The 62,141-nt window shown below is 36.4% G+C and overlaps 3 protein-coding genes across 24 annotated transcripts in view; 1 reads left to right on the top strand and 2 right to left on the bottom strand.

Moving 5' to 3' along the window:
- The window catches only part of LOC18422396 (auxin-responsive protein SAUR77), an 810-nt gene extending 612 nt beyond the window's left edge, over positions 1-198 (bottom strand). The window contains exon 1 of the mRNA XM_006827068.4: positions 1-198. This exon is cut by the window's left edge and continues 612 nt beyond it. Within this exon, the coding sequence (XP_006827131.1) occupies positions 1-58 (58 nt within the window). The 5' untranslated portion in view covers positions 59-198.
- Positions 199-21,287: 21,089 nt separating this feature from the next.
- On the top strand, positions 21,288-46,250 carry LOC18422397 (DNA-directed RNA polymerases IV and V subunit 2). Of its 7 annotated transcripts, none has more exons than XR_016054994.1 (9): positions 21,303-21,549; positions 22,789-22,868; positions 23,391-23,914; positions 26,419-26,652; positions 28,446-29,329; positions 32,459-32,750; positions 40,669-41,592; positions 44,481-44,831; positions 45,498-46,250. XR_016054994.1 is itself a non-coding variant. In XM_020664269.2 (9 exons), the coding sequence occupies exons 2-9, from the start codon at positions 22,835-22,837 to the stop codon at positions 45,994-45,996; spliced, it is 3,732 nt and encodes a 1,243-aa protein (XP_020519928.2). In that variant the 5' UTR covers positions 21,320-21,549; positions 22,789-22,834; the 3' UTR covers positions 45,997-46,250. The 7 variants fall into 7 exon arrangements, 4 of the variants coding, with proteins under 4 accessions (XP_020519941.2, XP_006827132.4, XP_020519928.2 ...); XM_020664269.2 differs by having other exon boundaries at positions 21,320-21,549; positions 44,491-44,831; XM_020664275.2 differs by having other exon boundaries at positions 21,320-21,549; positions 23,394-23,914; positions 44,491-44,831.
- A 1,151-nt stretch (positions 46,251-47,401) lies between these two features.
- LOC18422398 (heat-inducible transcription repressor) lies at positions 47,402-60,621 on the bottom strand. 16 transcript variants are annotated; one of them, XR_016055001.1, is made up of 12 exons: positions 60,418-60,621; positions 59,298-59,383; positions 58,152-58,450; positions 57,898-57,975; positions 57,218-57,807; positions 55,192-55,818; positions 54,895-55,036; positions 54,301-54,515; positions 54,076-54,206; positions 49,093-49,424; positions 48,482-48,585; positions 47,402-48,125 (listed from the first exon to the last, which is right to left on the bottom strand). XR_016055001.1 is itself a non-coding variant. In XM_088865918.1 (12 exons), exons 3-12 carry the CDS (start codon positions 58,423-58,425, stop codon positions 48,055-48,057), a joined length of 2,577 nt encoding a protein of 858 aa, XP_088722044.1. In that variant the 5' UTR covers positions 58,426-58,450; positions 59,298-59,383; positions 60,512-60,621; the 3' UTR covers positions 47,402-48,054. The 16 variants fall into 16 exon arrangements, 13 of the variants coding, with proteins under 13 accessions (XP_088722044.1, XP_088722050.1, XP_020521355.2 ...); XR_016054999.1 differs by having other exon boundaries at positions 59,206-59,383; XR_016055000.1 differs by having other exon boundaries at positions 59,206-59,383; positions 60,403-60,621.
- Positions 60,622-62,141: the final 1,520 nt, after the last annotated feature.

Genomic DNA, 62,141 nt, shown 5'->3' on the forward strand with positions numbered 1-62,141 from the left:
ATCTCCGCACTGCTCCTTTGAGGCACACTGCCTGCACTGTGAACACGCCGCAATCCATGGGTTTCCGGTGGGGTTAATGTATTCAGAGGAGAACATATGCCGGAAAATGTGAAATTTAGAGAGAGAAAGAGAAGGGGCTCCTAAAGATTCTTGGGAGAGAGAGAGAGAGAGAGAGTGCCAGTTGGGTTTTTTGAGGTTGGGAGGGTCCCCGTTTTATACGCGGAAATGGGAATTAAGTTCAAGAGAATCATTTGATATGGCTGCAGGCCTATCGAAATAAGTAACGCCTCACTTCAGGTCATCAAAAATTACAATTCAAATATTGGAAAACCTTTAAGCTTGAATATATTACTACCTGTAAAAATAAATAAAAATTTTAAGCTATAAAAATTGTATATATATTATAAAAAATTATTTAGATCGCCTATTTTACCCTAAAAATTAGTGTATATAGATAAGCAATATCTGTACAATTTTTGTAGTTTCAAATATGTTTATGGGGGGTTGGAAATTGATTTAATTTGTAAAAAATGGTTTCAAGACAAGTGAGGTGAGGCTTTTCATAAAACCGAGGCCCTATAAATATTTCATCTTAAATTAGATAAATGTTGGATTTGAGTGGTTGGTTGTCAGCGTAGAGAGCCGTTGGGGAGGGAAGAAGACAGCTGCCTTTTCCCATGCCTACCCTTTTACCGCGTCGGCACGCGCGTCTGTCTATGCATGAGGTAGAGGCTATTTTTGGAAGATAAATTGTATTCACTTGGGAAACATGGGCATGTTCAAGTTTTCTCTTTCTGGGAACTTGCTTGGGTTTAGAAATATGGCAACCTCTCTATGCTTCTCTTAATTTCTTTTAATGTATAGTAGTTATATACTTTCTCTTATCTACCCCTAAGATTTGAATCAACGGCTAAGATGGATCGAATTCCAATGTCATGCTTCTACTTTATTTCTACAAAATTTTATGACAACAAAGTTTGGGTGTCAACTTCTTTTTAAAACTTGCACTTGCAAAAAATATAAAATAAATATTCCTGATAAAATAAAATAACCAAAATACTTTTGAATGTTTTGGAGGTATTTTAGTTGTTTTATTTTATTAAAATAATTTTTTTATATTGTTTTTAGGTGCGCCCCATTGAGTTGATAGCACATACTAAATTTCATATTCATATAATTTGTAGAATAAAAACTAAAAATTAATATTCAAAGGCATTTAAGCTAGATCAAACGGTCAATGACTTATTTGATTTAAATTGGACGACTAGATGGGGGAAATATAAAAGTTCTATATAGTAGATGAAGTATAGAAACATTTCTATTAAAAATAAAAGAATCTTATGGAAACAGTTTGTATAGAATGAAACTTTTTTTGTATATGTAAGGTTGCGATGTTCTCCACCGTTTATTTTGGTTGGACAATATAGATTTGACACACTTTTTAAAACAAGGTCAAAAAGTGGCACGTATTTTGAGATATTGCCAAAACTATACTATTTAAAAAAATATATATTTATATAAGGCCTCAACCTGTACAGGACAACCCACTAGTGAAGGTTGTTCTTATGCTGGACCCTCAAATTGATCATCTCGACCTTGAGATTCATAAATATGAAAAACAAGGGATTTCTAGTCTTAAAAATAATTCATTTTTTAAGACATTATCTGCACCGTTCATTTTCAAGTGCTTATAGATCTGTTAGATTTCCATTATCTTTATATTTATTAATTTTATAAATGCGGCTTGACATATATTTACAAACCATCATAAGGCATCCGACACCAAAACTATATATTTCGAGTAAAATTTGAGGTGTGCCTTACTTCTATAGTATAATGTATAAGGTGGGCACTTTACACAACTCTCACCCTATTGGAATAGTCTACAAATAGATAAAATCACTTTCATAAGGAAGTCATAATCATTGTTGCATGTTGGATTTCAAAACGTGTGGTTATAAGTGTGTCATTGACTAGGTTCAAAATTTAGAAAATTTGTCGAACTTCGCGACACACCACAAGCCGTCCAATTTAAAATCAATGCCTGAAGACATTTGTGATATCCTTGTTAAAAAGGTAAATGATCTCATAATATACAATCTATATATTTTGAGTCATGCCAACCCGGATTTGATTAGCTACAAGCTACACTTAAATCAGTCCAAGATATGAAGTTGGGTCATGTCCAGGTCAAGTAGACCCAGACCCGTTTCCCATCCCTACCAAAATTTATTAAGATAATTAATTTGTTAACATTATTGAAATATATAATATTTTTTTAATAAATATAAATCAAAATAATATTATATTTATGTTCTGGGGTCACACCGATGGATATATCCAATTAGTTTGTATTTAATGAACACAGTGAAGATCATGTAGGTTGAAGCACATCATCCCAATCGTCAGATCACAATATCAGACCATTGGTGTTTGTCTATCCTCTACGCGAAAGCCATCAAATTTTCCTGTGGGCTTCGGACCGTGGTATCTAGATCATCCATTTTTAAAACTTTTGTCATTATAGATTTACTCTATCTACACCATTTTTGGAATCTCAAATTTTATAATCAATGTCAAAACATATTTTTATGCCCTTTTAAGTGTTTACGGCACCAAAATAGCATCTTTTAGCAAGATTAGGAATGTACCTTACTTTGATTGTTTAAGATTGATACGTTATACAAGCTAGACAAACATTCAATGGAATCTATTACACAAATGGGTTTCCAAATGTGACAAACACAACATAATATTTTTGTTGTCATTTCTAATGGCTAGGGTGTTAGCGTATATATATTTCTTGATTGTATGGGTATGTATCTCTTTATAAGATTAGGTGTCTAGGATTATGATAGGATTAGTCAGTAATTATCGATAATTATTGGTGTCTATCCATAATTGTTATTAGTCGTATATTTATACGAGGTCTTATATATTCTTTATTAATTAATAAAGAGAGAGTTCTCTGCAGTATACTGCATAATTTCTAACATGGTATCAGGCCATAGGCTCCTCAACCTCAGTTCTGCTATAGGCTCCTCAACCTCAGATTTGAGGTGAGTATACAGGATCTTGTATATTCTTTATTAATTAATAAAGGATCCAACATAAAGGAAAATCTGACCCCTGATCTCGGTATTACCATAAAAAAGATTCCCCCCTTGCACAAAAACTTCAGCTCTCCTCTTCGTCCATGGTTGAATCAATCGACACTATCAGTTTAGTAAGAGAAACTCATAGACAAAGGAAGCACTGCCAAAGGCCTCAGATTCACTTTCGATTCATCTACTCTCTGTCGAGTCGTATTTCGACTATATGCAAAACAACATTTGTCTCTGTTCTGGCCTGTGTTTCAAACTGCGAGTTGCTGAATATGTCTCGGATTGCGAGCTGTTGTCTGTCTCGAATCCACGTCAAGTTTCATTGGCTCTTCCAAGTGTCATTCTGTTTTCTCAACTGTCTCGACTATTTTTCTGTCTCCGGTGAAGATTGGAGTTTACGCTAGGCACGTGAACCCTTAAAAATCCAACTCATTCGTTTATGCAACTTATTGTTCAAACTCCAGATGCTTTGTGTCAAGCATCTTGAGTTTGAGGGGGAATGTTAGCGTATATATATATATATATATATATATATATATATATATCTTGATTGTATGGGTATATATATTTGGATAAGATTAGGTGTTTAGGATTATGATAAGATTAGTTAGTAATGATCAATAACTTGGTTTCTATCCATAACTGTTGGTATCTATCCATAACGGTTACGTGCCGTATATTTATACGAGATATTGTATATTCTTTATTAATTAATAAAAAAAGAGTTCATTGCAGTATTCTAAATTTCTAACATAGAGATCATTTTATTCTCTTTGTACCAAATATAAATAGTCTTATAGACACAATCCGAACAAAAAAAAAATACATGTTACTGTCTCTAAAAGTGTTACTAAAGGACTTGTGTCTCTTAACCACAATTTCTTGGAGCTTAAACAACCTAGGTTAAAATGATCTAGACTCATCATCTGTAGTGGTAGCTAAGTCAAGAGCTACCGAAGTCTAGAAAAAAAAAGTCAATGGCCACTTAAGTACACATGAAAGCAACTAATCCTTGAAAATGAAGAAAATTTTACGAAAGACTAAGCCTTTTCTCCAAAGTCCTTGGCACATGCCACATACTCGAGGAGGAGTACACTATATCCTTGCTCTTTTGAGTAAAATATTTATTTTGGAAAATATGTTTCCATCTCAAATTTTGGGTTCCACTTAGTATTTTAGAAAAGGAAATCAAACTTTGGGTCCATAAATATTCACATTTATTAACCAAAATATGGACTATCATTCTCAGGCACTTATAATAGAGTGTGTGTGAAATTTTTGTTTTGGAAGTTGATGGCCAATTTTGAATTTTAAAAACATTTCTATGTATGGTTTTACCTAAAGGAGTGAAGTATGCCCCTTTGCTCTTGGGCTAGCTGATAATCTCTCACGAGAGCATAATATACGTCTATCCCCTACGTTAGAAGACCTACTTGGGAGGATATTTTCAATTTATAATTTTGGGAACCATTTAAGGATCACTAAATGATTATTCTCAATCTTGAGGTATTATATATTTTCAAGTGCATAGAGGGTTCAATTATAAAATTTTACTTATTGACGTTAATCTAAGAGTTAAGAGTTGAAGATATTGCAACCCCAAAGATCTTAAAAATAATCCTACGTGAAATTTTACCCAAGGGGGGAAATTTACAGTATACTCTTGAAAGAGCATACATCTTTTGGCTTAACGAAATGTGCCCCTTCAAGGAAACTACCACCTCGTGGGCTAGGTTCTCTAGTTGCTAACCTACCCCTTGCCCCTAGGGACCAAAGGCCTTGGCCAACGAAAAAGCAAAGCAACATCAGCCACTATGTCTAGGGATGGCAATAGGTTGGGTCAGGGTCCGGCCAGACCCGGACTCAACTCAAAAATAAAAATATATAAATTTAAATATATTTAATATTATATTAAATTTATACATGTATTATTTAAATATAATAACTAGAATATAGTTGCTAACCTACCCCTTGCCCCTAGGGACCAAAGGCCATGGCCAACGAAAAAGCTAAGCAACATCAGCCACTATGTTTAGGAATGGCAATAGGTTGGGTCAGGGTCCGGCCAGGCCCCGACTCAACCCAAAAATAAAAATATATAAATTTAAATATATTTAATATTATATTAAATTTATACATGTATTATTTAAATATAATAACTAGAATATATAGTAATATTATTTAAATATTATTAAAACATTATATATTAAGTATTATTTATCATTGTTCATGTTGAGTCCAAGTCTGGATCGAGTCCACATGGACCCAGATCCGACCCGATGGTCCAATTTTTGAACCACCCAACTTTGTTCAAGTCGTCGGGTCTCGGGTCCATTACCACCCCTAACTGCGTGGCACTTGCTCTCCATGCAAATTGGCTTTCCTACTCTCTCATAACCTTAACTTCCACTTTAGGCAAATACCAAGAACTTAGCAGACAAGTCAATAGAAAACAACAAAAACCTATAAACTATTAAGAGATACGCTTCCCTTCAAAGAATGCATCAGACCAACCTTTGGATTTCATTGAAGAAAACATATAACCACAATGTTCCCCTTGATTTGAGGAAAAGGCCAAATTGGAAGCTCTAAAGAAATGTGATTGATGCATGAGATATCTCACCAAATATTCGTCTAATGTTGATGAAATGCAATCCAAACTTCACCAAATTTGATGGTATTCCAAATTTCCACTCCATGATTGGTGTGTCTCTCCCTATTACAAATTTGTGGGGCCCACTCTGGATTCGCTTGCGTCGGATCAGATCGGGAGCATGGCGTTTCTAAGATGAAAAACTTTGGAATTCGTCGAGGGTCCCAAGTTTTGCGCAAATTTCTAAAAATTTTTTGCATTAAATGTCAAACTCTCTCGAGTCAAACCAGGGGGGACTCAAGCTCAAGACCCGGTGAGTCGTAGGCCAAGGACTTTTAAAAAAACTGGTGTCTATTTTGGAAATCTTTTTCGAATTTTAACTTTAAGTTGATTACTAGACCAAAATTTTGGCTCATTTAATAAATGTTACAACTAACTTCCAATGTTTTTTTTTTTTTTTTTTGGTTATTCAATAAGGATGACGAGCTCTTACACATTTTTTGAAATCGTTACTAGTTTTTAATGTCTTAGGTGAGAATGAAAACCTAGAACTTAACTAAGGGACAAGTGATGGTACCACCACAACCACAACCCCAATCCCATTCTCAACTTCCAAGATATTATCGAACGCATGTAGCAAATTGTGAGCAAATGTCATCAATTTCCAGCTAAAATCCTTACCAATTATGAACTGGGGCCAAAAAAACAAAAACAGCTCTTTTTCATTCTATTCAATTTTCTCCAAAACTTAGATCCATCAAACGTATCCCATGGTTCATTCGATATAGTGCACTTTCTATCCCCCATCATACAACTATTAAAGGAGCAACTAAGTACACTTTACAATGCCTAGCCTGTTAAATGCTTGCAAATCTCTCTTTGTTTTAGGGTTGTAAGAAATCTTTCCTAAATTTTCATATTTTACGCACATGTTTTTCTAGGATTTTTTATTTTCCCGTACACCCTTATTTCAAAATCATGATATCTTAATAAGTGATATATCAATGCATAACTTTTAAGTTTACTTTGTATTTTGGTGTGAATAAGGGCTAGTCTTCAGAAAAAAATTGGTTTGCAACTTCAAGTTCCAAACCTAGGATACCCATCTATTTTTCTAAGCAAACTAACTTCGGAACTTCAAGTTCCAAACGGCTTAAGTTTCTAAAAAAAAAAAAAAGCACTAAACATGAAAACGATAGACTTTTTTTAAGAAAAAAGGTTAAAAAACGACTAGGCCTTATGAGAAAAAATAAAGCCTCACCTCAAAACATACCAAAAGTTATAGTTTCGGTATGGAAAACCTTCAAATCGATTATCTTAGCCTTGACTATTTTGGTTGTAAAAAACAAAAGGATTTCAAACTCTAAAAAGAATGTATACTGTAAAACATTATCTAGATCAGTGTCATTTTTTGAGCTTCAAATATCAGTCATTAGTGAAAATTGATTTTAGAAAGGGAAATGTTTACATAGAGCCAAAGCTCTAAACAATCAAATTAGAGTGCACCTCAACAATTTCACTACAAGAGGTTGTTTTGATGGACATGAGAAAAAAATAGATTTCAAGTTTTGGAAATAATACATCTTATAATGAATTATTTGACCGTCAATTTTCAAGATTTTCAACTTCTCATGAATATGCTCGATCTACACTATTTTTATTGAATGAGGTTTTGAGATGGAGGCCATGGGGGTTGTTTTTTTCATAAAACCTAGGCCTTAAAAAACTGCATACTTAAATAGTTGGAAAATAGATCACAAGAAAAATCTTTTTTTAAATATTGAAAAACACATTTGCATGTAACCATTGACATGTGAGTGAATCTCCAATTTATTAAAAATAATTTAAAATAATAATAATAATAATAATAATAATAATAATAATAACAACAACAACAACAACAACAATAAACATTAGGACCCACGTTGACTGAACAGAAAGAGCCAAGAGGAAAAAGGGCGTCGGCCATTTTGTAGCGTACGTATGAGTTGTCAAGCGCGCTGCGTACGCGTCGAGGCGCTGGCCGACATCTTCCGAAATTTCTCCGATATTTTGGATAATGGCTCTGAAATCCATCTATACGAGGCCACAGCGATTTTCATGAGGAAAATGGTCTTCGAAAGTTTCGCCGATATGCGGATTTAGGATCCGAAATTTATTTATGAGGCCAAAGCGATTTTCACGAGGGAAAATAAGGTATGCAGCAATGTCATCGGGATGGTAGCCATTGAAACGGTGAGGTATTGGAAATCGTGTTGTTGGTCCGATTGATTGAATTGGATTTTAGAAATAATAAAAAATAAATATAAAATATTTTGTGTTTTATTCAATGATTTAGCCTATTAAAACTAATTCATATGACCAATCAAACATTAATTTTGACTAGCTTTTTATCGACACAATATGGTTTTTTTATCAACGCCTAGCCAAGGATTTGGTTGACAATTTGGCTGGATAGACCGATGGATCCAATCCGGCTTGATAACTATGATGTTAAGTGCAATTTAGCTTAGGTCTAATATAATGTAATTTATTATTATTATTTGGGGAATAAAGCCTATAATCTTTTTTATTTAATGAAAAAAAAAAGAAGCTAGTACATGAAAATAGATTAGATGGAAATATGACATTCCATTGTTTGGTACACTTTAATGGTAAGAAAACAATTATCGGATATTTCTTAAAAAAAATAGAAAATCTATTACGCTCGGTGAAGAGCGAAAAATCTATTAAACGCCGGTAATCGGGAAAACTTTTCGACTCATTTTTTTACCCAAAATAATCGGGACGACTTTAGAATCACACGTATATTTAAACCTCAAAAATCACACAGCAGCCCTATCTTTTCAACTAGGAGATAAAACCGGCAGCCTTATCTTCTGCAACTACCAGCTAAAACCTAGCAGTTTAAATCACACAGCAGCCCTATCTTTTCAACTAGGAGATAAAACCGGCAGCCTTATCTTCTGCAACTACCAGCTAAAACCTAGCAGCGCAAGATTTCTCGATATTCAAGATTTGTTTTTTGGGTCATCTTCTTCAACTACGGGCTAAAATCCAACCACTTCCCTATTGTTTATTTCTAGATATTCAATATTTATTTTTTGGGTTTTGCAAGTGGCTATTATTCCAAACAATAAACGGATTCAGGTTCTCTGTTAATATCAGTCTGTTTATTTTTTATTTTTTTTAATGCTATTGTTTGCTGATAAATTCGAAATACTTGATTTCACTCATAGATAATCGTCAATGTGCTTGAATTTTATTTTATTTTTTTACAATTTTTTTTTAAATTAATTTACCTCTTCAAAACTCTCCAATGCCCTAATATAACTTGTCCTCCAATACATCTCATTTAGTCATAAAGCCCTTCTAGGCTACTAGCCAAATTTCTCCCAACTTTTTTTTCTTTTCAATTTTCCCATGGAAGTTTTCGGGAGACAAGATCGAAAGGCTTTAGCACAAAAAAACAAAACATAAAAAATAGGATGGCTTATCATGATAAAAGTATGTTATTCTAAAATGTTAACATCTTGAAAACATGTAATTCCTAGTCAAGACGCAATGGCATACAAAGGGTGTGGCTAATTCTTCTGTCTGATGCAATTATAAAATTTAAGCTACATAGGGATTGTACGCTCAACCATGATTTCGGTATAAAGCCGAAAAAGAAAAAAAAATATTGGTGATGCATTTCCCATATTTCTTCTGAACATAGACAAACAGTAACAATGTATTTTCCAGATTGTATCTAAATACTACCCAAAAACAATTTCTTTTGGACATAGCCAAATAGTAACAATGTATTTCCCAGATTGTATCTAAATACTACCCCAAAACAATGATTTCCCAAGTTGTATATAAATACTACCCAAACAGTGACAATCCATTTACAAGTAATGTATTTCCAAGTTGTATCTAAATACTACCCAAACAGCGACAATCCATTTATAGGTAATGTATTACGCCAGTAATATATTTTATAGACAATATATTTCCAGGTATCCAAACGGCCCCTAAGTGCCACCCAAAGTTGATGTTATTGTAAAATTGTGTATCTCGACCTTAACAATAATTGATAGAAAAAATGAATTTCAAGCTCTATAATTTATTTGTTTGTGAAAATTGTCATATCTCGACCTTGCGTCAGAAGGTCTATACTCTATAATTTAGATACTACATTATTGCATGTAATCTATTTTGTATTTAATGAGAAAGGTTGGCATAAGGCTACAGCTCAAATCTAAAATATATATATATATATATATATATATATATATATAACGCTAGAAAAGCATGAAACTAATAAAATAGACATCGACAGTTATAATTGCGATCTAACACAAGATCGGTTGGTCAATGATCAACCCCATCATTTCATTTTTTTTAACACAGGAAAAAATAAATCAAATTGAGAAATTTATAATTGCTTGTCAATACAAGGGTCTCTTGGTGACTTTCTTGCATTTCCCAAACACTTAAACCTCTTGAGCCACGAAGTGAGTGGTATCCGCCAACTAATTTGCAATTGGTTTTCATAAATTTATTCATTTCTACTCTTATTATTACTAAATTTGGACTCCATATACTCTATTTTAATCTGACTAATTTTAAAACATTTGGATTCTATAACATCTCTCCAAAGTTTTAACTTTGTGTTGATTTTGTTTCGGGTCTCATCAATCAAAACTATATAATTTGTTAACAACAAGTACCAAAGTACCTCATCCTGTAGGTACCTAGTTAAGTCATCCATAACTAAGGCAAAGAGGTACGGGCTCAATGCTGACCCTTTATATAACCTATTGTCACTAAAAACTTACTCGTCTCTCCACTAGTTGCTTGTACACTAGTTACTGCTCCAACATACATATCTCTCACTAAGTCGATGTAGTGTCTAGAAACACATTTATTTTCTAACACCCGCTAAATCAAAGCTCGATGTACTCTATCATAAGCTTTTTCTAAATCAATAAAGACCATGCAGAAGTCTTTTCCCTGCGCCCTGAACTTCTCAATCAGATGTCTAAGTAAGAAAATAGCCTTAGTTGTTGACCTTTCTAGTATAAAACCAAATTGATTTTCAGATAGACTCATTTCATGCCTTAGTCGTTGCTCAGTGACTCTCTCCTTCATAGTATAGCTCATAAGCTTGATCCCTCGATAATTTGTACAATTATGTATGTCTTTTTTGTTATTGTAAATATATACCACAATATTTTTCCTCCATTCGTCTGGCATTTTCATCGTTCTCAACACCTTGTTGAGGAGCTTCATCAGCTAGTTAATGCCAATTCCCCCATGCACTTCCAAACCTCTATCGAAATACCATTTCGTCCTAAAGCCTTTCCTATCTTCATATTTTTCAAAGCTTATTTCACTTATTACATCCTAATCCTACGAATGTATATCTAACATATGTCGTCACTTGTACCAACAGTCCCTTCTACCACTATGTTCTCATTGTGTTCATCATTTAATAATTTCTTAAAATAGACTCTCCACCTTACGTTAACCTCACCATATATATATATATATATATATATATATATATATATATATATATATATATATATATATATATATATATATATATATATATATATATATATAAGTAACAATTTCATGCAACAGTTTTATAGTAATATGATGCATCCAAATTTTTAAATATATACTTATTTCATTCTAATGAACAATTACAAAAAAAATAAAATTGAAAACGCAACCTAGAAAGTAGTTTTTTAGCTCAATTAACATAGGCCGTTCATTTTTTATAAGATGCTTAGAACTAGGCCTTAGAAGGACCTTTTTTTTTTTTTCAAATTTTTTAGATAATTTGATTATTATTAGATTAAAAATATTATAAAATACAAAATGATTATGAATTCATAAAGGCCTAGATTTTGAAATTCATCAACTAGATGGTTTAGATTCATTGATGGAGGTGACTCATTTTGACCATAGATAGGGTGCAAATCATTATTATTATTATTATTTAGATTGATTATTGAGATGAAGAGAGTGTGTACAAAATTTTGGGCCATACAAATACTACAAACATGATTTTCTAGACGTGTGGTTGCATTATACTATGATACAAATATTGCATGAAATCGCTGCCCTTTTATTTTATTTTATTTATCTGCCTATCGTAAGCTTCATTTTTATTATTTTTTGTTGTACTTCACTTTGTGAGGTATTGCAAAATGCACATCTATTTTTTATTTTTTGTTGTGCTTCACTATTTGAGTTATTGCTAAATGCACATCTCTTGTTGTACAATAGTTATTTTGTTAACGAAGTTTAAGTTTAATGCTTAAAAAGGGTAATTTTTTTTTTGGGTAATTTAGTGGGGAAGATAAGCCCCTACCCACTTTTTCAATAGATTAGGGAGTTACATTTTGGAGGTATTAATTGGGGGAGTCAGCAGTAAGAATGGATACCACGATGTGGTAATTGGGTGTGAGGATGCTACCACCACTACAATAGTTATTTTGTTAACGAATTTTAAGTTTAATGCTTAAAAGGGGTAATTTTTTTTTTTGGGTAATTTAGTGGGGAAGATAAGCCCCTACCCACTTTTTCAATAGATTAGGGAGTTACATTTTGGAGGTATTAATTGGGGGAGTTAGCAGTAAGAATGGATACCACGATGTGGTAACTGGGTGCGAGGATACTACCACCACGACCCCAGCCCCTTTCCTAAGGGCAATTATTTTTGCCCCCCTTAGAACTGCCCTCTTGTATGTAATTAAAGTTAGCAATGCTGACAGTCAAGGACATAGTTAGCAAGTTGGGTAGTATGCTCACCGTAAAATTAGAAATAAATTGGTTTTATTTTAAGGGATTATATATAATGAAACCATTTATATTTGCTACAAGGTGGTCACAATCATAGTTAGCAATTCAACGATTAAATCACCAAAATTTTCAAAAAATCGAAGTATTTTTTAAAAATGTTTTAAATGCCGTTTTTTTTTTAAAGTTCATCCAAAACACGTGTATTTTTCATAATACCGTTAAAAACGTGATTTTTTGAAAAACGAATAAAATGGGTCCAAAAAAACTTCTGCGAAATTTTCTATAGAGAGAAGGGGGAACTGCTATCAAACCTCTGTGAAAAAATCCTGCTCAAATCTGGGCACTCCGTCCCCCCCTTTGCAAATAACTCTATCAAATCTCTGTGAAAAAATGATTTGATGGAGCTTTGAAGTGGCTTTAATGGTGGCTTTGAGTCTTGCACTGGTTTACTATTACAGTACTTCAAATTTGCATTCAACAATGAAGCAGACCTCTTATGGGTCCTCTTTTTGAGCTCATCAATGGCTGGTTTTGCCTTGTTAATGAGCCAATGGCTGGTTTTGCCTTGTTAATGAGCCAATCCATTGCTTGACTCGGCCTATCATAACCAAGCCGATCTTAAACATCATAGAACTAAATAGCTATATGAGCAGCGAGGCGGACACGCCTATCTCTTGGCCCTTTCGCTGAAGTGATATTTTGCCAGAAGTTTGAGCATTGTTGGGTAAAGGAGAGAGCCATGGGGTTTGGTAATGATGATAAGTTTGAGAGAGAGGGGTTTAAAAAAAAGGGGGGAGATTCAAAGGTGGTTTCCTCTGGTTGAGATTTGGGTCTCTTTCCCCTTCTAGATTTGGGTCTTGAAGTGATTAATCTCAAATGATGCACTGTTAATTACTTCATGGGTGAACCAGAGATGAGTTTCTACGGCAACGGCGGAGATGCACCAAAGTGCAAGAAAGCTCAACATCTTAGTAGTGTTAATCATAGCTCTCTCTAAAAAAATGGTTTGATTTTTCACAGAGGTTTGATCCAAAAATTAGTGAATCCGAAAGTTTATAGAGAGAGAAGGGGGAACTGCTGTCAAACCCTGAAATATTTCAACTTGATCCAGCTTCTCTTTATATGGTGTATTTTTTATGTATGTATTTATGTATTTATCCGATTTTACTCCGATTTTTTTAGCCTAGTCCGATATATTGGCGATACCTTTACATGAAGTATTTTTGCCAATCCGTATTTTTTATTAGATTTTTTCATTCGACTTTTTAAAATAAAAATAAATTTTTTTTCTGATTTTAAGGTAAGCCGATTTATTGAAAGTCCCCGACTTGCTAACTATGGTCACAATTCCTTAGAACCATTTGATGTTAAATTTGATAACTTGGATGTGTCATAAATTTCGAGAATTTTTTTTTGAAATTTGAGCTTAATCAATAGAACAATTGCAACCACCCAATTTCACATCCAATGGTCAAGATTAATGTGACCACCTTGTATCAAAATACTTTTCTTTATTTTGAAAAGTCGGATGAAAAACCGGGTAAAAAATATGGATCAACAAAAATACTCTCTATAAAACTATCACTAATATATTGGATTAGGCTCTAAAAATCGGAGTGAAAAAAAAAAAGGATAAGTTTAAAAATTTTGAAATTTTAAAATTCTAAAAAAGAACATATACCAACATCATCAGTAACTACTTCATCAATAAAAACTTTACTAAACTAATATAATTAAGTCAATCAATTTAGATGTCTCATGAGTCTTAAGTCTCATCCATCCACAATTAAATATAAATTCACTCCTAATATTCAAAATAAAAAATAAGGGCTGGATCCAAAAACACACCATAAATTTCTCATTAAATGCTTTAAGCTAACGATAGCAAGACAAAAAAAAAAGGCAAACAAATTTAGAGAGCTTAGAGAGAGAAGACCTGGGTGGGGGGAGAGATGTTGTATTAAGGGAGAGAGAGGTGGTGAAAATAGAAGGTACATGAATTAGGAAAAACCAATGGTTTAAAAAACGGATCGGTGACCTGGATCGGGCTTCCAAAAAATCGATTCGGTTAGGCGAATCGGCGATCCGGATCGAAAATCGGGTGAATCGGTCAGAATAAAACTTAAAAAAAATTCGAAAAAATTATTAAAATTCATTATAAATATTGTTTTTTAGGAATTCAATAAAAAATGAGGGTACTCCATTAAGAATTTTCATGTTTTTGAATGAATATGCGAATATTGATATGTTCTTTCCCTGCATGAACCGCCATTCAGCATTTAATTTACAGTATTTCGTGCTCATCCCTACACTGTTGCTGTTGGGACTCGATATGTGAATAATATGGCTGGGATAGGGTGGCCTCAGAATCATCATCTCTCTCATTTTCTCTTTGAATAATATGGATTAAAAAAAAAAAATAACAAATTTTCAAAAAAATCGATCATGGATTAAAAAAAAAATCACAAATTTTCAAAAAATTCTATCATGGATTACAAAAAAAAATTCGATCATGGATTAAAAAAAAAAAATCACAAATTTTCAAAAAATTCAATCATGGATAACATAAAATTCGATCATGGATTACATAAAATTCGATCATGGATTACATAAAATTCGATCATGGATTACAAAAAAAAACAAAAAAAAAAAAACAAATAATTCAATCGTGGATTACAAAAAAATAAAAAAACAGTTCGATCATGGATTACAAAAAATTCAATCATGGATTACAAAAAACTCTATCATGGGTTACAAAAAAAGCAAAAAACAAAAAATTCAATCATGGATTACAAAAAAAAAAACAAACATTTCGATCATGGATTACAAAGAAAAAACAAACATTTCGATCATGTATTACAAAACATTCGATCATGGATTACAAAAAATTCTATCATGGGTTACAAAAAAAAACAAAAAAAGCGATCATGGATTACAAGAAAGGAAAACAAACATTTCGATCATGGATTACAAAAAATTCTATTATGGGTTACAAAAAACCAAAAAATTCGATCATGGATTACAAAAAAACAAAAACAATTCGATCATGGATTACAAAAAAATCGATCAAGTATTACAAAAAAATCTATCATGGATTACAAAAAAAAAAAAAAAAAAAAAAAAAAAAAAAAAAAAAAAAAAAAAAAAAAAAAAAGAAGACCGTACGGACTCATCGATTCACTGTTTGGACTCGCCGATTCCGTACAGTAAATCGCGAGTCACTGTGCGGAATCGTCCGGTTCTCTCTAGAACCGGACGATTTCCGATTTTTCAACCGATCCGGTCCCTTTTCGCGAATTCCGAGTCGAACCGGCGCGAGTCCGGTTCGACTCGGCGTTTTTTAAAACGCTGGGAAAAACACATGAAAATATAAGTTACATTAAATAGGAAAAAGATACGAAAATAGAAGTTACATATAATATGAATAAGTGTTCATCTTTCAAAAAAGAAAAAGGTATAAAAATAGAAGTTACATAAAAATAGAAAAAATGTATGAAAATAGAAGTTACTTAAAATAAAAAAAAAGTATTCCTCTTTAAAATATATATATATATATAAAAATATAAAGGCCAAAAAGGAAAAGTTTGTTTTGAACAGATTTTTTATAAAGCTTTTAAAAAAATACGTTATAACTTTTTCATTAAAAAACACGTTTCTTTTATGATATATTGAAAAATGCGCAGTCTAAAACACTTTTCTCAAAAGCTCCAATTTTTTGAAAAAATTGCCTTTAAAATGGCGATTTGCTAATCCAACCAACCAAGTCGGCCTGAGCTCAACCCTATTTCTCATGCTTGAGTTCACGTAGGGATGGGATTGGATGGGGGTCAATTGGATCCGGACTCGACCCAATTGGGTCTAGGTTAGACCTTGAGCCGTCGGGTCCAGATCACTTGGACCCAGACCCAATTAGAATGGGTAACATCTGGGTCTCACAAAAAATAAAAAATATTACACGGTATATTTTACAATACATAGTTTGTATTTATGTATACCTTATATGTACATATATTGGGTGGCATGAGGTTGGGTTGGGTTGCATCGGAGCTGGACCTGACCGACCTAATAGTGTCCAAGTTGGACTCAGACCCGGACACAACCACAGTAGGTTCAAGGTCAAGTGCACCTAGATCCAACCCATTAGGTATATTATTTGGATCCAAATCCATACCCGCTCGGATCGATCAAGGTCCAAGGGCGGACCGACCTGTTCCTTCCCCTGAGCCCAGGCTTCAAATAAATGCAAAATTTAGCTCAAGATAAAGCCTAGATTGTACCATTGAAGCGATGCTAGGCTTGAATTTTGATACTGGCATTGTGAAGTGGGTTTGGGCCCATCCTGAGACCACAATTATTTAAGGAAAATGTTTACGTAAGGTTGGAACTTTAAAAGATGGAACTAAAGGTGCACATCCAAGATTCATCATAAAAGGTCGTTTGGATGTTAGAAAATAAATCATCTCAATATCAATATATATGAATATGAATAGAAAAAATATATTTTGAGTTTGTAAAATAGTATATCTTGCAACGTATTATCTAGGCAGTCCATTTCCAAGACTTTCACAATGTTTTTAAATCTAATTGATTTGAACCATTTTTAAGTTTTAAATTTTATAATTAGAGATGAAAATTGATTTTCAAGTCATCCTAAGAATTTTTTATATCAAAATGACATTGATGATAAAATATAGAGGTGCACCTTAATTGGATTGTTTAAGATTGCAAACCACACCCATTGTTTAATGGCAAAAGTTTATATAAGGTTCAACCTTAAAATGTAGAATTACACATGCACCTCAAAATTCCATCGGACCCTCTAAATGATCATCTCAGCATCAAGATGTATACAAATATAAAAAAAAATAAAGATTTTGAGTCCCAAAAATAGTGCATCTCGCAACACATTGTCTAGAACTCCCATTTTCAATATTTTCATATGTTTATAGATCTACCTAATTTTATCTATTTTTTAAGTTTAAAATTTAATAATTAGATATAAAAATAGATTTTTAGATAATCTTAATAATTTTTTACACCAAAAGTACATGTTATGATAAAATTTGGAGATGCGCATTGTTTAAAGTTGTAACCTTGTAGAAACTTCAAATGAGACGCTGTGTGCACCTCATTTAGCTGCATAAAAACATATTATAATAAACTATTTTAAATACTTAAAATAACCAGTATACCCTTATGAATATTTTATAGGCTTTTTTTTGTCATTTTATTTTTTTATCGTTTGTTTCTTATTCTTTCCTTATTATTATTATTTTTGTGTGTGATGGTTCAATGTACGCATTCCAAAATTCAACTAAATCTACTACCTGAAAATTTATTAAAATTCAAATACTATCAAATAATCATGACCATCTAAAAAATTTTGGCAGGTGACTAGGCGTGAGCAAAGTCTTATAGAAACTCGCTCATGTGCAGTTTCAAGTATTTTGTGTATTATGCGTGTGCATTTTAAATTGTTATTGGATCAAGTCAGACATTATTTAGCCTATTCCTGAAAACTGCTCAGGCCTGGCATGTCTGGCTTGGGACTGGCAACCTGGCATGTTAGCATATGGGATTGCTTGGACGAATAGCTCTAATTACAATTAAACACATAAAAGTTTATATAAGTTTGCAACTTTAAAATATAGAATTAAAGATGCACCTCAAAGATCCATCAAAAAAGGTTGTTCTAATGTTTAAAACTTTTAAGTGATCATCTCGACATCGAGGTGTTTGAATAAAAAAAATAAAAAAATTTAAGTCCCATAAATACTGCATCTTGCAACACATTATCTAGATCGTAAATTTGAAGATTTCCATATGCTTATAGATCTACTTGAGTTTAACTATTTGTACAGCTTACAATTTTATAATTAGATATGAAAGTAAATTTTGATATAATCCTAAGAAGTTTTTACACCAAAAATACATGTTATGGCACAATTTGGGGGTTCGACTTAATTAGATTGTTTAAGATGGCAACCTTATAGAAACCACATCCATTAAATAATTATTATCTCAATAAGTAATTCCCAAAGTAAGCCTACCAAATTAGGTAATTACTTTTCCCAATCTAGGCTTCTATTTTGGTTTATTGGAGAACATCGATCAAATAGTTAAACCACCTTAAAAAATGGTCAAGGTGGTCAAATGATGTCATTTAATATTGGGAATTGGAACGATTGAAACTGATTTCTAGATTGGATGGAGGTAAGACTGTAGAAGTAAATTTCGCAAATGTTATTGCTTGGAGCAAAGGAAAAGCCAATATACCATGGAGGTTAATGACTATTTTTATGAGATTAAGGATATATTATTGGTTACAAATGTTGAAATCCGGTATTGCTACTGTGAGGCTAATGAAGAGGCCGATTCTCTTGTCAAAATAGGGGTTAATTATTTTTCAATTTTTTTCTTTTATTCTATTGTATACCTTGCACTTTAATAGAAGCTTATCTTAATGCTAGAAAACAAAAACATTGGGTGTGTTTTTTTTTTTTTCTCGTTTCAATAAGGTGTCTATTGAAAAGTATGGCTACAAAATGACCAAATTTCCCTCATTCAAATCTTGGAACATTGAACAAGTAAAATGCATTTCGGTAATTTGGTCTACACAACTGGTATAAGTTCAATGTGCCAAATATGTTGTTCATATACCCCCTTTTTTCATGATAAACCATTGTTTCATATCGCTTACCCTCGATAACTAGGAGTATCATCTTTATTTGCATGGAATATTATGGATCAATTTAAAAAGGAAAAAGTTTATGTAGAGCCTAGGCCCTAAACAATCAAATTAGAGCCTACCTCAAAACTTTCACTAGAAGAGGTTGTTTTGATGCTCAAATATTCTTGAAGTGATCATCTCAACATCAAGATGCATGGATTTGAGAAAAAAATGGATTTCAAGTTTTAGAAATACTGCATCTTGTAACACATTTTTGGACTGCCAATTTTTATGTTATTAAATTTTTCATAGATTTACTAGATCTACACTTTTTTTAATCTGTAAATTTTATAAATAAAGATGAAAATATATTTTAAGGTTGGTCAAAGATTTCCATTATTGAAACCATATTTCTCGGCACTATTTGAAAGTGGGCTCTAATTTGATTGTTTAGAGCCTCGACTCTATACGAACTCCACAAATGCCCACATTCATTGTTCTCTATTCTAAATAGGGATAGTTTGGTATTTTTTTAATAAGAAAAGTATATAATAAGATCATTTATCCTTTGTACAAGGATATCACAATCACCATTGATTGTCAATGAGAAATCAAGCTGGCGGTGATGTGCTATTGATCAACCTCACAATCCAAAAAAATTTCGTGAGCATTCTAATAAAATCCATCATTTATATTTCACATTTGACAACTAAAAGTGAATGTGACCTTCTTATGCGAAAGATAAACAATCTTATATCATACAATTTTTTTAATATATTATTTGAGAGCGACGAGTGTTTAAAAAACAAATTGGTGAGGTGGTTCGTCCACCCATTGATCCCATGTTGATCCGGATCGATCTTAATATATGATATGATTGTTTTTAAAAGAAATATAAGAATACAATATTTTAAAGAAGGTTTTATGGACTGTATGTTATCTAAATAGGAGATTACATAGGAGATTATGAGACAAGCTAAAACATTATATATAAATTTGGGGTTTTAGGGAGGACTAGTTTGGTCCTAGCCAGTTTGAGAGTTATGGACTGTAATTTTTTTAACCTAAATCATTTAAAACGAATAGGGTGTGGTTTCTATAAGGTTTTAATCTTAAACAATCCAATTAAGGCGCACCTCCGAATTTTATTTTAACATGTAACTTTTGTGTAACAAATTATTAGGTTTGTTTGAAAATCTATTTTTATATCTAATTATAAAATTTATAAATAAAAAAATAGTAAAAATCAAGTAGACCTATAAACATATGAGAAATCTTGAAAATGAATGGTCTAGATAATGTGTTGCACTATGCACAATTTTTGGGACTTTGAAAATTTTTTTTTATATTTATACATTTTGATGTCGAGATGATCGATTAGATGGTTTTTCAATATTGAAAGTTGGATTTTTGAGGTACATATATAATCATACATTTTATGATGGCAACCTTATATAAACTTTTTATAAACAAAAATAACACCTTAAATAATTGGGGAAAAACTGTGAGGAAGATAATGACTTAAAACCAATACCACTCTTGGAGTGTCCAATTTGTTGGGTGGTTTGATCACTTTATTAATATTTTTCCCTTTGTTTTAGTACAAATCACAGTGGTAGGAAACTGTGATCACACATAAGAAAAACATTTATACAAGGTTGCAATCTTGAAATGTAGAATCACATATGCACCTCAAAAATCCATCGGAAAAGTGGTTTTAATGTTGAAAAACCCTCTAATTGATCATTTCGATATGAATATTAAAAAAAAAAATTTGAGCCCTAAAAATGGTAAAAAATCCATCGGAAAAGTGGTTTTAATGTTGAAAAACCCTCTAATTGATCATTTCGATATGAATATTAAAAAGAAAAATTTGAGCCCTAAAAATGGTGTATCTTGTAACATATTATCTAGACCGTTCATTTTCAAGATTTTCATATGTTTATAGGTCTACTTGATTTTAACTATTTTTGGAGTTTAAAATTTTCTAATTACATATAAAACTAGTTTTTAAGATAATTCTAGGAGTTTTTTAGAACAAAATTATATGTTATGATTAAATTTGGAGATGCGCCTCGATTGGATTGTTTAAGGTTGCAACCTTATAGAAACCGCACCCAGATATAAACATCACAAATATTTTGGAGAATTGATATTTTGGCGCTCTGGCGTCTTGCATTTTCAGCATGGCCTCTCTCTCTCTCTAAAACCTCTCTCTCACTCTAAAACCCCCCTCTCTCTCTCTCTCTAAAACCAAAATGAAAACCAGGGAAAGAACAACAGATGAGGAAGAAGCATAAGACCATTTCGCAGTGAAGGACAAGAAAAAGGCCCTTCCTTCTCTGCTTTGTTTCTCATTTGAACTGCACATTGAAGGCTAGGTATAACACTCATTGTCCCGTGTCTTCTTCTGCATTTGAGCTGCAAATGATGGGACAAAGTCCTTTTCCAATGGAGGACGCATAGGGTTTCTTCGAGGGAGGAAACCCTGTTTTTTTTAATGAAAACTGTTTGCGCGCAATGTATTATGATCTAGGCCATGTTTGAGAGCTTATCTGGTTTCGTTTGTTGATTAGTGGAGTGTATTCTGTGTTTGAAACGGGTTTTAGCGACTGAGGGTTAAAAGTACAATGCTCGTTTTGGGAAGAGGGTTAGGGTTTGGAGTGCGGGTAATAGTCATGCGTTTTACTGTTTGCATGCAATGTATTATGTCCAGGCAATGTTTGAGAGCTTATTTGGTTCTGTTGCTGGTTAATGAATTTTATTCTGAGGTTTACTGCGATTTTTTGCTTGTGATTTAGGGCTTAAAATACGATGCTTCTTTTGGGAATGGAGTTAGGGTTTGGGTGCAAATTAACAATCATACATGAAGCTGGGTGAGAACAGAAAGTGTATACTGAGTGTTTGGGGGACTGATTGTTTTGATCGTTTTTTGGGGTTATGGCGAAAATTTGTTTTGGATTTTGTAGATTATGTCAAATGCCTGAGCTGTTTTGCATTTAGTAGATTATGCCAAATGCGAGCGAGGGAGAGAGGGATTTAGTAGATTATTTCAAATGCGTGGGAGGGAGGGAGGGAGTTCATTCTTCCACATTGTGTGTGTGTGTATATATATATATATATATATATATATATATATATATATATATATATATATATATATTATTGTGCCTATGATTTATATGTTTTTGGCAAAGATTGGTGAATATTTTTGCCATAAATCCCTATATTTTTATTTTCCTTTTTTTTTTGGATTTTTAAGATGCCCCCGAATTTTCCAATACTTTTTTAAGCTTATTTGGATTGTTAAGGTTGTTTTTTTTGTTTTATTTTGATTTTTAATACTTTTAAATTTTTTGAAAATTTTCTCAAATTTTTTTTTTCAATTTATTGAGGGCTTTTTAGTCCTGTGAAGGGGGCGAGTTCCCTGGTCGAGACGAGTCTCAGTACACTGGTCCATAGAAAATCTCCCTAAATAGTTTCATTTAGAGAATGAAACATGTAACTTTGTTTGGACTATCAATTCCTGGTAAAAAAATGGTATGTCCTGAGCTCTTTTATCTGCTTGAGATGTATTATTGGCATTGTATGTTGATTTCAGAAGACTATTGGTTTTGTAGAAATCCTGGCCATTATCTTCGAAACAGAAAGTTATGTGAGACATTCATGGAACTAAAAGGCATGGAGGCTTGGGCATGTGGTGCGCACTGCATCTTGATGAGTGAATGAAACTATGGATGGCTACTTATATCTGAAGCATGGGTTCACTTGTGTCTTGTTTGGATTTTTTTTTTATTTCCTTTCTTTATTGAAATTGCTTTATCATTGGAACAATAGTAAGCTTCTTTCACCTTATAGACATCCTGATATCTGGTCTATGTTTTTGATGGTTATCCACATTGGCTGTTTGCTGAGTACTTTGGTGGTTACTGATGGTTGTATGCAGTATTAGAGGCTTTTCTGTTTGGTGTTTGCTTGACACGGACTTTCATGCATCATTTTTATTTATCTCTGGGGTTGGTCTATTGATTGGTGTAACCGTAGAGTTCGCTGTGGGCATTATTAGTTCCCTTTCTTTTGTGAGGATTCACAAACCATATTTCTGTTTTTTTTTTAATGTTATTTCTGATGCTGTTTATGACATAAAAAATCTTGGTTCACCATGTTTTTTTTTTCCATATTTGTACACTATTTGTGGACTGACCTTATTCCGAATTATCAGCAGCACGGTCCATTTCCATTGAAGCTGTAAAAATGGACATAGATAAAATAGATGGGCTGAGTCGGAGTGACTCTATTGAAGAATTGGAGTCGGACATTGAAATGATGGACATAGAAAGAGCCTTTTCTTTTGCTGAGACCTCGAGTGCCAAGGAGTCTGATAGTCATTGTCTGGACCCTGCTACTAGTCAGGAACTTCTCCTGAAGTTTTGTACAGATGCCTCATCTTCCTTTTTTAAGGAATGGGGCTTGATAAGCCACCAATTGAACTCGTATAATGATTTTGTGGCTTATGGCATTCATGAGGCCATCAGATCCCTGGGAGAGTTCCATGTGGATCCAGAATACAATCCCTCCTTTAAAGGGTCTGGCTGGAAATATGCCTCAGTTAAATTTGAAAATGTCAGTGTGGATAGGCCTACATACATGGACCAGCATGGAGAAATATGTGAGCTGAAGCCAAAACAAGCACGTCTTCAGCACATCACGTATTCATCTCGTGTGACAGCTGATGTTACTACAAAGGTATGAACTTCACCCTTTTCTATCTTGTTGTACTGGCTATAAGATTTTTGTTTCTTTTTATTCTACAGAGGGTTTTTGATAGTTAATTTCATTAATTTGAAATATCAGTGAACATGACCTTATGAAGAGGGGCACCCCTTTTCCTTGTTATTTATATAGTATATATAAAGAATGTTAAAAAATTTTCTCCACCTTTTGTACTTTTGTTTTATATGCAATACAAATGATAACATCTTCCAAAAAAAGTAGTCGAGTTCAACTTTGAACATAGTTTCAAAAGCGCTAGGCGGGTCCTGGGCGGCCCTAGGGGGGTCTAGGCCGCTCAGCGCCTAGGCGGGCGCCCTGAACCTGGGCGGCCCAGTTGAATCCAAATAAGGATTCTGACATTCTGCAGTTATGTCAGTATTAGTTATATGTATTGCAGTGCATAATTCAAATTATACTACATATTATTTAGTATTTAGCATACACTCCATAAGCATAACCATAATCCATAAGTCCGTTCATACTCCATATCCAAATTAAAACTTAAAATTTTTCAACCAACCAATTTATCAAGCCAAGTTATCAAACAGTATCACACCAGCATTGCAGTACACCACCATGAGGAAGAAAACAATCTAGTTTTAAGTAACTTTGAGTCCCCCTTCGATCCTAAAAAATTCACCACAATCTAGTTTTTGGGGGGCTTTCTCTCTCTAAATTTGGCTCCAACAAGTTTTAGGTTTCAAATGAACCTAAAACCCTAATTTTTGGCCCTTAAAAAGATGAAAAATGCTCTCACCGAATGGTTTTTCTGCCCCTGGGCAGGGCGCAGGCCCTGGGCGGCCGCCCAGGGCTGGGCGATGCGCCCAGGCGTTCTTGACCGCCTAGGCGCTGGGCAGTCCGCTTTTTGAATCACTGACTTGGAAATGGGGCTGCTACTATGGCTATTGTAGCAGCAGATAATGAATCTTGAAATTAGACCAGGCTATGGGCAACGATAGACAACAATGGATTCTCTTATGGGACAAGGCTTAAGACCAGTGAACTAAGAGATATCTCACTGGTGCAAAAATGGAAGCATAGTTTCCTGTAAAATTAAAGGGCAGCACTAAGTGTTTATTTTGCTTCTCATCATATGAAGCAAAAGTTCAGGGACTTAATGCCAGATGGTTGAAGATGTTCCTTGTAATAATCTTGTCAATAACGGACTGCTGCAACCCAATTGTTAGAACTTTACAAAGGACTAGAACACCCCAAATGGAATGACCTGGTGAGCTGCCTGCATATCACTCTCCTAGAGAGCTGATACTTTTTGTATGACTAAGAAGATGAATATTTATCTATACACCAGTTAACTCCCATTACTTGGGATGCGGGTTACTTCTAGGGCTCTTAAAAGCCTAACCAGATCAACAATCCCCGCATCCTTAGATTTGTGCAAAATTTTAAACACCAGACTAAGCTCCCACCATGCTACTCGAAGTAATATTCCACTGTAACCTCCAGATCATGCAAAAACCTTTTTAGAACTAGAAAGGTTTTTCTCCTTCTCCCCTGTGAGCAATCTTACTCTTTCTGTCATCTACTTAGTAATTTCTCCCTCTCCCCCGCGAGCATTCTTGCTCTTTCTGTACATACAATGTAAATATTTTTTTTATACAATAGTTAACATTCTCAAAAAAAGAAAAAGAAAGCAAGACTTCAAAGTATCTGTTCCATACCAGCGGCTTATCTGGAAACACAGTCTGCTGCCATCCCCTATGCCAAAGGTAATCCTGCATTATTGAAGAATGCTACAAGATCTAGTGGTTATCTTCTGGTTTTCCCCAAAACGAGCACGAAAATGGTCAGTCACACTCAAAAGTTTTGAAAAATCATTTAGCTCATGATTTCATAACCTTTGGTGAGTGATTTTGTTAACAGTTTCAAAAACAAAATGGTGAGTGATTTCAATAATCTTTGGTGAGCCACGCGTATTACACAGTTCAGATGCATGATAGATCTGACGACGTTATTTTTGAATAAAAATATGCAGTTTTCTAACCTTGATGTATTTTTAGAACCTCGATTCTGATCAAGTTTGGGGAAGAACCGTCATTGCCACAAAGGCCTGTCCTATGTGGTGTAAGCCCCTTCTAATGTCATGCCCATGTGAAAAATGTGTACTCCCTCTTCCATCTGTCTGACATTCTTAATCCAAATTTGTCTTTATTTCCTTAACTCGTGCATCAATGCTAGTAAAAATTGGGCCAGAATGGTCCATGCATTAAAGGCATCAAACTCTTTGAATTTTTGATAGCTTATTTTTTCTTTGACAAATGTCCCCTTGCTGCTGCCTGTTATGCATATTAGGTTAATTTGAGAAGTGATTGAAGACAATGTTTCTTTCATTAACCAACCAAGTTCTCGATATTGTAATCTACTGTTTGTTCCTTCTCATTAAGATATAAAATGATTATCGATTCTGATTTAGATCAATTTCTCATCTGGTTTATTGGTGTACATTCCCCCTTTGACAGGTTTATCTCAGAGAAATTAAGAAAACTGATAAATACAAAACTGGTAGGGAGCAATATGTTGATGTCAATGTGATTAGTGAAACTAAAGAAAAAGATGTGCTAGTGGGTCGGATCCCTGTGATGGTGAAGTCCAATTTGTGCTACCTTCATGGGCTTAAACCTGAAGTGCTGATTAGTCAAGGAGAATGCCCTTTGGATTTTGGTGGTTACTTTCTGGTCAAGGGTGCAGAAAAGGTTGCTCTGCTCCCATATGCATTGTCATCTACTAGTTTGTGATTTTTGTTAAGTTCCTGTTTTAGTTAATTATGATCTTTCATTGTTTTTGTATATTGAGAATTTCATGCATATTTAGTGCTTTTAGAAGATGCCTTGTTTTATCTACACATTTACTTCAACGTTTATATAATGAAATTATTAGCTCTCATATTTCATTTGCATTTGCTTTGCAGATCCTTTAGATATGCTGTTTTTGTATTTGCACAATGTTGCATCACTGAGTGATTTGGTTCTGCATGAGGCACACATTATGACTTATATTAGTTTTATTGTACTTCATAATGTTTTGAGTAATTAAAGCGTGCTGATCACGACTATTCACATAATTTGTGTATATGCAATGCCCCTTTTACCTGTTCTATTTCTTACTGGACCCTGCATGCTACTTTTCTTGACGTTGTGGTAGAGCTTATACATACCCCGCAATCTGTATGCTTGTGCTTATTTGGGATATTTATTTGTCCATAAGCTTGCAGTAGTGCACAATTGCTGATGTCAGTGAATCATTAGGAAAAAAAGAAAACAAGGAAAGAAGAAGCAGAAGATATTACCATGTAAGTATTACATATTGGGTGGATATCTGCATCTAATAAAAAAACTCACAGATCTGTACAGGAGATGGATGTAGGTGTGCATGTTGATGCAGGAATGTGAGATGGATGTAGGTGTGCATGTTGATGCAGGAATGTGTTATATAAAAAAAGGTTGATGGACGCTTGCATCTTTCATGTGGAAAAAGGTGTTGGTTGGCATTCTAAAAGCCCGGAAAATTTGATTATTGATCTTCGAAGCCAGAATAGTAGTGCAAGTAGAAATTGGAGCGTTAAAGTAAGAAAAGGTAACATATTTTGAATAGGATTAGCTGGGGACTGCTGTAGCAGGAGCAGACCTCTTGAGGATAATCACCTCTTGAGGATAATCTGGTTCTTAAGTATTTGTATAGCACCATATACATCTATCAAATGTGTACGGCACTGGGGCTCCCTATTTTCAAGCCATTCTATGTAAACCTCCTCTATTTATATTTATATAAATTGCTTCCAACATTTACAAGCAGCTGGTCATCTCAACAATTTTCCACCCTCACATCCTTATTAAACCTAAGACATCATGCATCTATCTCCATGAAGTTGGAATACTTATTATGGTTGTATGCATGTGAAATTGGTTCTAATGCTTGGGGATGTTTCTACAACATTGTGTCTCTCTTTTCTACACTTCTAGGCAAGTTTGTTTTTCTCTTTTTATCAATTGGCTAGGCAATTTTGTGTTCTATCGAAGTGTGTGTGTTTGTTAGCCTGTACTCCTGTAGCATCATGATCACCTGCGACATTTGTTTTCTAGAACGGTAAAGAATATGGAATGGTTTCTGAGGCTAGGGTCCAGCGGTCTGGTTCACTTGAGGAAGGTTGAGGGTTCGAAAGTTTGTCCCAAAAGCTAACAAGACTAATGTACCCCTTTTTCCTAGCCAAAAAAGAAAAAATAATATGGAATTCTTTGTCTGTCCCTTTATTTTCTCTAGAACTGAGGTTGAGATGGCTTATATTAAAGTGATTACCTAATTCATGTTCATGCATGCTATCTTATTCCATTCCTATGTAATTATTGAATACTACTCTTCTACTGCTATTGTGGTTCTTTCTTTTCCTTTTTAGTTTCTGCCTGCACAAGATGTAGAGTGCAAATTATTTTATAATAAATTTCTTGAAGAAACACTTTTTTTCCCCCTAATCATACTTTTCGCATTGCAGATCTTTATTGCACAGGAAAACATGTGCTTAAGAAGACTCTGGGTGTCCAAGACACCAAGCTGGTCAGTCTTATACAGACATGGGAATTCAAAGCAGAAAAGGGTGGATGTTAGGATTGTAGAAAGTCAGAAGGGAGACACTCTGAGCGGGGGAAAAGTAATTAACATTTATTTTCAGTATGCCTCTGTTCCAATCTGGATTATGTTTTTTGCGCTTGGTGCTTTATCAGATAAGGAAATTGTCCAGATGATTGACCTTGATCCGAGTGATACAAACTTGGCTTATATACTTCTCTCAACAATCTATGCTGCTGATGAGAAGTGTGAGGGCTTTCGTCAAGGTAAAAACTCCATTGAATATTTAGATAGAGAGATCCAAAGTGCGAAATTCCCTCCCAAGGAGTCTGTGGAAGAATGTATTGATTCTCTCTTGTTTCCTTCTCTTCGTGAGCGTAAGCAAAAGGCTTTATATCTGGGATACATGGTAAAATGCCTTCTGCTATCCTATTTTGGACGAAGGAAAGTTGACAATAAGGATGATTTTAGAAATAAGAGGCTGGGTTTAGCTGCAGAGTTGATTGAAAAGGAGATGCTGGCCCACATCAAGAATGCTGGAAGACGTATGGTTAAAGCTATCCAAAGAGATCTATCTGCTGATCGTATTTTGAAACCGATTGAGTGCTATTTTGATGGCTCAATTGTCACAAATGGACTTGCCAGAGCTTTTTCGACAGGAAACTGGTGTCATCCTTTCAAAGTTTCTGAAAGAATATCGGGTGTTGTGGCCACCTTGAAGAGAACCAATCCACTCCAAACCATGGCTCATATGAGGCAGACTCGTCTACAAGTCCAATATACTGGCAACATTGGGAATGCACGATATCCGTAAGTTTAAGGATGGAATTTCATTCTACTTAAAATATGATTTTATCATCATATAGTTTGATAAGCAAGTTTTTTTTCCCTGGGGAATGCTTGCTTTTTCCACAAAAACAAGATTGTGCGAACGTGCATGCATGTAGGGTTTTATTAAGATTCACCGCATATGGTGTTTACTCTTAGATTCACACATTTTATTTGGACAATTATACCTCTCTTTTGGGTTAAAAATTACAAAAAATGACCAGCATCCTGTCCCCACCTAAGGTACTTTTCATTTTGTTGCCAAGATCCTACTGTACAGTCAATTAAGGATCATGTTCCCCCCAAGCACAGGCTGCCCACCCTGTACCCCACCTTTTCATCATGTTGCCAAGGTTCTCCTTACCATACAGTCAATTGGGCTCACAACTCATTTTGGACACTTTCACTCAGTGTTTTAAAAAGTGCTAGGTGGGTCCTCGGTGGCCTGGGTGGTCCAGGCTGCTCAGTGCCTAGGGGGCCGCCTAGGGGGCCACTCAGTGCCTAGGGGGCCGCCTAAGGGGCCGCTCAGTGCCTAGGGGGCCGCTCAGTGCCTAGGGGGCCGCTCAATGCCTAGGGGGCAGCCCTGTCGAATCCAAAAAAGATACCCAGTCAAAGATGCTTCTAAGGACTCAAAATCTTCTAAAAAACCCCCCAATAGATTTATAAAACATCAAAAATTAAATCTAATATCAATGGGTTTTGATCAATTTTTGTCAACTTTGAAAAAAAAAATTTCCGCCTCTGGGTAGGGCGCCCGCCCAAGGACTGCCGGCCAGATTGGCCGCCTAGGCCTGGGCGATGCACACAGGCCTTCTGGACCGCCTAGGCGCTAGGCGGTCCGCTTTTTGAGTCACTGCTTTCACCATTCCCCACTCTCCAAGTAACGGTTAGACCTCTCTTTTCTCTCTAACCAACCCCACAAATTTTGACCTCTCCAAAAAATATCTGCTCATACTCTCGGCTCACCTTCTAGCCTAAACCCATTGTCCTGGGCAACCTAGAAATAGAGGTTTCCAGCAAAACCCTATGAGAAAACAATTATTTTACAACAAAACTAGAATTTCGGCCAACCTTACCCTAACTCATATCAAAACCTCGCAATTTTCTACAAAACTCAAATTTGCAAAGATCAAGAAAGAGAAAGAATCCAAGCTTCATAGGGAGACCCATGCTGCAATTATCAATTTTTTTGGAGAAATACACCTCTCCTTCTGATTCACACAGAGTCCCTAAAAAAGAAGAGAATGGCTGGATATTCAAAAGTGCCTCGTTTCTCCATAGGAATGAGTTAGCGAAGGGTTTAAGCGATTGTTGCTTAAAGCACAAATTAGCGGTGATTGAGATGCTGGGGCTGCTTTGCGCCTCCACTGGCTATGAGCAAAGCCGCTTCGCTTTCATTAAGTTCACTAAGGTTCTGAAAGAAAGCTAAGCAGCAAGCTTCCGAAGCTAATAGCACCGCTTCGGTAGTTTCTCATCTTTGCCTCCGCCCAGTCAGCAAGCTAGAGTTTCCCTGCCCGTGTGAGCGTCTAATCCTTCCTTCCCCATCCATACACAGAGCTGCGTCTGCTACTTCTTTCATTATTTCGGTAAGGACAGAGTGGTCTCTACTTAAACTGCAAAGTCTGGCCAAGTTTCTGGCCAAAACGGCTGTTTTCATCACAAGAAGAAGCAATATTTGAACACCTCTCCTTTACCTGAACCTGCATAATTGAAACTCCCGTTGTTTTGGGAGCATAAGGCTTAGATAAAGCTAAAATAAAGAAAAAGGCTTGAGAAAGGAGCTTTGAATCCTCTTTCTCAGACTAAACAGCCTGGTTGTTGTGCTTGTGGGACAGATTCCGGCCAAGGAGGGTGGTCTTCTTGTTAGTGTCTCAGATTCTGATGTCGTCACCGTCGCACTTGATGGAGTTGAGGCATTTCGTTTTGGGGAGAAAGGTGATGTCTATGGGTGTTTTGGACTTTTGAAATGGCAGAATGTGCCAAAAGATTGGAAGATTTTGGTGACATGGAAGTTAGCGAGTGGAAGGAAAATTTCAACAAAATGGAACTTGGCACAATAAAGAAAGTTATCAGGAAAGGGCATAATCTTGCAAAAATATTTTGCCCCCCCATGGTGTGGGAGGGAGGTCCTTGACAACATAATGAAAAGATGGGGATTAGGTTGGGCAGCCAGTGGCCCCTTAAATTTGTTTGTTTTTGTTTTATATTTTTGGGGGGAGGGATGGGAGGCGGGGGGGGGGGGGGGGGGCACTTTTTGTGGGGAGGACCGGGTCATTTTCACTGGATACTTTGGTCATTTCAGATAACAAAAATTTCAAATTACCAATCAATGGTCATGATTGCCTGCTCTCTTTGGTCCACTAATAACACAACTTGTGAAGCACTTCAATGCTATTAACATCAATGTCAAAATTATACTCAAACCCTATTTAGAGTAAATGTTTTTGTTGAACTATAAGGGTGTTCTCCTTAAACAATGAATGTTAATAAAACCCTATAAACACACTCATCCTGGGATGAATACCAGATTGTGAGCTGTAGTCCAAATGCGACAGTAGAGATTGAGACAATTCATATTAATTTCACTTCATATGTCCTGAGTTGGCTTTAGGAAAATGAGTGGATTCTTTACTCTGTGATGCATTGCCCTTGGATGTGAAGACTTCCCATGCCCAGCAAGTCATACCCTGATTTCCATCCTTCAAAAAGTTCTGTTGTAAAAACTCACAGTGTGTTTGTGTGCACACTCACGTGTGTGCATGGTGCTACTCATTGAGTGTGAAGGTGCGTGCGTGTGTTTCAAGTCCACTCAAGCCAATCTGGAATCCTTCCCCTTTGGTTTCCAAGCTGTCTACCAAACAGCATGTGCTAGCTTCTTGACACCCATAATCCATGCCACCTTTTCTTCAGAATTCACATGTTCTGAGTTTTGTGTTTCTAATGATTTAAAAGAAAAAGTTGTGGTTTCTATGCATCTGAAGGTGAGACACTTGGGATGTCTAACATTTCAGAGTCATTTGTTGTACAGTGCACTCTATTTAAGTGACATACTATTGAATGCTTTGATGGTGTGGCGATCCTAGTTTCCTAATACCATTTTTCTGCATGCAGGAATCCTTCATACTGGGGAAAGGTGTGCTTCTTGTCAACTCCTGATGGGGAAAATTGTGGTCTTGTGAAAAATTTGGCTGCTACGGGCCTCGTGAGTACCAACTTAAGGGAGCCCCTTTTGGACAAGTTGACTCGCTGTGGAATGGATAAGCTGGACCGTGTTTCACCACCTTCATTGAGTGGAAAGGATAAAGTTTTTCTCAATGGGGAATGGGTTGGACTTTGTGAGGATTCTTCTAGATTTGTATCAGAACTACGGAATATGCGTCGCAATAAGCTCATTCATCATCAGGTTTGGTTTTAAGCTCACAATTTTGAGCTTTTGCACTGATTACTAAGCTATATGGATTCTACCCTGCCTTTTATGGAGTTTTGTGTGCTCAACTGTTTTACCAGAGTCTAATGTTCGATACTAGACATTGTCTGTTTAGTTAGAAACATATTGTGGAGAATTCTGCTATTATATCTGTTGCCTTGCTTTTATTTATGATGGCAACAAGGAAGCACAAAATTTTTGCTACATAAAATAATTTATTGTAGCTTGAGGTTCAAGTCCTTGGATAATTTTATTCTCAAATGAGACAAACGGGGAAGCCATCTGAAAGAGTTTAGCCTGATCATTGGCCAGCTTTATCTCCTCCTACAGTGATTCTTCTCTTTTGTTTAGAAGCTGAGTTTTGTTTGACATGGCGTAGGCAGGAGTAATGATTAGCCCGCCTACAGTCTATCTTTAATAAAATAAATAAATAAAGGATTTAACTTTTTTCGAGGTTTATAGGACAAACTTCAAGGGTTTGAACCTTGACCTCCCTCACCACACTGATTTGTCTACCACTAAGCCGAAGCGTAAGGGACAACCTACAAGGCATCGTAGGAAACCTCATTTCGAGGAAAGCTGTTTGGTGTACTGCGCCCATGCTAAAGTTCCTTGGGAATCGTATTTACGGTCCATAATGTAGTCTTCTTTAATCTATCTTTTTTGATATTGGCATGCAATGCTGTGGATCACAGTTTAGCTTTGGCACTTCTGTTTGAGGAATGTCCTAATAGTAAAGCTGTGATGCAAATACATGTACAGTGAGTGTCGAATATGGAGCCACAAATGTGAGCATATTATATTTGTTAGTCTAAATTCTGTCTGTATACCATACTAAAAAAATAACTGGCAGAATTATTCCAAAATTCTTGAGGATATTGATACCCAAACACAATCGGCAATTGACGATCTGTGTGATCGTAGAGGAGCTTTTAATCTTAACGTTTGTCTTATCAATAATGAGGGGCAAAAAGCCAAAAACGTAGTGCATAATTCTCATCACCTAGTTGAGTGGATTTATCTCCAAGTTGGGGGAAGGGGTGGGATGAAGGGAAAACTCTTGACATATATGTTATATATTCCTTGGTAACCATGTTTCTTGTTTTTTTTTTCCAACTTCAATTACTTAGTGAGATGTAGAGCAAATTCAGTGATTGACATGCCATAATCATTTGGTGTACTGCACCCATGCTAAAGTTCCCTTGGGAACAGTATTTTACGGTCCATAATGTTGTCGCCTTTAATCTATCTTGTTTGATATTGGCATGTAATGCTGTGGATCGCAGTTTAGCTTTGGCACTTCTGTTTGAGCGATGTCCTTATATTAAAGCTGTGATGCAAATACATGTACAGTGAGCGTTGAATGTGGAGCCACAAATGTAAGCATATTATATTTGTTAGTCTAAATTCTGTTCGTATACCATACTAAAAAAATAACTGGCAGAATTATTCCAAAATTCTTGAGGATATTGATACCCAAACACAATCAGCAATTGACGATCTGTGTGATTGTAGAGGAGTTTTTTATCTTAATGTATGTCTTATCAATAATGAGGGGCAAAAAGCCAAAAAACATAGTGCATAATTCTCATCACTTATTTGAGTGAATTTATCTCCAGGTTGGGGGAAGGGGTGAGATGAAGGGAAATAAGGGGTACTCTTGATATATATGTTATATATTCCTTGGTAACCATGTTTCTTGTTTTTTTTTTCAATTTCAATTACTTAGGGACATGTATAGCAAATTCAGTAATTGACATGCCATACTCATTTGACTCTCTATCTCCATATACTCCCTTTGATTCATTTTGGTAACTGGTACCTTAGTATGAATGATGTCTATTCTGCTTGGACATTTGACAAGCCTATTCAACTCTTTAGTTACTCGGGTGAATGATGTCTATGCTGCTTGGATATTTGACAAGCCTATTCATTTCTTTCGTTGTGTTTGATATTTCATTATTTGCTTATTCAACTTTTCAGTTACGCACGAACTTGTCAGAGCAGGATGTCCAGTAACTCCAGTTTATAGAAATAACTTATTGCTATCCTGTTACTGATACATGAGTCACTAAAAAGTGTAGTACTAGAGTCCCGACCACCCTAGGGATTGATCGCTGGACCACTTGAAGGAGAAAACAACATCCTACCAGAGCGCACCTTTGACATTGATGTATGAAATCGGCATTCTTTATATATATAAGGTAATAGAAAAATTGGGAAACCCAAGACTCACGCTGCCAGCATGATGCTTTGATTTAGGTGAACAGTTCTTGGAACTTACATTATATGTACAATAATATAATCCTTAATACTAGTTGTACATGACATGTTGGGAAGTACTGGCATTTTAGCCTCACTTACTTGATAACTAGACAGACTCTTACACACGCCCATGTAACACAGCTTTCAACCAAAAGTACCTTCCAGATGTCCTAGCTGTTCTCAAGACCAAATAACCAAAACCTCCCTCTCTATGGTTTGGCCCCACACTCCATCTTGCAGAAAGCGACTTGTTGCCCCTTTCATAGTTACCATTTTCTTCCGAAGGTTTTTAGATGGTTATGCCTGGAAATTCTCGGTTGTGTATTCCAAATGAAAGGAGGAACATATGGAATGAATTAGATTGTGTTGCTCCCATGCTACCCCTCTCGTGGTGCATTGGTGGTGACTTCAATGTCACAAGGTGGTCCTACAAGAGGAACAAACATAGAAGAATCACATCCACCATGCTGAACAAACTCATAGATAATCCGCTTAATGGGTTGGTGTTTACCTGGTCAAACCACTCAGCTAACCCTACTCTTTCCAAGCTGGACCATTTCCTCACCTCCATAAAAAAGTGATCAAAGTGTTCCTTGGCACCCACTTTTGGGTCCTCCCTGAACTTACCTTCAACCACAAACCAATTATCACCTTTCAGGTTTCAATGTTCCTGGCTTGGATGGACTCAACTCCTCCAACCACTCTGTTTGAACTCCATCACGATTGAGGGAGGAAGGAAACCAGGAAGCAGACGCCCTAGCTAAAGAAGCGGCATCAATGGACGGATCTTAGAAGCTTCTTTGTTGGTCTTTTTTGGATTTTTTGGATCAGTTTCTTTTTCTAGGTTGCTGTCCCTATACTGTAACCTTCAAAACGAAGGTTTTTGGATTGCGCTTTTTGTTTTTTCTTTCTCCCCTATAGCATCTGCCCTTGTGGATTGCCTAGGTTTCTTGTATCCATCTTTTTACATAATTTAAGGTAACATTATATATAAAAAAGTTCCTGGTTTGACGATGCGAGCTTCACTCGCTTGGTCCTGCAGTGGTGGAACTCCTACGCTGTATAGTGATGGGCTGGCTTCTGTCTTCAAATGAAGTTGCAGGTGCTCAAGGCATCACTCAAACATTGGAGCAGGCAGCTGCATGGTGATTTCCAGCTCTCAAAGGAGGTCATTTGAGAGCAATTAATGGACTATATACCCATACCCTTGAGGAATGTAGAGACATGTCCTGATAGGTAACGGATTAAAGAGCCAGAGCGAAAGTGTAAACACCAAACCATCATAGAAAAGGAGGAGATATTCTGGTATCAATGGTCCAGAATTAAATGGTTAAAATAAAGTGATTGGAATACCAAATTCTTCCATAAGATAACCAATTGTAAGTTCCATGACAATACCATCACCTAGGTTAGGGTACGAAACTTCCCCTATAGCCAGCCCCACGAAGTAGAGTATGCCATTGTCAAATTTTTCACAAAAGTTTTCTCTATTTAGAGGGCCAAATATGAGATTAACTGAACTTGCCTTTTCTCTCTTCCCAAAGAGCTGGCTTTTGGTTCGAACACCTATTTATCAACAAAACCCTGAAGGCCGTCAAGGATCTCTGCTAGTGGCGCTGTTCAAACAGTTTTGGGAAGCCTCGAGCTCGGCTACACTCTCCTCCAACAAGTTTCACCATAGAGGCGGAGTACGCAAAGGCATGAATGCAACCCACCTTGCTCTAGTCCCTATAAAAGGTGTCGAGGGTCTAAACGATTTCAGCGAATGAGGCTTCTTAATAGACAAACTCCTTTGCAAGTTGCTTGCATCTCGCTCAAGGGAAGTTCTTAAATGGGTCATCTGCCTAACCAAGGATAGACAGATCTTTGTTGGGGCCCTTGTGGCTCACAAATGCATCCACATGGCACCTCGTTAAGAATCCGGGGGTAGTGGGCAAATTACATTGGGAAAAAGCCTACAACCATGTAAAGTGGACCCGGAACATGGGATTTGGTAATAGTTGAGACAATGGATGCAAGGGTGTATAACAGTGGCCTACCTTTCTATCCTCATCAATGTCTACTTTAAGGGGTATTCTCCATCCTCAAGGGCTCTCCAGCAGAAAGGCCCTCTATCCCCCTTCCTCTTTGCAATGGTGGTTGAGTTTTTCGTCAGGACAGATTGTATCAACAAGGCCTCTTGGAAGGTTTACAAGTGAGCAACCGGAGCGGTAATATCCCACTCTCAGTATGCCTGCAACACACTCATTTTCTACTACACAATGCAGCAATAAGTGAACACCCTGTGGCTTTACCTAAGATACCTAGAGGTAGCTACATGACTTGAGATCAATTTGGGAAAATAAAAAATCACAAGTATTTCCACAGCTTATCATACCTTGCCCTTGCAAAAAGATTGCGCTGTGGTGTAGAACCCTTGCCCACAAAGTACCTAAGCCTACCACTCTAATTGTCAAACCCTGGAAGCAATTGTGGGACCTTATAGAGGAAGTATTTGATTGATATTAGCAGCCTGGAAAGAAAGGTTTCTCTCATTGGCTGGTCACATTACCCTGATCAAGGTCGCCCTCTCAAATGTCCCTATCTATCAAATGTCCCTTTTTCAGATGCCTGCATCCATAGCTTTGCAATTAGAGAGATTAATTAGGAAAGGCACATGTTCCAAGTGGTAGCCTGGGATGCCATCTGCCTTCCTGAATTGCAGGGGGGGTCTAGGCATCCAAAAAAATTGTGGCATTGTTATCCTCGGGCAAATGGTGGTGGCATTATGCCTACCAGGAAAGCCACTTGTGGCAAACAATTGTTAGGCAAAAGTATCAAAGGACACCATTAGCTGGTCGCCAAGTTCCAACCCAACTGCAAGGTGTTTGGGATCATGGCACTCTATTTGGGCCAGCATCGACCAGTTCAAGAAAAATTTTCTCGCGTTGGAGCGAGAGAGGGTGATTAAGTATTTAGATCATTTGGATACCTTCCCCATTGGCGACCTACTTTCCAACTGCAAGGTTTTTGGGATCATGGCACACTATTTGGGCCAGCATCGACCAGTTCAAGAAAAACATTCTCGCACCAATGCGAGAGGGTGATTAAGTATTTAGAATGACCTATGGCTTGGTGACTCTTCCTCAGGGAATCACTTCCGATATCTTTTTCTATCCAAGAAACAATAATGGTTCACACATTTCATTATTGGAATTCAAGAATATGGGTGCCCAATTTTCAGGAGAGCCTTGCGGGAACACGAGCAATCGGAATTTGCTGCTCTCTCATCCCTCCTGCAGGCCACCTACTTCCAGCACGGGACCCTGATTAAATCATTTGGATACCTTTCCCATTGGGGATTTTTATTATGTCATCTTTCTACGTTCTCCCTAATGCTTGCCAAAAGAGCATGACTGTATCCCCCCCATCCAACCCCCCCTTGTCTCTTCTGGTGGCCCAAAAATTCAAACCTTTAGCTGGCTTGCCATCTCAAAATGAACACTCAGTAGACCAATTACAAAAGGGGTATTTCACTTCGCCAATGATGTATTATGTGCAAAATGAGAGAGGAAACTGAAAGACAGCTTTTTGTACACTGTAAAGTGGCTGGTTCTCTGTGTGCTGACCTGCTACAAATGTTTCAGTGGCCTTGGGTACTTCTGCAATCCATTCCACACCATTTTCAGGCACCCCTATCTTCACCATCCATTGCTGCCTGTCGTTCTCTATTGCATGCTTTAGTAGCAGCAACTATTTGGGTGCTGTGGACTGAAAGTAATACTCAAATTTTTGATAAGAAAAGAGGGATACCAAGATCCTTCAAGATCACACCAAATCATTGGTAATCTATTGGGCAAAGAATACCAAACACTTCAAATTCTACACTAACACAGGTTTCTGTGAATATTGTTACAAGAAGGTCACCACAAGCTTCTCGCTTGTCCATTTGAAGACCGCTGGAATTAGGCCAAATCAAACTAAAATTCGATGCTTGCCATCTTAGCAACCCAGGGCGCATGGGTTATGGTGGTCTTTTTAGAGGGCATGCAGGGAACATCAGTGCGTGCATTTCTCTTGCCCATAGAGGGGTCAAGACGCAGCCACGCACCGGCGGCTGCCTCAAGTGCCCCCTGAACCATGTGAAATGGTCGCCTATTACCACACAGCTCACTAACTCTGCCTGGGGTAGTAAGAAACTTTACCCTTCGTACTGTGGTTTCATTTGGTACACTGATTGCACTATGGTTGAAACCGTGGCCCGTGGCCCTATTGGGGGGGGGGGGAGATAAAATGATTTAATCAGGATTGGGCCGTCTTTTTTTATTAAAGGAGACTCCAAAATTGTGATATTTTGGAAATCCGGTCTTGTCTGCACCCCTGCCCATGGCACCTTGAACCTATTTTTGACCAGATACTCGACCTATGGAGACATATTCAAACCACCTTTCAGCATATGTGGTGGGAGGCAAACTCAGTGGCTGAGTCCCTAGCCAAACAAGGCGCTACTGGGGGCAATGTTAATGGAACTGTTTTGGCAATTTTTAGCGATGGGTTTCAGTATTTTTTTTTTTTTGCTTTTAATTTTGGTTTTTACTTTAATTTTTTGAGGGTAAGGAGCATGTAAGGGTGCTTCTCATTTTTTGTCATGTATAGAGCACCTGACTTGTGGATTGCCACTCTTTTGCTTTTACCTCTGACACCTACGTCCTTAGCTCAATAATACTATTGATTTTTTACAAAAACAAGTTTGGACACATTATGAGTCTGGATAAGTATATGTAAGATGACCCTACCTAAGCCTGGGTTTAGAAATGCAACATATAGTTTACTTCATCCAAGCTCTATGTCAAATGATCTGCTTATCTTGCAAAAGCCTTTTGGTGCTTATGTATCTTTTAACCACATATCTATATGTTGCCTAAGCTGAGTTCTTTACAGATTCCCTGAGACCCCATCGTACAATAGTAAATTGCAAGATTTGTGGCTTGTGCATTTCAGTTGGAGATGGACTAACTGAAAATAACAATTTTTTGTCATGTTATTTGGGTGTGAGCCATCATTTTGTGTGTGTGCCTGCATGGAACATTGCGTTGTGACAAGGATGTTATCTGTCATCCATTCGGGTTTCAATCACCCACTGCCTTGTTCTTTTGTAGTTGAAGTAACCAAGATTACCTATGATACCCTATTTAGTGCATCCTTCATAAATTTTAGGGATAAGAATGAGATATATGCACATTTTTTGCTATTTAATCAGCAAAATCGTAGGATCATTGATCGTTATTTTGATCCTTCTGGGTTGATCCCATCGTTTTGAGCTTGTGTTCCAGAACTGCAGCAATGCTGAGTATGTTAGTGGCTGACCAAAAGTCCTTCCAGTTCTAGATTTGGTTTATGTCAGAAGTCGCTTGTTGGATTGTAGATATTGTCATAGCTAACTAATCAAGTCAACACTAACAGATTGTCATAACGTATTTCTGTTTCAGTAAAATATAATCTTCTATTGCAAGAGTAATTGGGAACTACACTAACTTTCCCTCCTTTATTATTCGTTTGATCAACTTTTGTGAATGTATGTAATTTTGCCAAACTTGTGACCATAAAATTGAGGCATTCAATATCTTATTGCTTGCAATGTTCCTCGTAGGTGGAAGTCAAGAGGGATCAGCCACAGCATGAAGTCCGTATATTTTCGGATGCAGGAAGAATCCTGAGGCCTCTTTTGATTGTGGAGAATAATAAGCTGTGTGTGTCCTTGGAACAAATAAATGAGTTCATCAAAAAGGGATGTCCATTCCAATATCTTTTGGACAAGAGAATCGTAGAATTCATTGGCGTGGAAGAGGAAGAGGATTGCCTAATTGCCTGGGGTGTCAAGCATCTACTGTCAGATGAGAAAAACCAGCCTGCTCAAAAATATACTCACTGCGAATTGGATCTTTCCTTCTTGTTGGGCTTAAGTTGCGGTATGATTCCCTTTGCCAATCACAATATGGCGAGACGAGTTCTTTTCCAATCAGAGAAGCACTCCCAACAAGCTATTGGTTTTTTCACATCAAATCCAAATAACAGGGTGGATACTCTCTCTCACCGGCTCTATTACCCTCAGAAACCTCTTTTCAAGACAATGCTTTCGGAGTGCATTGGGATCCCAGAGTTTCACAATGGTCAAAATGCAATTGTGGCTGTGAATGTTCATGAAGGTTACAATCAGGAGGACTCCATTGTTATGAACCGTGCTTCATTAGATAGAGGAATGTTCCGGACAGAAATTCATCGTAGTTATAAAGCTGATATCCCAGTTGACGACTCTGTGCAACGTGTCAAGCGTAAGGAAAATGAATATTTTGGCAAGCCTATTAATGGATTTGGGAAAATAGATAGTCTCGATGATGAAGGGCTACCATATATTGGTGCGAGTATGAAAGAAGGTGACATCATCATTGGAAGGTATGTGGATTCAGCATCAGATCGCAGCATCAAGCTGAAACACACTGAAAAGGGGATAGTTCAGAAGGTTGTGTTGTCAGCAAATGATGAGAATAAGCTTGCCGTTGTGCAATTGAGACAGGTAAAAGTCATCCATGTTATTGTATTTTCTTGATTTTACCGAAGCTCATAGTGATTTCTATATTTTTTTTTGCAAAGGTGATTGAATCGAAATGCCCTTCTGTGATGCTTCCTTAGATGTCACTGGAATCAGTAACTTTGCAGTGTGGGCTACCCTTCTGAGTTGAAATTGTGATTTTTTTTTATTTACTCTCTCCTAATATTTTCTACTCCATTTCAGATTAGCCAACTTCCTAGTTTTTTGTGTTGTACATTCTTATTGATTTTTAAAATACACAGATTGTTTAAGTTTCCAATTTGTATCTTTAGTTTTTATGTTTATTTGGCTCAGTAAGACTAATTAAAGATCTAAGATTATATGTAGACACCTGATTAGGTCTTTTGAATCTGCTTGCACTTTGCAAGTTTTGAATATTGGGTCTGATTTTTGGTAGTAAATATTTCTTAAGCCATTTAGAGGTGTACATTATTTTTAAGAGCCTTATATGAATTGCTTAATCATTTAGAACTATGTTCTTTTAAAATTCCTTATATCACATCTTAATCATATTGAATAATAGCTTAAATAACCTTCGTTGCCTCTGACACTCCCAATCTGTTCAGAAATGGATATCACATCCTAGTCTTCAATAATATTTTACAAAATAGATATTTTCTTAGTTAAATTTCAAAAAACAAAAAGGAGAAGTTTTTTCCCCTCACTACAACAATATGGCCATTGTACACCTATTTGGAGTAACTTTTTATTATGGTAAATTGTTTGATGTGGGCAGGCTCGCATGCCATCTGCGCCGTCCAAATTAGTTGGACGGTGGTGATTGCAGGGACATGGTGTATATTGACATCTACGCCCGCATGCCATCTATGCTGTCCAACTTAGTTGGATGGTGCAGATTGCTCCATGTTCCTGTAATCTCCACCGTCCAACTAAGTCGGACGGCGTAGATGGCATGTGGGCATATGGGGCTGCCTGCATGGAAACCATGTCCTGTTATTATTACTTTTGGATTTTATGTGTGGTATTCCGAGATGTATAGTTCAGTTCATTTCTTGATGTCCTTTACCTTTTGGTTTGCATGTCTCTGTGTTTGATATTTCTGAAGTTTTTGTCATTTTCTTTATTTCTGTTCTAAACAAGTCACTTAACGAAGATTTTTCTTGCCAGTTTCAAAGTTTACGTTCCAACATTTTCTGTTAACTTTTCAAAGCTTCAGATAGACTGAAATCAATTAGCTGTAAATTAATTCACGTTTCCTGCATATACCCATCTAAATTGGTCACTTTCAGGCCTCCTTTTGTATGATGAATTTGAGCAACTCCTCAAGAAAGTAGTCATTTTACCCCTCTGAATTACACTACATTGAATAGGGACCACGACTATACTCCAACCGAAATATGAAAAATCATTTTCCATTCAGGCCATCATCATCCAGAGCATGACACGTGTTCAGGCAGTTCCCCTCTTTGAGTCTCCATCATCATCCATCATTTCATTGGATGGAGATCACCTTTGGACTTTGGCTTTTCATTGTCCTTATATTTGGTATAATTTCCCTACCAAATGCAGATATGATTTCTAAAGAAATGCTTTTGCCAAAATCCATGCAATCTGTAGAAAAGCGGCCCAACCAGCGCCCAGGCTGGTGCCAAGGTGCGCAAGGGGCCTTAGGCACCTCGCCTACACCTGGGTGGAATGTCTGGGTGCCAGTTCCTCGTGCCCACCTAGGCGAGTGCCCAGTGCCCAGCCCTGGGCTCGTGCTGCTCTGGGCGCTAGGGCCTGAGCCCTTTTTACAGTAATTACTTTGCCTCTGAGGGCATGTAGGGTCTTTCTGGCGCATGAAAAGAAGGGGAGAAAAGGGTGTTTGGGGGGCATCCTAACCCCCCCAAAGTGAAGAACCTCAATCTCCCTAAAAGTAAACGAAGATGATGATTAAATTGTTGATTTGAAGAATCAAATCTCTTCTTTCTTTTCTTTTGTATTGCATTTATCTTTTATGGATTTTATACCATAAGACCACTTTTGGTAGGAGGTCATAATGACTCTTTGCCATTGGCTATGAATTCCAGCAGGCTGAAGGGTATCATAACATTCGAGAAATTTTAATTTGGACTTTGTGCCCTGTCAATGGCACAATCCCAACCACCGGATTTCACATCTAACAGTCAACTATAATTGTGACCTCCTTTTACCAAAAGTATATTGTTTCATTGGTTGTCTTATTTTATACATTTCCTATCTTTTATATTGCATCATTTTGTATTGTTCTTCATATGGACTTTTTCATATTTTTCACTGTTTCAGTTATTCAAAGAATCAAAATTTTCAATGATTTGTAGTTATATATTTTTCACAGTTTCAGTTATTCAAAGAGTCAAAATTTTCAGTGATTTGTAGTTTTGAATATGTTTCAATATTGATGCATGTATATTTGCATAAAAAAGTTAGGATTTATATAGGAATGGGCTCAAGGTTAGGTAGTTGGAGTGGCGGGGAGCCGCAACATGGCGTCTTGAGTTCTATTCCTTTTACGGGTACGGGATCCCATCCCTATTGAACTACCCAAAAAAAAGTTAGAATACCTATAAATGTTGAAAAATACAAAATTGACACAAATATCTGCATATATTTGCATTTGGACGGCACAAATATGCATATTTTTGAACTGTCATCTCAGGGCATCTGCCCGGGCACCGCCACACTAGGTGCCCTTGGCCAGGCTGTGCTCCTAGGGGCTGCCTAGCGTTTTTTGCAACCTTGAATCCTTGATGTATAGTTGTTTAGTGTTGACCATAACATTACCATAGAGTACCTCTGAGTACGTCATATTCCCTTGCTAGTAGTATAATAGCATGCTTTTCAATTTTATGGGCTATTGACATCTCTGCTAGGATTATGTAGGTTCGAACCCCATGTCTTGGGGACAAATTCTCAAGCATGCATGGCCAAAAGGGTGTGGTGGGTTTCATTGAGGCCCAGGAAAATTTTCCATTCACACGCCAAGGAATTGTCCCTGACATAGTGATAAACCCCCATGCATTCCCAACGAGGCAGACTGCTGGTCAGCTTCTTGAATGTGCTTTGGGAAAAGGCATCTGTTGTACTAGAGAGGAGAATGTAAAAGACAACCCCAAAGACAAGAGCAAAACGGGAAGAAAGAAAGCCGAGACTCCTGAACGTTTGAAGTATGCAACCCCTTTCTCAACTGCCTCTTTTGACGACATTACCGATCAGCTTCAAAGGTCAGTTTTTTAAATACTAGTTTAGTTGCATGCCTGCTGTATTTTCAGTAAAGAACTCTGGGGCATAGTATTAATCAAATGACCATGAAAAAGCCATAGGCCATGGGGATGTTGCCATCCATTAAAATGGAGTAAGATAGAGAGTAAGACTCACCAGAACAAGACATAACTTTGGTGGTGTCCCACTCCCTAACACTGTCCATTTCAATGATGGGTCTCTCTTATTGTTTGTATTATAGTGTAGAGTTGTAACCCCGTGCTGGTCCTGCCTAAGCAGGGTCCGGGGGGGGTGGGCTGGAAACGGTCCTAACCTTCGGTTTATGCACAAAGTGGCCGTTCTCAAGACTCGAACCCGCGCTCTTGTCTTGGCTACCCAATCCTTTAACCGTCACACCAGGTGACAGCCCCTATTTATTGTATTATAGTGTAATTTCTCTAAATTCATATACTTCTGTTGTTTCTAAATAGCACAGATATTTTTCATAAAATAATGGGATATATTTCTACCTGATCTTCCTCAATAATTTTTTAATGTGGTTGGCTTCCTCAAATAGGTTAAAATGCTTCAATATAATTGGTAAAGAAAATCTCGTATTCTTGGTTCGATGGTGTATTATTGTGTGGCTGGAACTTTCAATTTGACATGATGTGCATAAAACAACGCAGGTATGGATTTTCTAGATGGGGTACAGAGAGAGTTTATAGTGGAAGAACAGGTGAGATGCAGAAGAGCCTCATATTCATAGGGCCTACATTTTACCAGAGGCTGGTTCACATGGCTGAGGACAAGATGAAGTTTCGAAACACAGGGCCGGTGCATCCTTTGACCAGGCAACCAGTGGCTGATAGAAAGAGGTTTGGAGGGGTAAAATTTGGAGAAATGGAGCGAGATTGCCTTATAGCTCATGGAGCAGCGGCCAATCTTCATGAAAGGCTCTTTGTTCTAAGTGATTTCTCTCATATGTTTGTGTGCACAAAGTGTTCCAATATGGCAAATGTGACAATACGAACTGTCGCAAATAGGAGAGAGAGAGGTCCATTTTGCCGGTTTTGCAAATCAGCTGAGAAAATTGTGAAGATCAATGTGCCTTATGGTGCCAAATTGCTATACCAAGAGCTTTTCAGCATGGGGATAGTGCTCAGGTTTGAGACTGAGCCATGCTGAGCTTCTGTGGTGAATGGAAGTGTTTGGAGGAGCTAGCTTTTGGGGTTTTATTTTGTGAATATGGAAGGTTTTTGGGCTCTTGTTGAAACTTGATGATTTGGGAGGTTTGATGTGGGCAAGTAAAGTTTATGGGAGATGGAGATTTTTATTTTGGGGTTGTGCAGGCCCCACCAATAGTGTTTCTGACGTTGTAAATATGTCAAATCTTGGTGTTGCTTGATGGTCCCTTTGTTTATTATCTCATATTTTTATAATACTCTCTCTCTCTCTCTCTCTCTCGGTTGGTCTGCATGATGATGATAAAGGGCCCATTGCATTCCCAGAAAATCTCTGCAGACTACAAAAATGAAGATACATTGGGTTAGTAGTTTTGGAGGATTTGATCCTACAATAAGGAAAATTCTTGCATTTGGTTATATTGAACGTAGTCGAGAATGATAAAAAATCCCCATGAAACAAGAATTATACCCATAAAATATAATCCATGGTATAAGATTATAATTGGGACAATTGCAATAGGAAATGTAAAAATTTGTCTAGATTGCGCGGGAAACTAGTTGAAAGTCATTTAATTACGAGGCTTGCAGCATCTTGCAAGTGTCTTTAAAGCAGCCATGGTGTGCGGCAAACAAATTAGCAGATGCTTTGGTAAAGATGGGGCAGTTAGTAATGTATTTATAGTATTGTATGCACCAGTCCTAGGAAACAGTTACCTCTTTTTGCATAAACTCTTCCTTTTTGTTCTTGTCCATTTTTCAAACAGATATCAATACCTGTAAATTTCTTCACCATTAATACAAAATGCTGACTTCCCCAAGATGTTTAGTTCCCATTTTATGGTTTAAAAGTTTGAAAAAGTAAACCAAAACTGTAGGCTTAATCTCACACACGTTTTGCGATCCACCCCAAAACATGCCAACAATATTGGAATAAAAAAGAATAGTAAGAACAGTCCATCCCAAAACATGCCAACAATATTGGAATAAAAAAGAATTGTAAGAACAACAGTCTGCGTAGCAGAAATGGGTTAACTTTTTCTCTTAATAAAACAAAATAATCACTCATGATGTTCTTTGGATTAAATAAGTAACCAAGCTTTCAGGTACTGTCTTGTCATGAAATGAAACACACGATAGGAAAAGCCTGTGTACATTACATGAGCAATTCAGGAGAAAATGTAACTACGGGATACATTTACTGAAGCCTTCATAACAGTAGGCCAACATTTTGTTCCTCTAAACTCATTGACCTCAGTGATGAGTTTTCGAAATCAGTCAAGAATCATCTATGAACAATAAATTTTCACAAAAATAATGATAAGACAGTTTAGCAACTATTTTTTATTTATTTTTAACTGTTTGGGTTTGGGAAATTATCTGCAACTGTCACTCGGGATAAGAAAATCTCAAATCCAAACACATAAACGCATGTTTCATTCCCATATTGATAACAACGTTCATGGTTCCCATCCACAAGGAACCATATGACAACAAAAAACATCACACTGTAACTTCTAACACAACAAAAAACAATGGATAAAAATACACATGAGGCATTGAGGATGTTCAGTTTGTTCATATCCCTGCCCACGAGACTCCAGAAACAATCTACAAAAAGAATTTTTTTTTAAAAAAAAAAAAAAAGAATAAAAAAAAAAAGAAAGAAAAAAACAGGCCTCAAGAAAGATAAGCCCCATGATATATAGCTCTTGATCTGAACCATACAAGGTTTCAGTTTCCATCCTTTTCAACTAAAAGGAAGAAAGAAAAAAAAAAGTAAGAAGGGTGGGAACCCAAGTTCCGGTATTTTCTTCAATAATGGAATTTTGCCACAAACTGCATAGAACACAGTGATGACAACCTGTAGAAACTAGGCCATTCAAGGAGTATGCTTGCTTCCCAAGCATTGTTGAGACATTGCAAACACTAAAATTCATGACAAAAGAATCAAGGGAACACCTTGAGCTCCATAGTTCCTGCTTAAGGATCTCACATGAACATCTCAATGGACATGACCAAATGAATGTTAACTCATCATATATTTATGGGAAGTTCAAATTTAGCTGATCCCAGTTGCAATGCTCGAGGTTGAATAAATCTTCAGCGACTGCTCAGGGATATAGGTAATACCTGTTAAGGACCACCTTTACATTTTAGACTCTAAACAAAAAGAGAAAGTAAACGAGTTTTGAGTTTAGATTTGGGGACCGTTTTCGGAGCAGGGTTGATTCTAAATAGAATACTAATGGTAAAGGGTGGACTTCGGGTATTTAATATTGAGGCCAGTTTCAGGGATGTAAGATGCAGTTAACCATGTACTAGTTCATGTTCATCAGTCTGTTTCCAAAAAGGATTAGATTAACCTCGCAATGAAAAAGACATGGAGTTTGGGATCTTGACCTCAGAATTTAGGCATCTGACTTATATGGATTCGGACCAAGGAATCATAAAAACTTCCTTCAATACTGGTATGAGCAGAAGCGTACCTTTTTCTTTGACGGCAACCTGAAGTGTGTCAAGCGTTATGATCCCATCAGTCAATGGAAGCAACTCAAGCCGGACAGTGGCCGTTGATTGTGAGGGAACATATCTGGATTATGCAAATCAAAACCCCCTTAAGGCCCATTATTTGAAGTCCACTCTAACACCCATTAGTTTTATAACTAAATCCACTTAGAAACCATTAATTCCAGCTCAGAAGCAAAATATTTAAAACTCAGAAGAAAGGTAACAAGTTATCAATAATTTAAAAAAAAATGATATGATCCATATGGTCATAGTAACAACCATGTGGGTTTTCACTGTCCTATCAATTGATTAGATATGATGGAGTGATGGAGAGAAAGCGAGGTCCTAAAATTCATTAACTGAAACTGCATGGTGGGACCCAGTCCCTCCTGCACCTTCCAATCGAATGATGGGACAGCGATAAACTCTTGGGCGGCACAAAGTCATTATGTCATATACTATGGAGGCCTAAGGTGTATGTGTTTCAGTCAACACCAGGAAATATTGACCAACCCCATTTTACAGTGAACCATAAAAAAAAATTTAAAAAAAGAGAAAACAAATCAGAGTTGAAGCAGCAGCATGTTACCCAAGAGGAATAGTACTCTGCAACCAAAGATGTGTACACGACAAACTGGTGTTAGCAATGCAGTCTGAAGTGGGGATTATCGGTTCTCTTAGAGAAAGTGATCTATTTCCTCCATCACTCTCTTTCTGCTTCACAGAAACTAATGGTACCGTATCATATCTACTCAAGCTTGAGATTTCTTGCTCCCAATCCTTTAGGTCAGATGCACCCATCGGAGTGGATGGTGCAGAATTTAAGGATATCACTGATGGAGGCGAAGTAAATGATGCTGGGGCAAGAACTGTCAATGTTAGATCTTCTGAAGTCAGGTTTGATGCCTGAAGGGTCAATACCTATGCATTTTAGAAAGCAAAAGCCCAGTTAGAGAATCAAGAAAGACTTATTCACAATTCCAAATGATCAAAAACAAAATCACACGCAACAGACCCAGGGGCCAAAATAACAAGTTACAGGAATTTTGTTTTTCCCCAAACTTACCAGTCATATTTATCGATCACAAAATTGATTTAAGCTCGAGAAATGCTCCAAATCAATTTCCACAACTTGAAAGACTCTGGACTATCCATTTGTTGGATGATCTAGGGTTTCAAGATCTCAAAACCTCTTCTTTTTTATTTTTAATTAGTCACAAGGTGAATAAAAAATGATTTGAAAAAATTCCATCTGAAAAATGATCCTGTGTATTTTTAATGCACACGATTAGAGTGATTTTAGCCCCTGGTTTTGAGATAAAAAATACTCCTCGAGATTGTTACCAGCTTTTACCAGTAACCCACTCAACAATGCACTTCTATTTATGACTTTACAGTTTCACTTTTCCCATCCTGTACCCCAACGCGATAAAGCCCCTTCACACTCTTCTCTCTCTGCCTCGAGCTTTATTCGAGCCCACTTCTCTCTCTGCCTCAAGCCTTATTCGAGCCCACTTCTCTCTCTATTTATAATCTCTGCCACAAACCTCCTCTCTCTCCTCCCTACCCTCTTCTCCTAATTAAACCACTTCTCACTCTTCTCTCCCACAGCCACAACAAATGTCTCACTTTCATTTTCTCCTACTAGTTATAAAAACTCAGGAGCACCTCTCTCTCTCTCTCTCTCTCTATGTACCCCTCTGATCCCATGTAATATGTATATATTTTTGCAAAAGCATTTTTGTAACGTTTTCTTGTGTTAGAATAAACAGCAGAAGGGGCCAAGCTGCAGATTTTAAAAGAAGTATTGAAATAATCGTGAAATCCAAAGACTCTCAGAGAAGCAATGGAAAGGGATCACTTGCAACGAGAGATGGGGGTGGCACTAGTAGGAGGGAACTTTTATAGGAGGGATGGGACTGTTTCTGACATTGCTCTCTCCACTGATGCTTCTACTTCTTTGAATGTCAATTTCTTTCACAACAAGAAGATGATATTCGTTGTCATTTACGAAAGCATTCATTTGATAACCACAAAACACACGCCATTCAACCAAAACCATACACAGACCAAGTTCCTCCACTACTCCTACACACAAAAACACGCTATGAAGAGCCCAAACCCATCTCTATCTCTCTCTGAAACACCCATCTCTCTCTAGCTGACCTCATATTTCTTCTCGAGGACGGCCACAAAGTCTGAGATCTCAAGGTATTGTGAGGACTTGGGAACACACTCATTCTCTATGCAATCTTTAGCCCAAGCATCAATTTTGGGCAAAAGCCCATTTCTCTCTCTCTCTCTCTCTCGGAAAATACACATCATCATCAGAACCTTTTTCCAACTAATTGGGGTTGCTTACACGAATCTCGGTCCGTCATTTTGCTCTATCAAGGACATCCCTCAATGAGTCCATACGTCCCCATATATTTTCTCATTACTTCTAACTATGTTCTTTTGGGCCTACCCTTTGCCATTTTTTAACCTTCCACTTGAACTAACTCGCACCTCTTAACAGGTGTTGTATTGGGTCTAAACTATACATGGCTAGCCCACCTAAGTTTACTTTCTCTCATCTTATCGTCTATTAGTGCCACACCTAAATTCTCCCGAATGTATTATTTCGAATTCTATCACTTCTTATATTTCCACTAATCCATATCAAAATCCTCATCTCAACTACACTAATTCTATGAATATGTTGTTTCTTGACTCCCCAATATTCCTCCCTATAAAGCAAAGTTGGTCTCACGGTTGTCCTATAGAACTTATCCTTCAGCTTCATCGGTTCGCGGTGATCACATGAAACTCCGGTTGCACATCTCCAGTTCGTCAACTCAACTCTAATTCTATGTGAGACATCTTCCTCAACGTTTTCATTTTTCTAGTTATCGACCCAACCAGTTATCGACCCAAGATATCGAAAGTGCACTCTTTTTAGTATTTCTTGGCGGTCAATCTTAACTACTTTTTTGTCTCTACTTCTATTATTATTAAACTTGCATTCCTTATACTCTCTATCTTAGTCCGGTTAATTTTAAAACCTTTCGATTAGAGTTGATCTTTGAGTTTAAAATTTTATAATTAGACATGAAAATAGATTTTTCCAAATAATTGTTTATACCAAAATTACATGTTATGACAAAATTTGGAGGTGCGCCTTAATTGGATTGTTTAAGGTTGCAACCTTATAGAAACCGCACCCATAAAAATATCCTTATGAGGCCTATATCCAACCATCTCACTAAAATGGATGGCTTACATTAATTGGGCTAGAAAAACACTTTTTGGGTGTTTCTTCAAAATTTTCTTTTTGTGATTGTTCTTTAGAATGAAAAGAGTATACATTTAAAAATTCGTGTCAAACAAATGTCTATAACATGATTTTTCAATGTCGTTGCATCATACTACTATACAACCGTTGCATGAAATCATTGCCATATATATATATATATAGAAAAACCTAAAAAACGCCTATAGGCAAAGTGCTACAGAGCTTCGCCACGACCACGGACATAGCAAGTCTGTGGCGGTTTATTGAAAAGAATTGCAACGGACGACACCCCTATAGGCGAACTGCTATAGTGTTTCGCCACCGCCACGGACATAGCAAGTCCGCGGCGGTTCATTGAACAGAATCGCAACGGACACCGCGTCCGTTGCGGTTTTCGCATTTTTTTGGACCATCTGTGGTGGTTGAAAAACGCACGCCGTCTGATTTTTTTGGATGGCAATGGGCATATGGGCGAAATCACTATAGCATTTTGCCCATAGGCGTTGTGTAGATGCTTCCTATATATATATATATACATATATATATTCATTGAACAGAACCGCAACGGACGCGGTGTCATCCATTGCGGTTTCTACATTTTTTTTGAACCATCTGTGGTGGTCGAAAAACACACGCCGTCTGATTTTTTTGAATGGCGATTGGCCTATGGGCAAAATCACTATAGCATTTCGCCCATAGGCATTGCGCAGATGCTTATTATATATATATATATATATGAAAAATGCTGAGATTAGCCCACTAGCTCATATGAACATATGAGCCCAACGGTCCAGATTGAATCTGGGCCAATCTAACAGTCACGACCTTATTTCATATTTTAATTTTAATTTTTATACGAATCCAAATAACTTGAAATTTTAGGTGTGTGTTCTTCAAAAATAGAAAAATCTAATAAAAATATCAAAAAAATAATTCGTAAAAAATAAATTGATCAAAATACCTCCAAAATTTCGGGGGTATTTTGATCAATTTATTTTTTACGAATTATTTTTAAAATATTTTTATTAAGTGCGCTTTGATGAAAAGAATGGACGCCTAAAATTTCAAGTTATTTGGATTTGTAGAAAAAAAAATTAAAATTCAAACACGAAATGAAGTTGTGGTCATCAGATCGGCCCAGATTCAATCTGGGCCGTTGGGTTCATATGTTCATATGGGCTAATCTCAACATTTTCCTATATGAAAAAAGCTGAGGTCAGCCTACTAGCTCATATGAACATATGAGCCCAACGGCCCAGATTGAATTTGAGCCGATCTGACGATCACAGATTCCCAATAATGTTTGAATTTTTTTTTTTTTTTTACAAATCCAAATCACTTGAAATTTTAGGCGTGTGTTCATAAAAAAATATGTGAATCTTCGAAAAATATCAAAAAAATATTTTACATGAAATAAATTCACCAAAATACCCTCGAAAAGTTTTTGGAGGGTATTTTGGTCATTTTTCTTTATGCGAATAATTTTTTTTATATTTTTATTAGATGCGCCTTGATGAGAAGAATACATGCCTAAAATTTCAAGTGATTTGGATTTGTAAAAAATAAAATAAAATTCAAGCACTACCGGACATCCGTGATCGTCAGATCGGCCCAGATCCAATCTGGGCCGTTGGGCTCATATGTTCATATGAGCTAGTGGGCTAACCCCAATTTTTTTCATATATATATATATATGAAAAAGTTTTCCCTACGCCTATAGGCGAAAATGAACAGTAATTTCGCCTACCCTCATCACCATCCAAAGTTCAATGCACGATCACGATTGTCCAGTAGTGTTTTATTTTTTATTTTTTTTTACAAATCGGAATGATAAAAAATTTGAAGCGTATGTACATCTTAGTGAGGCGCACCTAATAAAAATATAAAAAATAATAATTTGCGTAACAACATCGACCAAAATGCCCTTGAAACTTTTTACGGGTATTTTGGTCAATTTATTTCATGTAAAATATTTTTTTGATATTTTTCGTAGATTCGCCTATTTTTTATGAACATAGGCTCCAAATTTTAGATCATTCCAATTTGTAGAAAAAAAAATGAAAAAAGAAATACTACCGAACAGTCGTGATCGTGCGATGAACTTTGGACGGTGATGAGGGTAGGCAAAATTACAGTTCATTTTCGCCTATATGTGTTTTGTAGTATTATACTATATATATATATGAGTGAGTGAGTGAGTGAATGAGAGAGAGAGAGAGAGAGAGAGAGAGAGAGAGAGAAAGAGAAAGAGAAAGAGAAAGAGAGCAGTGGAAAAGTTCAATAAGATGGTATTAACACCTGTACTGGAAGTTGAGATGCTCCACTTGTTCCAAGAGTTCGTTCAGACATCTCAGATGCTACTGAAATCAACAGATCTCTTGCTACACGAGGTTGCCAACTTATTGGGTGCTTGAAGAAGAGTCTGGAATCTATGATAACAATAAAAGAACATAAACACAAGGAGAAACAGGACACAAATTTCACGAACAATGATCAATGATATATATATATATATATATGCACCTGTACAGCTGCATCGACATGATACCAAAACTGAATACTGATCCACATTTGCAACATCCCTTCTTATTTCACCACTCTTAGAACCCATACGCCGATGTAATGATGTGATAGTCCCCTGGGGAAATGGTTTTCGGGAAGTTCTCTCACCTTGAGCATTGGAATCCTTCCCAACTAAGGGTGCAGGTTTCAAAATGAAAGAATGTTGCTCCCCTGTCCTGCAATAAGGCAAATGTAAAAATCCAACTATGATTTATTTTATAAGGCCAAAGCAAAAAAAGGCATGTAAAATAAGTAAAATTATTAAGGTAAAGATAACTACATCTTTCTAATAAATTTTGTTCAAGCGTGAGCAAGCAGCATAAAGCAGGAATTACCTGGACAACACTTGGCATCTGCCAAAACTTAAAAACAGTAAGTTAACAATAGAAGTTACTCCGATGGCTTTCAGGGGACCAGATACCCTTGTAATGTAATAATTACGGTGCTCATGGTAAAAATTTTCATATTGCATGGCATTCGCAGATCAATTTAATATGGCGTTACCATTGTTGCCCTGTGTCAATCTATTAACAAAGAATAAGAGAGCAAATGAACCTGAGAGCAAGATTTGGCAATCTATGATCATTTCCTGCCTCAATGCATGCAACTGGTAATGTTATGGGCGGCCTTCCAGTTGACGTCTCTTCAAAGATGATATTTATAGCATCTAAGAAGATAATGATATCCGGTGTACGTGCTGGAGCAACATTCTGAAAGGCATTATATGATTGATATGGATGACACATTTCCCACAAAGAACCACACAAATGAAACTTAGATGCATATGCTTCTATTTCAGGAAACAGCAAGTACACAAGAAACCGCTATATATATGGTATAGGGTAACAATACCTTTATCTGAACACAAATGAGATCCTCTGTATTGCAATCTGCAACAAAAGACTGTATCTCTACAGGCTGAATAATTTCAAGCTTCCGTCTCCATCTTCGTCCAGGTATGTACAGGCCTTCAAGTCCACAGTGAACAGAAAATCTTTGTGTCTCCAAAGATACACCTCGAAAACATAGAATCCCTTCATTACCCACATCTTGACCTTTAAGAGTCTTTTGTGGGGAGAAACGGTCCCAGTCTTCTAGTTCAAAGCTTTGTTGAGGGTTAGGAGGTGGAGGAGCAGGAGCTGGTGCCGTGGTGGCTTGAGGAAGTGAATTCATCGAGTAACTTCGGAAATGACCAAAGGAGAAGAGTTGGGAGCCAGATGAGGAAGCACCCTGTCGTTGAGAGGGGCTTCCGGCGAGTAAATTTGAACTCAAAGAAGGGGGCGATAAGGGTCGTACAGGAGGAACAACAGGACAATCTAAAGGGAGTAACCACTTGAGGAGTTCACCGTATGGATCGTCATGATTTCTCTCATCTACGCTATTATGGGTTTCATTGCTTGTGTGGTATTTCTCAAACTGAAGAACTTCAAGGACAGGATCTTCTGCAATTTCAGTTCCAATATTCACTTGTAGAAGTACCTGCATTCTTCCAATGGAAGCAAATGAATAAGAGTTTCTCTACACAAGTGACCAAGTTTTTTAAGGACTGAATATAAGAAACTAAAATATATTAAAACAGCATTGCAACAAAAACTACTTTGTAAGTAGCCTAGATTACAAATTAGCTTGCAAGAAATGGTCATTTTTTTAAGGACTAAATATAAGAAACTCAAATATATTGAAACAGCATTGCAACAAAAACTACTTTGTAAGTAGCCTAGATTACAAATTAGCTTGCATGAAAAGCTTGCTAAACAGTACTAGGTGCAATTTGGAAGCATGTTTTTCTTTTTTTATAAGCAACATTTATTCAGCGACAATAGAATGCAGAGTTGGAATGAGAGATTTCAAACATATCTATTTTCTTGATGCACATACTTCACTCTCAATATCTAGAAGTACAGGTGCCAATCTTAGGTTCTAAGAACAGAATATTACAGGACTTTGAACCATGGAAAAGGTTACAGCTTTATTCCATGCAAACAATGTTTACATAGATGAAGCCCATGATGGTCGGATACGGATACAGATATGATCAAGAATATGGATAGAGGGGATATGGCTTAGGCACTTCCCTAAATCAAACACAAATTAACAATTATATACTACAGCTTGCATAATATACATATTCAAGATCCAACATAGTGATGCATGCATTCCATGAAATAATGCATAATATTATATTTTAATCATATTATATGATTTATAATTACAGCAGCTTATATTTACAAATATCCTAGGAGTATCTGGTATCAGTCAAGACAGCCATATGTTTAAGCATGCACATGTATCCATGAATCATAGGATGAGACCATGAACAGCATAATTTAAGTTTGATAAAGAAGCCAAATAGTCCTCCATGTCACCCTCTCTGATTCTCCCAATTCAGCTCAATCAGTTGACAAAATAACAGCTTTAAAGGCTGTGAACACCTTAAGCTTCCAGATTATGCGTCAAGAGTGAGATGCAGCTGGAAAGGCCTTAAAAAAAAACTAAGCTTTGTGCTCCATGAAGTCCATGCCCCAACTATCTATACTTCAAAGAGAGCGGGTTACCATTCACATGAGGCTTAGATATTTGACAGGTTGGCAGAGCAGATTTTCATTTTAAAATCTCTTAATGCATTTTTGTTGTTTACCAGTCAAAAAATAGACATTACTTTTGTAAAAGGATCATCACTTTAAATAGTCATGCTAATGTAATACTTCTTATCACGATATCACCATAAACAGCGTCAAGCATTGTGAAGATTGAAAATTAATAAATAAAAGATAAAAACAGCCGTCAACAAGAACAGAATTTAACTGGCTGCAAACTTAAAGCAGCAAATGTGTACTATCATCAATTCCAAAGACACGAAAAAATCTTAAAGCATTACCACTATATCTCCATTAGGGAGCGAACAACATTTGACTGTGTTCCTGGCAACTCCACCTGATGCATTACGATCAAAATCTCCTCGTTCTATAACTGCGGACAATAAATTACCCCTTTTCTGGTTCTTTTTAGGTCCAGAATCATTTCCACTAATTTTTTCTCCCACCCTATCTGAACCAACTGAAAAAGATTCTGATATATTTTTTTTGCACCAAAGTGGTTCATCTGACCCCGCAACCCTCACAAAGAAATGCGAATTCCTGAATCTCTCCAACAGTATCTCTGTCCTCCGCTTATGGCTTTCCCTCTTAAGAAGAGTTTCACCAGTAGGAACATTCTCTTCCTTATTGTTGTGCTCCTCGGTAGCTAAAGTAGTTTCCCCATTGACTTCTGAACTCTGATTAGCACCATTTTCTTTGTGTGTGCCATTCACTTCCCCCTTAACAATCTCTGAATGGGGTGCATTGCCCTTAGTGCCCGGTGCAAATAACCCATTCTTGTTCATCAAAGCAGCTACCCTAAATGGGGTTACAATCTCCACTGTATCCTGTTTAGATGCTGATAAGCACACGAGGATATGGAGTTGCTCACCTGAGAAAACGGGGAAACCATTTCAGTGATCATCAAATGCTAATTGGCGGGGTAGGAAGCAAAGAATCCAAATGTTAAAACTCTAGATACCGGGAAAAATGAATGATCGATGCAAAGAACGAAAAGAGGATATCTCATGAGCATCAGCCCAATCTTCAGGAAGCTCCCCTGCATACACGTTATACAACATTATAATTAATATATCGTAAGTAAATCATCTAAAGAAAAGGATAATATATCTATAATGCAAGGGCATAGATAGAACACCAAAGTTATGTATGACAGAAAATTTACTAAGAAAAATGTTCATCTCAAATGTAATAGAATGAGTTAAATGGCAATACTGCTTGGTATGGTAATCCATCCTTCTTCCTCTGTAACATCACGATGATTTTCAATCTCAACATGGGCCTTTTCATTCAAACCCTCAGCATTACCACTAGCAACACCAAACCCATTGCCATCATCGCTTGTGGACGGAGTTGGGAATGGATCCTCTGCAATTAGACCCTCTAGTGTATTTGGTCGTTTAGGAGCTGCACTTGTGTCTTTAGGAAGCTCTGGAACACCTGATGAATCTAAGATTGTAGGCTGTGCAGTCCTCAACAAAAAATTCATGGTGCTAGCTGTAGTATCTGCAGTTCTGCACAGTTGAAATGAACTCCAATCATCCCCCACAGATATATCACAGGACCATGTCAAGCAGTTCATAGCAGCCTATTAATATGATTGTTGAGAAGTGATCACTATGCATAAAAGTTAACAAAACATGGGCACAAAAGTAGAAGACTCTTTTCTGTTTTTGAAAGATCAAGCAAAAAGACATTATAATTGACATCCTAGCTAGACACGAGACAAGTAGAGAAACCAAATCAAACAATGTAAATTAAAACAAACAATCCAAAGAGGGACAACCATCTGACAGCATCGACACCAATTTCATATATAAATCACACTAAGACTTCGTTTTTTTTTTTGGGTAGTTTAGAAAGTAAGGGATCCTCTACCCTGTTGTAGGAATAGAACTCAAGACGTCATGTTGTGGCACGCCACCACCCTGACCACCTAGCCTCGAGCCCAAACCGCTAAACCATTCAACCATATCTAAAAGAAAATTGAGGCAATAATATATTTAAACTTTAAAAGTATGTTGTACAACTTACTCGGCCAAAACTCACCTCGCCCCTTGGGCGATATGGAATCGGCCGAGTTACTCGGCCGATTCCAATTTGCGTTGTCCGAGTTTCAGAACAGTGCTGTAGACTAGTGGGCTAGTGGCACGGAACTCTTCATCAGAATATTGTAATATAGGTAGCACATTTTAAGTTCAACACAGACCAATCTAAAGAAAAGAAAACAGAAAAAAATACAAGGTCTCAACTTGAACTACAAACTCACCAGATTCAAAGAGGCCACCAGAATTTTTGTTTCATGCCCTCAAGATCCATAAAAGATCACAATTACCACCATATTATATAAACTATACGCACCATTCTTCAGTTTAATAGAAAATGTCCACCATCGATCTGCTCACTGCTCCCTACCTTCAAGCACAAGATTTTTCAGGGCACCAAACCTGCAAAAGAGTAGCTAAAATGAAAACCCATTTTACAAAATTTGATTTCTTTTATGGGAAGCTATGCAAACCAAAACCCAAAGTTGGAGAAGAAGGATTCAATGCAACAAAGAATACGGACACAAAACTCAACAAACAAGATGGTAAACTCTAATGGACCGCTTCATAACTTGGATCAATGCTACCAAAAACACATTTACTCAACAAAACAAGGTATTATTGCTTGATGACTACTTGTTTATAATACAAAAATTTCTCAGAGTCCAAATGCTATGCACAATAATATTAGTTAAAGAGAATGGAGAGTATTGCATTTCACAAATAGCAAAAGAAAAAATTACCCACATTATGGAAACCACTAAAAATGAAAGGGGAAATGACAAAAAAACAGAGGTTTTTTTTGGGGGTAGTGAGATGAGGATTGCTAGACAGTTAAACTTGAATACCATCGTCAATATAAATGAGGTCAAATGAAAAATACGGAACATTCATGTGTTTCTTGAAAGAGATTAAAACTAGCAAACTCGTAGTCACATTACATACACTCAAATAGCATGGAAAGAGATTTAATCATCATAAACAACATAAGGAAACCACACCTAATTTGGGGCCAAAAAAATCCATCCATTTCTTAACCACATTAGCTTAGCCTACTATTGCAATTCCAGAAAAAAGTCAAATGAATTTAACCATAAATTATCAGCATTTTTTGTTTTTTGACTCTGCAAATTCACCACAGACTGTAAATTGTCAAATCACAAATCAACTTTTCTTATGAAATTGCAAAACCCAATTCTTTTTTAACCAAAAAGATGCATATTCGTGTGATTTCGAGCAAAATGACAACTAGCCTATAAAATAACATCAAAATTCAGTCCTATGAAACAATCATCAAGTCCAAATTTAAGAGTAAGATGGCTAGCCATACCCAGATTCACTTTCGTTTAATGTAATCTAAACCAGAAAGACCAAATACACAAAGAAAAAACAAAACAAAAAAAACAAAGACTAGAACGAACATGTCATTTACTCACTCGCCAATGGTGATCCGAGGAAAAAAGGAAGAGGGAAAGAGAGAGGCAGAGAGGGAAAATCACCGAAAAAAATGCGGAGAGAGAGAGAGATTACATGGATCAAAGTAGGGGGGTTGAGAAGTGCTCGGACTTTTAACGATCCCGATCTGATATTTGGGATACAAAGCTCGAAAAATGAGGACATCCAAACCGTTAGCAGCTACGATCTATGGCTAAACATCGAGCATTTTGGCCCTTTTAAATTTGGAAAATGTTTTTATAGGGCTGCAGCCCTATTAATGTAAAACAAACCTTCACCACAAAACTCAAAATTGCAGTTCCAAAGTTCGAAAATCTTCAAATCGATTATCTGTCTTAGGGAACGGGTAAGAGCTTTTCTTCCCTACCGAATTACCTCAAAAAAATAAAATAAAAAATAAAAAACATGCGGACATTTACTATTATAGTTGTGGGCGTTTACTATTATAGTTGTGAAAATATTAAGATTTCAAACCCGTATATGAATATACTATCTAGACAGTCCATTTCACCATAAAAATAAGTGTTAATGTTTCAGATTTCTGGCATTTTTCGAGCTTCAAAATTTTTTAGTGAGTGTTCAAAATAGGTTTTAGAGACATCATCCAGATTTTTTATACCCAAAATGCTTTCTAAACTTAAAATAGATTTTAAAGGCATCTTGGACTTTTTTGATACCCAAAGTTCTTTCCAAACTAGGATTGTAGGTGAGCCCCTACTTTGTTTTCATAAAGCCCAAGCTTTACCGAAACTGTATCTTTTAAATTTAGAGAAATTTATTGTGTTTTTATATTTAAGAATAATTCTTTATTTTTTATATTTTAAAATAAGTTTTTATTTTTTATTTTTTATATTTTATAATAAGCCTTTTTAAAATATAAAATGTACTTTAATTTTATCTTTTTCCTATGTCGGATTAAACTCTAATTTGGTATGTCTATGTCTTTTTTTATTTTTTATATATTCAAAGTTTTTTTCCCTTAGGACCCATTTAGATCCCTGGATTTTTCAATCTTGAGAAAAGTCAATCTTGGAATTGAGATCTCCTGAAAATATCAATTCCCTGTTTGGATTGCATGCGATAGAAATCAAAAAATTGCAAATTCCATATTTGGATTGTCTGGAATATATTTTTCTTGGAAATGCAAATTCCTCTCTCAAAATTTAATACACTCTCTTTCAAAAACTTAAAATTTGAAATAGCTTTTCTCTCTAAAATTTTTGAGATAGTTTATCTCTCTATAAATTTTATATACTTTCTCTCTCTAAAATTTGGTATAGTTTATCTCTCTCTATAATTTTGAGATACTTTTTCTCTCTAAAACTTAAAATTTGAGATAGTTTTTCTCTATAAAATTTTTGATATGGTTTCTCTCTATAAAATTTTTGAGATAGTTTCTCTTTCTAAACAATTTCAGATATTTCCTCTTTCTAAACAGTTTCAAGTAGTTTCTCTCTCTAAAATATGATGTAGTTTCTCTCTCTAAAATTTTAAGTACTTTCTCTACCTAAAACTTAAATTTTGAGAGAGTTTCTTTTTAAAAATTTTAAAATAGTTTTTTTCTCTAAGAATAATTTTTTTCTCTAAGAAATTTTTGGTATTTTCTCACTCTGAAATTTGATATAGTTACTTTCTCTAAAATTTTAAGATGCTTTCTCTCTCTAAAACTTATATTTTGATATAGTTTCTCTCTCTAAAATTTTTA

Source organism: Amborella trichopoda, chromosome 4 (genome assembly GCF_054954075.1).
Source record: "Amborella trichopoda isolate Santa Cruz 75 chromosome 4, AtrichopodaSantaCruz75HAP2 v2.0, whole genome shotgun sequence".
NCBI lineage: Eukaryota > Viridiplantae > Streptophyta > Magnoliopsida > Amborellales > Amborellaceae > Amborella > Amborella trichopoda.

Coding starts and splice junctions, on each gene's coding strand:
- LOC18422397 (XM_020664269.2), top strand. CDS start 22,835: ATGGAACTAAAAGGCATGGAGGCTTGGGCATGTG. Junction 41,593..44,490: donor CCGTTGTGCAATTGAGACAG/GTAAAAGTCATC, acceptor AGGATTATGTAG/GTTCGAACCCCATGTCTTGG. Junction 44,832..45,497: donor ATTACCGATCAGCTTCAAAG/GTCAGTTTTTTA, acceptor AAAACAACGCAG/GTATGGATTTTCTAGATGGG.
- LOC18422398 (XM_088865918.1), bottom strand. CDS start 58,425: ATGAATTTTTTGTTGAGGACTGCACAGCCTACAATCTTAGATTCATCA. Junction 57,976..58,151: donor ATGGATTACCATACCAAGCA/GTATTGCCATTT, acceptor ACGTGTATGCAG/GGGAGCTTCCTGAAGATTGG. Junction 48,126..48,481: donor GGTTGCCGTCAAAGAAAAAG/GTACGCTTCTGC, acceptor GGTCCTTAACAG/GTATTACCTATATCCCTGAG.